The following is a 58,677-nucleotide window of genomic DNA, read 5'->3' on the forward strand; positions in this document are numbered from 1 at the left end:
TTGAAAGCATGCCAAAATTCCACTGAAAAATTACAAGAAATAGAAAAAAATTTTCGAATCCAACACTAGAATAAGATTCAAATCGAAAAGATTTTCTACCGCACTGAAATTACACTGAATTCTAAATTCGTACTTGTAACTGAAATCAGACTTGAAATCTACCGAAATATTTTGTTAGAAATAAAATAACAAAAAAATTATTAGTGATATTTTGGTGGTACCAGAGTAGATTTTCCGAATGAAATTTTGGTAAAACCGTGGTAGTAAAATTTCACAACCATACCAAAGAATTGAGTGGAATCTGAGCGATTACCTGGAACATAAATCTAGTATCACTGATTTTAGGATCCATTAAAAAAAAAAAAAAAAAACACTAATAACACGGTGGAACCGAATTCGCGAAGGGATAAATCGATAAATCTACAGTAACTGATACTTTTTTAACGATCATATCAACACGTAATTAAAATTTTCTTCCACGTTATCTTATGAATAGATTAATCCCTCATTATCAGCAGCCATTTAAACCGCGGTCAGAGAGTCGGAAAATTGTCAGGCGTTTGTTGGTTTTTTTTTTTAAATTCCGTTTAATCGAGAGAAGTATACTTGAATTGTGAGAAAAATATTCAAGCTTTATTTGCGTACCACTGAAAAGCTTCGCCAAAACCATTATCTGATAATTAATATCAACGTTAAACCGCGTGCGATAAAATCAGGGTGGGGGGGATTATTTTTGGTTCAAAACTGTCTCGCATTAAAAAGAGACTAAATTAGTATGTTTAACTGTATGTCATCGTAATCGTATTTGCATTTATGTCGCTAATATAATTGTAGGGTAAACAATTTCGCAGGATTGCATTTTTATATATGTTATACGAACGATGTTTGCATTTCATATCAATTTCTCAGCAAACTAAATGCGGAATTGAGGTTGAAATTTTTTTTCTCATTTAAAAATGAAAGTAATTCATCATTCACTTTGCCTTTACTTGTAAAAATTCAATGTTGCCCCTATTTCCGAATTGTAAAATTATCCAACTTTTCTCACGTTTTCCTGACCCAAAATTGTAATTTTCCAGACACGCTTTGCGTGTACGAAAGTAAAAACAATAGCTTAAAAAAAAAAAAAATTTAATTCGTTGTTACAATAATTATTATTATTTATTTATTTTCAATTATTAATTCACACACGTTCGTAAGTTTTTCATTCAACACTGAACAAGTGTTTCTCTAAAACTAAAATATTCGAAATAAGAAAAAAGATCGATTTTCAAATTTAGAAATCAGATACTAAATTCTCTGACTTTTCCATCATTTTTCGATGTAAAATAAAAATCCGTGGGTATTCGAGGATTTTTGTTTTCTTTTAATTAATCTTAAGCAGAGTCGCAATCGCGAAATGTAAATCGCTCAACACAGATATTATTCATCAACAAGTCATGCTTTCTGGTATCTACACGGCAATTTAGTTTCTCCATGCAAAAAGGAAAAGAGAAAAATTGTCAACAACAATGAAAGACATCTAGCTCAGCAAAAATGTCGGTATTATAGGTATTATGTAATTATATAATCCAAAACTTTCCAGGTTCCTGTCTCTATTCAAACGGGGAAAACAAAGTTTCCTGATTAATTACGCATCGCAAGCCTTAAGAAAGTAAACGATCTAACATGTTTCCGCTGAAAGTTAGATTGTATCCCTTAAACTTTGATTGATTATTTCGTGGGTGAACTGAGTTTACGCTTATATGTACAAACCAGTCTTATGCATATGTATGTATACGGTACATATATGTATGCGCATACAAATTTATACATTATGTAATCACCCGCAAGTTGTTGGGTAACCGTGTTACGTGTAAATCCGGATTTATATATATAAATTAGGGTGGTCCTTATTCAGGGTGTCGACGAATTTTTGCCAGACCATCCCCCAAATCAACTTCAAATAATTCGAAAACAATCGCCTAATTTTTTCAGATTTTTACATCGAATCTAAGATAGTCCGCATTGTGATCGAAATTTCTTACGGAAATTAACATGTGTGAAACTTTTTTTATCAGTATATATTTTATTGCAAGAGTAATAATGTTCCAAATAATCTGTAACCGCGAGGTTTTGGTGAGAATTAGTGCTACTATCTGGGAAAAAATACACGTCGTCGTACCAGGCAATCTAGACGAATTGCACAAGCTTGAAACCTGTCTTTTTTTTTATTTAAAGGAAGTGCAATTCGTCTATATTGCCTCGTACGACGACGTGTATTTTTTTTTTTTTTTCACATAGCATCGCTAATGCCGACTAAAACCTCGCAGTTACAGATTTTTTGGAACATTATTACTTTCGCGATAAAATATATAATGCGAAAAAAAGTTTTTCTCGTGTCATTTCCGTAAGAAACTTTGATCACAATGCGGGCTATCTCAGACTTGGTGTAAGAATCTGAAAAATTTTGGCGACTCTTTTCAAATGATTTGAAATTGATTTCAGTGATGGTGCGGTAAAAATTCGTCACACCCTAAACAATAACCACCCTAATGTACGTATACATTAAACTGTGTCAAAAATCGGCTATTTATTTTTTTCCAAAATTCAAGTCGAAAATATTGTTCCAAATGACGAAAAAATAATGCAGTCCAAGCTTGAGCTGTTAATATTAATACTTAGAGGTGCATCATCGCAATTTTCTATTTCCCATTTAAATAACGTGGGAATATTGTTGTTTTTTTACTTTAGAATTTTATAACTCGTCGACGCATTAGTCAGCTGATAAGACCATAACGTATAGTTGTAAAGAATTGAACGCTCTGCAAAAAAGTTCTCTCATCATTTTATGATAAATCTACTCTTTCAAAAGTTATTTAAGACCCTTTGTTGACTTTTGACCTTAAATAACTTTTGAGAGAGTAGATGATAACAGACTCTTTTTGTAGAGCGTTCAATTTTCGTCAAATATACTTTCCTTGTCTTACAAGTACACTAATGCGTTGATAAGTTATAAAATTTCAAAGTTAAAATAAACATTTCCCATGTTATTTAAATGGGAAACAGAAAATTTAGATGATGCACCGTTAAGTATTAATATTAAGAGCTGAAGCTTGGACAGCATAATAATTTTCAATCATAAATTTCAATAGTCGCAATTATTAGCAACATCGGAGACATTGCAATATTATTTTCGACTCTTTTCAACAATCCAAGATTTTTTATTTATTTGTTTTTTTTTTTTGTTCATTCGTTATTCTATAAATTGTCTTATTAGTGGCGCATTGTTAAATGATGACACAGCAATTCATTCGCCTTCTTTATAAATCTATATTTAGTTCATCATGCAACAATTCTATCAGTTTTTAATTTGTACAACGGATTTTATTTGGCATATTTTCAATTCGTTTGCGGTGATATTTAGTTTGGATTCGGGAAGCAAAGCACTTGTCCGATTGTTGGCCGATAATCTGGAATTGCTTTTTTTCCAAAAGCGTGGGAGGATAGAATAAAAAAATCTCACTGTCGGTATATCGGTCAACTGATTGCGAGCCTGTAGTGCAGAATTTATACGGCACGGCGTTAATAATTCATCATTAGAATTGTTTCAAGTAACAGTCTCACTATTGTTCCCAGTTTATTGAATAAACAAATGTGCAAAGTCTGCTAAAACTTCGACGGTGCAATTGCGCTTTAACTGGAGAATTTGGGAGTCATTTATATTTTGGAAATTGTTCAAATTTATGAAATATTCAAACCAGGAAAAGAAACGTGCAAGTTATAATTCGCAATTTCGCTATTTTTGTAAAATGTTTAAACTGCATGAACGCAACCAGCAAACATTACAAGGTGGCGACAATTCAGATAAGCTTGGAACAGTCAAAATGTTTCATCAGAAAAATACTATTTCAAAACGATTTAAGTACTTGAACAAGTAATAAGATTAATTTCTTTCAATCAGACACGTAAATACACCCAATGAACATATGTTAGACTAGTCTTAAGTGATACTTACTAGTTTCGCGAGTTTGAATACCGTAGGTGAAGAAGCTGTCTACGAAATATAGATGACAATTCGTTTGCAATATTTCATACCATTCAACGATAAAGTGAAAAGCCAGAATTGTCTGGAATGTAAAATTCAAGTTAGGTAATTCTGCTCTCAGTTTAAAATGAAAAAGTCATCACAGTTTGTACGGATTTTTATACAAAGAAAATAGCATCATTAAAACCAATATCCAATAATACCAGTCAACATCGAATAAAAATGAATCCAAAGACGTGAATTGTTATCGGAATTATAAAATGATATGTGTATATATATATATATATATATATATATATATACATATAGTATAGACCGTTTTTTTTTTTACATAAAATTTACCTTAGTTGAGTTTCCTATTTGATAAATAAAATGAATAAAGAAAAGTAATTATTTACCTAATAATAATAAATGTATTTCATATAATAAACGAGGTTACATAATTCAAGTATGAGCAAAGTCTTGGCGGAATTTTTTTAATTAATCCGTCTAATGACAATCTAAAAAGAAAATATCCAAAAGGCTATAATTTATTCTTAACTTTCACTAAAAATCGTTCTCTTTACTTTTTGCAAATATTTTATGACGCTGTGGATAGTCGGTGTAAGGACAATATTTACTTTGAAACACTTTCCAAGTGAGAAAATACCTTAATTCAACCTACGTAAATCAGATGAAGAGTTTGGAGGTGAATGAAATGCAACTTTTGCTTCTGAAAATGTACAATTAAATTTTGATTCTTAGTGTTTCTGAGCCGTGTTTGTTTACCGGGTTCTTTCGACTCTTCGCCACGGACTCGCAAATCACACGTCGTTTAATTTTGGCTTAACAGTTCTCTTATCATTACATACGAACTTTATCAGGCAGCTGTTGCAAAGACTGGGAGTAATAGTTGTTTTAAAAAATATCACGAGTTAACGTGTTGGAATTTGACACGTTCTCTAAAGCCTCTCTTTGCTACATTACGCATTTGGTTGCCTGATTTTAATCCTAAAACGTAATCTTACAATTTTTTACTTTAAGGCTACATGATCCCATTTTCTACATGATCTAAAGAGAGAATTCGTTGGCTATCAATAAAATGACATCTCTAATTCATGTGCGACGAATATTTTACGCGTAATAAAAAAGTTTCCTAAATTTAGTGCAACATGAGAAGATATATGGCAATGCAATGTTAGTCATTGCGATAGATCGCGGCTCAACATTGTCAATTTCACTCTTTCGCGCGACACAAGACGGAGGATACTATAAACAAGAATTTATACCTCTCAAGAATGTCAATGCCAAACAAATCGATCTCTGACTCTAAACAGGACTTGGTTGATTATCACCACGTAGCGTTGAAAGGAAAGACTCAAGATCGTATTCGTCATCGTACTGTTGCTGCTCCCAAAGATCTGGGAGACTTTCTAACACAGATCGACCAACTCCAACGATGCCAGAAAATCCAGACTCACTTCCATCAACACTACCAGAACCTCCCTGTCCATCCATCCTTTTATCCTTGCTAGTGTCCAACGAGAACAGGTCCAGTAACTAAAATATTATATGCAGGATTATTTTCTATAACTTACTAAGATCACAGCTTCCAAACATTTACAGTCTCTTACTACATGAGCTTCTGAAAATGATCAACATTTTGAATAACTTTCCAAATCATCATGACCTTACGATTAAAATAGCAATCATCCATTGACATTGATAAAATATCTTATACTCACAGAAAAAAATATGAAAAACAGTGGTAAAATGAATGGGCAAATATGGCGATACACTTGCCTGATCTGTTCCCATGGTCTCCATAGATGCGTTTTCCGTCGTGATGACAGTGTTGGCAGTGAGAAGTTTGAACTTTTGCAATCCCATGATCTTTTCTTCGAGTGTTGCCCTCGTAATCAATCGATAAACATTGACAACTTTCTTCTGGCCGATACGATGCGCTCGATCCATTGCCTGTAGATCTTTCATTGGATTCCAGTCGTGCTCAACGAATATCACTGTATCTGCTCCGGTTAGATTCAATCCCAAACCGCCGACTTGAGTAGTTAACAGTAAAACGTCGATCGACGGATCGGCGTTGAAACGGGCAACAACAGAATGGCGTTGTGACGCCGGTACGCTTCCGTCAAGACGTAAATAGGTAACTGTGGGTAAATGAACTCGCAGCAAGTCTTTTTCCACGATATCCAGCATAGCTTTTAGCTGGCAGAAGATCAGGGCTCGATGCTGGCTGACCAATTGTTGCTGCTGGCCATCAGTCGTCGTTATAGCAGTCATTGAGACTGGTTGCTGCTGTTGCTGACCGATACCGCAATCTAGCAAGAGTTGCTTCAGTGCGGGAAGTTTGGCACCATGTTCAATGTCGGTGAGAGAACTCTGTTGATGCTTAAGTGAAGCGCATACCTAACACATTGATTTCGATATAGCGGTATAGAATAAAAACACCATCAACACATAATTATAATCTGTAAATACCGAGTTATTGCGCAAAACATATTGAATTCAATATAGCGGTATAGAATAAAAACACCATCAACACATAATTATAATCTGTAAATACCGAGTTATTGCACAAAACATAAGATACATTAGTATATATGTATAAAATGGTGGGATTCCATGTGTATAAATGTATACTTACGTAATGATATTGCGGATGCCGCGGGGTAAGCACTAATTTTGGATGATTGCAGACATTTCGGAGATAACGTAGAGCCTGGAAAACGTGTGTACCCAATGAATTATTGGCCGGCGCTGGGCTGGTGAGAGTCGCCGAATGTCGGGTACGGAAATCTTCGTAGAGAGTACGTTGTAGCGGGGACAGGTCGCAGTAGTAATCCTGAGTAATTTTCGGAGGTAGGTCTTGCAATACGTCCTCTTTGTTGCGCCTCAGTAAAAAAGGTAACACCTGTCAAGCATGTAATTAAATAAGCACAGTTCGATATTTTTTTGACCGCTCTGTTTGTCCGAATGTTTCCATTTTGTGTATTCCATACAAATAACCAATTCTATGAAGTTGTAAACGTTCACCTTCAGAACATATATAGAAAAACAATCTTAATGCACACTATTTCAGTAACTAAGATTTTAGAAATTCAAAAGACATACAAAATTCTTCGCATTTATGATTAAAATATGACAAATACCTGACGATGGAGTGCTTCCATAGCCAACGCGCCTGCTTCCTGATCTTTTGCTCCTGCTTTCGGTTCTCGACTAGCTAATATAGGTCGTGAATAACGTGCTGCAAACTGTTTCTCACTACCAAGGAATCCAGGCATGAGAAAGTCGAAAAGAGACCATAACTCGAGGACATCATTTTGCACCGGTGTGCCGGAGAGTATCAGACGATGATGTGCCCTGAGCCGTTTGGCAGCTTTCGCACTTTTTGTTTTCCCATTTTTAATAATATGTCCCTCGTCGAGTATACAATAATTCCATTGAATGGATTCGAAAAATTCAATATCTTTCCTTACGATATCGTAGCTGGCGACAACTAACCGGTACCGAGATACCCGTGGACGTAACTTTTCACGTTCCGGTGGTGGTCCGGCGTATTGCAAGGCTGACAGATCCTTTGGTTTGAAGAATTTTTCAGCCTCGTAAACCCAGTGGCCAGTCAAAGTAGGCGGGCAAACAACGAGACTCGGAAATGTTTGCGGATGATGATAGTGATCGGTGGCCAACATGCACAATGTCTGCAAAGTCTTTCCGAGACCCATGTCGTCGCACAAAACTCCATGGAGCCGGTAACGGTTCAAAAAGGCAAGCCAATTTAATCCCTGGTGTTGATAAGCACGTAGTTCAGCCGACACTGGGACCGGCAATTTAGTATCAGGAATGCTTCGTGGATTTAGTAGTTGTTCCAGAAAATGTCTTTCTTGAGCTTTTTCATCACTAATTAGGATTGCAAAAAAAAAAAAAAACACTATTAGGCAAAAAAACTTCTTTGATTGGAAACTGTAACAAGCAACAGTTTTATTGAATAGAATATTCGCAAGAAGTGTTTTTTTCGTTAATTTGTAAACTTGAAAAAAAAAAAATACTTTTGAATAAAAAATAGTGAATCAGGAAAAAACATTTTTTTTGACACCAATCGGAAACGTCGTTAAAAGCAAATCTGTTTATAATTTACCCAAGTAGGGGTGGATCTCCAATTGCTCCAGGATCGAGTGGCATGAGTTGAACAAGAGTCGCAAAGGTTGCGCTGCAGGTGAGGCGTACAGCTTGATTTTGATCACTCATTCGCCCAAGTAAAGGTACAACGAGAAGAACAGCATATGGAACAATCCCTACGCCTAAGCTCTCCACCAAACAAGCGAGTGATTCGGCTGCTCCTTGACGTTTAGCATCTATTTCAGCAGGGGCTACTATCTTGACTTTATCCGTACTTGAACTGTCTTTCTCAATACTCGGCTCTAAGAGTGGTATTACGCTTCGAACTACCTGCCTCATTACCTGAGAAAAACATAAGAATTTCTTATTATAAAAAACGTTAATAGACATGCAGCATTAGCTCGAATTATGCGAAGAGTCGTTTGGAGAATTCTTTTTTGTTACATCTCATCATCAAAACTGATGGTAATATGTAACTTTCGTTGTAATTTTGTTATCTATTCATCAAACATTAAAGAATATGAAAAGTTACAGGCACTCAAATTTCATTGTGACATTATTATTCGGTAGTTTAAAGCTGGGAGTTTGCAATTAAACTTGAATGTGATCTTCTGAAATGTGTAACATAGAAACAAGTGAAAAACAAGCTCATTTTATGAGCCAGCAGAATTCAAGTTTTAGACTTGAGGGTAACATAAATTAGAAAATTGCAATAGATCCGACTCATGGAACGAGTCAAATCTAAATTATAATTCACAAAAAATAGAATTCATCTACACGGATAAGGACTTTACCTCTTCAGTGCGCAGAGTGCCTAATACAGCAATGCAACGGGCAGCCATGTGTCTGACAGCTCTGTAAGGGTGTGCCAAAAGATTGCAAAGTCGTGGTACACATGCAATCGCGGGCGGTAAAAGGGACGCGTCAAGACTTGAGGCGACTGTTTCCAGTACTTGAAGACTGGACACCAATTGAGTCGCTTCTTCCTGATGGTCTTGCTGATAGGAACATTCGTCGGGACCAGAGTTTTTGAGAGCCGCTGGTAACATCAATTCCCAGAGACGTGGTAGACGCGAAGATAGCTGGGCTCCAAGCAGCTTTGTTACGGAAGTAAGCGCCAAGGTTGCACCACGGCGACGAGTTTTCGCCGCCTTCGCTTCCGGTTCTTCATATGCCAGTAGCTCTTCGAGAGGTATTTCCGTTGTCGGTGGTCTCCCAGGACCGCGACCTCCGTTACCCCCAAAACCACCACGATTGTAAGCAACTCTTTCTGCGTGTCGATGTCTGTTCGTCAATGTGAGAATACCCTCAAATGGCTGACTGTCCCCTACTATCCGTGGTGTAAACTCCGGATCCGAGCAAAGAAACATACACAAGTTTGAAGCAATCTGGAAAATCAATATCAAATTTTCAAATCATTTCTCAGCGCCTTATTTTGATCACGGCACAATTTAGTCGCTCGATTGTGCATCAAATATTAAGTACAGCACAAATCTGTTTAAAAATAAAAACGTGCAAAACACAAATTTCTATAAGAGTTAATCTTATCGTTGCTAACAAGCGTACTAAAAATATTTTTACTTGCTCCATGGCTCAAATGAAGTATATTTATCATCGATCTTTTTGAAAGAGAAGAAAAAAAATTTCAATAATAGTAAAAATCTGAACTTTATCGTGGAAATCATAAGACAAAAATAATATTACTTTGTGATTTGGAGAGGGTTTCCTTTCCACGCAGAGATCTATGAGGTGTGCGAGATGGCGTGCAGCAAGACTTTGCAATTCATCATTTTCTTCCCGCTTTATCGATTCCATGAGCGGCTTTACGAGAGGGTTCAGGGGGCAATCTGCGCCCGGAAGACAGCGCAGCATTGTCGCAGCCCCTGCGAGCGCTGCCATGGATGTTATATTGAGCGCATGCTGTTGCATCGCAGTTGCAGTAGCACCTGATTCTATGGCACGTCTTCGTTCCTCTAAACTGTCCAACACTTTGGGTTTCAATTTCACTGCGGTATTGCCGCTCCCAGCAGCAGTTCCTAAGTTTAACAGGCTCGAAACAGTTTTCCCCGTAAGTATAGTGATTTGCTCAAGAGTCATCACCCCTGTACTTATTGCTGATGCATCGAGACCGGTTCCTTCCTTGAGCGGTAACTTGTAGTGCTTTAAAGTAGCGATATAGTCACGCGTCTCTTGTAGCAAACGAGTGAAGGTCACAGCAATCTCATCGTAGTAAACGCACTCACTCAGACAGCCCAAGAGCTTCTCCCTGATGATATAAGACATGGAATAATGTCATGTGTAGTTGGAAAATGTATATGGAGAGTTCATTACATCGATGAACAGTTCATTGAATCTTAACGACTTGTACAGTCAACAATACAAGTAACTACGTACTTGAGAATATCAGGTATCGTCGGCGGATGGGGTTGTTCTAAGGTTGCCCAATGGGCCATTGTGAGTCCCGCGACCGTGCGTTGCAGGGCGGATCGTGAGGCTAAATGGACCAGCAGAACTTTTGCGTAGCAAACTGCAGGACTCGGTGTATCTGCCGTGTAAATTACCCCTGGAGCAGGGCGGACTACATAGCACGAAAGTAGGCCAAGCATTCTTGCTGCCATACAACGTGCACGAACAACATTAGATCGACGTGTTGCTGGAGCTACAGTTTCTACACCACCTATGTAGACCTTCAACTCCGACGCTGACTTGCCGCCACTTCCGCAACCACCGCTACTGCTCGAATCGGATTGAGCGTCGCTTCCGTTACCACCGCAACTTTTTGTCGCTCTGTAAATGTAACACGAGATATGGTTAATAATTGAGCCTGAATTATTGCACACATAACATATTTTTAAAGTGAAAAACGCTGACGGAAAATTGGAATTCTAAGCAGATCGGAACAAATCATGAAACGGAGAATATAGGGATAAAAATACCTTCAATAGAATTTGGCTGAAATTTACATAAATTTTCTATCTATCTGAGGAATAATTTCCTAGAATGGTATCCCTTAAAATCGAAAAGTTCAAGAGATTTGGGTAAAAAAAAATAAGTAGCATGAAAAAAAGTATGTTAAAAGAACAGTGTAACAACTCAAAACAATGACCGAAAACTATTTACGGACATAGAAGACTTGATGCTAGAAAAAGACGCGATTAATACCATATACCAAGTCCTACGCCACTATGGGAACAAAATACATCGGTCAGTGTTGTCAGTAATTGCACAAAAGTATACGTGCTAACAAATCCTGTGTCAAATATGAATCCTGCGAAATTGTTGGACTGTTTAATATGCATTGGCCAAAGGTCTATCATTGCATTTTTCAAATATGAAAGTAATCGAAACGGACAATAAGCTCCAATGTTGATAATTTAGGGAATTGATCAGTATCTCAACCGTAGTCACTGCGTTGTAAATAAACCCACAAACATTTGTGTGATTCTTCCCGGAATTTCGGCTTCCACTGTGACTCGAAAATGAATATATATCATTATTTATAAAAACCCGCCACCCCTTCAGTCAATCAGACAATTAAAGACATAAGCCAACGTGAAAACAATCACAAATAGAATTGTTTCGGACACTGTGTTCAAATTACAAATAGTCACAAAAACTATTTATATTGGCCAGTCCCTACCATTCAGTAGATCTCTTAAGGGATATGCGTTAATTGTAGTCCGCCTGAATGGTGATCTGATTGCCTAAAAGCTGGGCATCACAACAGCTAAACTATGCCCGATTTCAATATTTTGCAGAGCTCAGCGTGTATGAAATCCGATCCTAAAATAGAAGAATAATTTTAATTCCAGTTTCGTGACAATATATGAATAGCACATAGTGCGTCCGTTGTTTGCTATTTGCTGCGAACCTAAACGAAAAAAAAAAATCATTTTCATTGAAACAAGACAGTCTATAAGCTTTGAGCTTGAGGAGTATATCTTCAACATGTTGCGAACAGCTGAAATCATAAAAGAGGGAAAAATAACTTCAATATACACGAAGACAAATTATAAACCATGATTTTCTATATGGCATTTGGTAAACGGTGGGAACTATTTCTAATTGCTACAACTACTGACACATTTGGGATATGGAGTTAGTTAGAGTATTCCAAACGTAAATTAGTAGACATTTCAGAAGATTTTCAATATGTCTATGTGCAATGCTCACAGGGAATGTTAAATTATAATTAAACAAGTTATATGAGATTGGTTTCTGTACAGTTTCTCACAATCCTAGGGGGAACTACGATATGAGTTTGTCATATTAAACTTAAACCATCGAGCTGAATATTACTTATATGCAATTATACGCTCATCTCACCTCAGGTTGCAAAAAAATCTAACATAAACGTTGAAAAACTTGGCAGACCTAATTTCAAGCCTGTCTGATAAGTCACAGAGGATAATATTCGTGATCCAGGTAGATTTTCCTCTCCGCAACCTTTCAGTTGTAGAAGTATTCTACAAATTTTTTATTGTACATGTTCGAAATTTATCCGACTGGTGATACTGTCGATTGTTGATAATTACTCAAATTCTCAACAGTTATAAGGTGAAAAAAAGAGAAATTGCACACGTTACATTCAAAGAAAAATTTAAAAACGTAACACAATACGATTTAAACGACATAATTATAATTTTCCGAATAAACGAAGACAACCTGGTGTTATCAGATAAAAAGTTCTTGTAATAGCACATATATACGAAAACAACATCGATAAGGGTAAAGAAAAAGGTAACTAACCAATTGTTTATCATCAAATTTAAACGGAGACATCGCATATTTACCTTGAGCTATGCTGAGTTGTTGTAGCGGTCACCAGCAGAGCGGGACTAAACGGTACGTGCTCTGGTTGCATGGCAAGACAAAGCCACGTGCTAACGAGAGGACAGGAAGCGTGCAACAGCAACTGAAGGTCACTCCGTACGACGAGATTCTGCCACACTCGCTCCGCCACTTCTTGTATAGCAGCCACGTGTTCAACTAATGCGCGCTGAAACACCTGACGCAAAGCTTCCTGCAAAACGCTGCCACCGGCGTCCCCCCACCGATCCTGCTCATCTTTCGGATTTCCATCATCTCCCGTAAGTGTAAGCAGCGTCTGTAACGTGGCTTTTCTCACGCTCGAACTTGAGTGACCTAAGAACGGCCACAACCTTGGTAAAACCTAAACCGCAAGTATACACAACTATTTATCGCATTGTTAATAACATTGTGGTTATAAAACAGTATAATACAATATTATGAATATTATTACGTGGTATTTACATCGATTACGGATCCTCGATATGGATACCTAATTTTGCCTTACGGAACAGTCCGCAAGGAAAGCATTGATCTGTAGAGAACTACTTTAGAATTCTTATTTCAATCATAAAATATGCATTTTACTCAGAACTTTGATTGGAATAATGAATATTTTGATAAATTCATTCTGGCTTGTGAGCATGCTGATTTCGACAAAAATTTTCGAGCAGTCTTGGACCAAAATAAAAAGACCCCTGTTTCGGCGATAATTGAATTTCACAGAAATAAATCCACAATTCTCAAATTATAAATTAAAAAATTATTCAATCATTTTAAATTTCCAATCAGCTAGAAATTAAACCAACCTTGGATAAAGGTTGCGGCGTAAGATGTTCACGGGCAGCAGGTAAAGACAAAATCGCAGCGAGTAGACCCATGAAGCTGTTGCAGGCAGCGGCCAGATCGTCCTGTTCACGCAGCAGCTCCCAAAGCCGCAGAACAACAGCTTCAAGTTGCGACGGTGTGAGAAGTTTGGGCAAGACGCCAGCTACCGGAATCAAAGCACTTGCCGCCGCAGCACCAACGTCGTCCACTGGATCGGCGAGCCCGTGCATGGCTGCTGGAAATGCCCTTGGTAGCAGTTCATCGAGAAGATCATCTCGAACAGCGAGTAAATATTTTAGTGCCAAAAGGGCACCGTGTCTGGCTTCCCACTCGTTATGTTCGAGTAATTTCAGGACAACGGACAAAACCCCCAATGCTCCGCCCTCCTTAATTTTGTCATTATCTTCTTCCGTTTTGACCTCCACCTTTATTGTTTTCTGCCTATTTTCACGGTTTTTTGAATTGTCGGTACATGGCATTAACAATAATAGGGAACCAAGTGCCTGAGCGCAAGTCTCACGAACCGGAGCTACGACTTGATCTGAGACAAAGTCACCAAATCTGTCCAGACCCAAAACGCAAAGCAGTCGCAACGCAGCGTCTTCTACCCATCGACGGTGACTTTCTTCCATCTCTTCTTTTGTTTGATCTCGTGACTTGCCGGCACCTAAACGGCATCAATGCAATCAAAGTATTGAAGCACTAACTGTCAATCGCAATTTGGTTGTAATATTTCAATGGGATTGAAGTTAGTATCGTTATTGTGATAATACGATTTCTTAAAAAATAATCATTTCGCGACTTCAGAATTGTCCGAAGTTCTGTAAATTGCAATAAAGCGGAAGAAATTCATATTTCGCCAACGTTCCTTTTTCAAAATAGCTGTTCAGTTGTAAAACAATGATTATCCGTACAATGTTCTGTTACATTAACGTAACTTGTACATTTTACATCTCAAGCCACATTGCAATAGTGTAAAGAATAATAGTTTTACATAAAGTTAATGAAATATCATTGCATTTTTACTTACAATTACCGATAATACGATTATTGAATAATAAATTAATAACATTACGAATAAAATGTCGAATGGTAATCAGTCAGGGTGGCTGGGTCAAAAAACATTAATGGAATATAACTAAAGAAAAATCTCTGACATAATTGCTATGTGGTAAATTTACCTTTTCCATGTAGCCGAACAAGTTCACGCAACGCTGTCGCAGCACCATGACGAACTTCCCATTTCTGGCTGAACAGGTCCTGACAAAGACTCTCCGCGAATGAATCGAGCGGCCACTCGACAGCAGTGTCAGGCCAACATCCGGTTCCGTCTGGGACTCCCCAGTTTCCTCCCTCATCGCCACTCCACGATGCTTCAGACGTTGCGTTTTCTTCTTGTTTTGGCCTTTTAACATATGGTTCGCCACTGCCGATTGTTACCGAACTTTGGTGATCTTGCGTATCGTCAGGCTCCCTGGAACGTTGCTTTGAAATTGACTGACGTGCCTGAAAACAAGTTAAGTCATCGATTACGATAATCCTGAATGTATGGATGAGATATATTTGCGATGACAAATTTATTAACGATTTTTTTTATCTAATTGATACCTTCCAGAGTTTATTTCTTCTCGTATCACATTTTTTTTTAACAATTACTGAGCCCTGAAACTCTAACCTTAAACAAAATATCATTCTATTGTGTGTCCGAATTAGGGTAAACAAAATGTCAGTAGCTAATTGATTTGAAGCAACAAACCTTACGCCGTGCACGATTCATTTCTCGACGGCTAAGACCACTGGGTTGGCACATTGTCTCGTCAATGGGCATTTTTGTTTGCGACGCACCAGGCGTTTGCACCGATGGTGCAAAATCGTCATTCGTGAATAATTCATTGGTATCGATGCCCATAAGTCGAGGATGGAGACCGAATTTTGCGGCAAACATTTTTTCTGTTTGCTGCGGGTTGGGCGGCTCACTTGTCTCAGCTACAACTAAGTCGTACTCGCTACCCTCAGATCCGGTTAAATGTAAACTACGTGCCAACACTCTTGCCATATCAAAATCTCGCAAGCTGAGTCTGTTGACTTTACTGAACTGACGTACTTGCCCATCCTCGGTTTCATCTACAAAAATGAACAATCATGTCATTAAATCAAAACTAAATGTTTTTTCGTTACAATCTTTTCATCACAATGTAAGAAATCTTGGCTACATACGATCATTTCAATTTTAATGATTTTTAATTTTAATTCACTGGTCAAATATTGTCCAAGAATTAGGACTGAAATTATTAATCAAGATAATAATAAAAGGAAAGGCGAAAAAAAATTTTCACCATTTATTCTTCAGCATTGACTAGAGTTTTGAAGCTGTTATATCTAATACGTGTAAACTTATTCAATGCAGTGCTACAATTAAATAACACAGATACAAAATAGTTACTTCAATGACTCGCTTACACTATTTACTGTATTGCTGCAAACTTTTTGTACATTTTTTTTAACAAAATTATAAACGTCAGACTTCACTAAAAAATAATTTCGTTGTTTCAAATGTGTGATAAATTGTTCAAAAATTTTTTCTTCAAAATATAATCCTACATGTCAAGAAGCATAATTTGAATATCTCGATTCGGTGGAAATCATCGGTATTGAATGAATTTGGATTCCAAAAGTTGTTTCAAATAATGAGACAGAACTCGATTCCAGTATTGGGTTCTAGAATTATGAAACTTTGTAAACACCTTGATGTTTACACCCAGTACATATGTACATATAGCATATGTTGAACAACTGTGTACACCAAACTTTGGATAGAGTGTAAACCAACATAACACGGTACTTTATACTTCCCCTCAATTATGCAGCTGAAGCTAGCAGCCAAACTCGTTTCGATTGAAATGAAGCAATCGATGCCAGTAGTAAAAATTTTGTCAAACTTTGTGAAAAGCGAATACTTTCAGAGTATCTTACGCGTGAAACGTTACCGAATTATTCTACGTATATCAAGTTTATTGCATTTCGTTTCTAAGTTTGGATGCTAGTATCAGCTTCGTTACTTAATTAGTAAATTAATGAATCTCATGATCATGTTCCAAATAAAACAATCAAGATACCTTGTTGCAGTTGGGCGTCAGGCACATTTAGGTGTAGGGGTTTCGGGTCCCATTGTGGAACTTGGGCAAGTATTGCTTGAACGGCGTGGGCAGCGGCTACCCTCGTATCCCACTGAGGTGACTTCAATAATGTAGAAACTCTGGCTAAAAGATGATGCAGTTCATGCGGATGCAGCCGTTGGGCCTCGCCAAGCTGTTGAGCTGCGGCTCTTCTAGTTATGGCACTAGATCCAGTTTCCAAAAGTACAAAAAGTCGATCCAACCTATTATGCAACAAATTGCTATAGATATTATGGGATTGAAGATTAGAATATGGTCCTGAGACCTTTTCCTTTTTTAAAATATCGAGATATTATAACGCATATTATTATCTTGAAATCAGTAGCATTAACGTGAAGAAACACTGCAAAATATTAACTATTTAGCTATTTCAAACTGAATTTTTTGTAAGAATTGAACTGGAAAGTTATCGCTATATTTAGATTTAGAACGGTTTACCTGATTTCACACAATTCTAAACTTTCAAAATAGTAGATATCCTTAAAAATGTGTCGTTACATTCAGATTACAAAATTAAAATTGGTTGAAAAGCTTTTTGAAAATTATTCACGGTCTTCGAGGCTAGCAGGAGGTAAAGTAAACTTCTACTCCGTAATATTGATTGGAATGAAATTTTTTTTTACTCGATATTTCACTTATCATTTACACCTGAGACTTGGAATTTCTTAAAAAACAAATTGTACGTCCAGATCATAATCTCGTACACTTGGTGAAAAGAAATAGTTTTAGTTTATTTGTGATTCATATTCTGTCGCCATTCTTTGAAAATTTTATGTAACTTTATAATGGGTGAAAGTGGTAAATCAGAATCAGAGCAGAAGTTTATCTTTTAGCGCTAGCGCATGATAGAGATTCACCAAAATATTCCTTGCATATTTCACTACATTATAGAAATTCAATTGTACTGTCGTATTGAAAAATCATCAAATTACTAAAACTAATTACCGTGACGTCATGATAATCTTCTAGTTGAAACGGAGGTTCGTTGGAAATTCTGCAACGAGAAAACAATCACACGATTAAAAATCTGATTTATAGTTGAATTGCAACGATCATTTTTATACAGCCAGAAATACATTGCTTTGTGGAATGTGACAATAAATGCCAATCATTTCTCATGAGCGTTAAAAAGCCAAATTATCAATGATCAAAGTTTTATTAAGGCTCGATGCATAAATTCTGAACATCATTTCAATTAGCAAACAGCAGGAAACTCAGGTTTCTGAGGATGCTGAATGTTTGCGCGTTAATACTAGGTTGCACAGATCTATGACAAAATGTAATCATCCATTATTACTAGCCGTATACATGCTTCGGTAAATCGGAATCACAGTATTTATCGAACGCATAGGTGTACGATCGTTAATGCAGTGTCAATTTCAACGTCTGCTCCTGGCATGACTTGTGCATCAGACTAAGCAGGCAATAAATCATATTCCTAAATCTCTCACCGATAACATTTGTCAAAACAAGCGGCGAATAAAGGTAAGACATTAGACGTTGAGAGGAGTACCGTAGACGCTAAGGAAGTAAGATAATAGACGAGGAAGAGTTTTTATTCACACGTAACCCCGATCGCAATCCCAATATGGATATAATAACAATCGTGCAATATGTGCTCGTAGTTTTCAGCTATGAGTTCAGGTTTACCTCGAGTTTCGGCTCACCCAGGATATTTTTCAGTCTCAGCTGACCTTCATAGCCATATTCCACCGAATAGCCACCGTAAAATTGACATTAATTAAAAAAATTAATGTTAAACTCGAAAGAAAGAATACATTTTTTGGAGAGGAACGCATCTTACAAGCATCAAATTTATACTGACAGCCATATTGCCGATGAACCTGAGTTTTGTCCGGGGATTTACCTCCGATTGGACGGTTCCTAGGGGGGAAGATTAGAACCACGTGACAATATCGACCAATCAGACGTCGAGCTCTACTCCTCACGCAAATCAGCCGTGGAATAATATAAGAGCTGCGTTTGTTTATAGGAATTAAATTCATTCCGAGTCCGAATTCCGAGTGACTTCAGAGCGCTCTCCGCAGCTCTCGAGTAAACATCGTGGTGTAAGGCAGGATTACGACTGCTAGCAGAGTACTTGTAGTACAATCGGTCCTGCAGCTTACATTTAAAGTATTTGAAATAATGAATCAATAGATATACTTTCAATTAGAATACTTTCAAGTGCTCAGCAGCTCCAAGGTGCTAATTTTTAGCCAACGACAAACATTGGACAACGATCTTGATCGTCTGCTGGCTGGCCTAAAATCCATAAACATCCATAATCAAACAAACCTGCTGAGCGGGTTTGCATCGTGGATCAAAGTCGGATTAGAATCGAGTTCAAGTTGAATTGCAATTGCGTATAACATGAAATAGTTTTTGCAAACTTGTTTGGTACTACGTTATTAGTACTTATTGCTTTTGGACCCTGATTTGGACATATTTTTCACTCGTGAAAGCGGTGATAAGCGCCATCTAGGTCAATCAGAAGTCAGCTTTAAACAGTAAATCTTATCTTCTCGAATGAAAAATAAGTCAGAATCAGGTCCGGGATTCATCCTTTTATTCTTTCTATTTAAATTTGATTGGCACGAAGACCCATTTCGCCAAATCTAACCTAACTAACCCTAAAAACTTTTAAACTGGTGAAAAACAGATGCTTGTGAACTAGACCTCAAGTCACGTGATATAGTTTCTGAACGATTTTACGATCATAGCTCCACATCGCGGTGAAATCAGAAAGTTGTATTACAAAATGGCAACGAATGCAGGTCGTACTTGTGTTTTCCGTAATTAAATTTCATCAATTGATACGATATTCAGTTCGTCGTCCAGTGTTGTTATAACATAACAATAACAATGAAGCAGTGACACAGCCGACGTAAGTAATCTCGTAGTGTAATTTTATCACCATTTCACATATTTGGCCCAGTATATTTGCCGGATCGATAAATCGATGCGCTACTTGGCTAATTCTAACCTTAACTTGGCTAACCGTAGCGCCCACTTTTGCCGCCTGTTTTACATACACCCTTGTACATCTTCATTTCATTGAAATTACTTTCATCCCGTGTATTATTTAGTTTCTACACATATTGCACACCCTGTACAACTAACCACTCGAGTGATATTTGGTTCATGATACCCAATTTTAAGAACAAAATCCAGTAACTTACAGTACCATTAATCCTCATACACTATTAAATTACTTGTGCACACGAAGTATATTATGTACATACTGGCTTGAGCTAGCAGTTTTCTGTGGCAAAGTACTCGTTCCAGCCACCCACCCGTCGCTATGTACTTTTTATTTACATACATGAATCACAACAATAAATTCATTCTGCTAAAGTTATTTCTCAGGGACTGTACTGTTGATGGATTGTTTTCCTGCAAGAATAAAAAATACACTAATATCCGTATGAACAAGTTCCAGTTGTATTGGATCTGCATATTATTTCATAGCATTTTCCAAATCATCCTCATTTGAAATTACATATCGAAATGAATTAAAATTACGTGTAAACCTGTAAGAATACATAGCATGTTTACCAACATTGACTATAAGTTTGGATATGAGTCAATGCAGGGCCATTAAGTATAAATAAATTTTAAGAGGGATTATCGACTAGAATATGGAACTGTGCTTCGGCAATGCCGATAAAATATTCGATTCCTTTTCATTCAATTCAATGTTTACTCATTCATCAGATTCGGCTAATCTTTATCAACTTGTTGGTTACTTTGTTTTGATACACATTCTCGAATAATGGTGTTTAAACTTGACCTCAACTAAGCTGATACTAAACAAACACAAATATTGGTAATTTGATTTATCAGTGATTTCAATTTTTCCAGGCATAGAGCAACATGTATAACGGTATCGGATTGCAAACGCCCCGAGGTTCAGGAACCAACGGGCACGTGCAACGAAATTGGGCAATAGTCCGTAAGACTAAAGACAAGGTTTCGTATAAAACTGAAGAGGAACTCCAGAAGTTGGATCAACTCAACAAACAACCTAACAAAGAAATCTTGGATCATGAACGGAAGCGCAAGATCGAAGTCAAGTGCGCAGAATTTGCCGACATTCTCGAGGATCAAGGGTGAGTTTTAATTTAGCTAGCTCGGAACTAACATAATTTCATGTATTTGTAATTTTTAATTAACTGAGATTGTCGTTGATGAAATCATGAGTTCATTTCCGGATTCATACTCTATTCTTGTCATAAAATGTTTACGATAAAAATTGACTCATTGTCATGGAATGCCTGAAGAATGGATGAAAAACAAGTTATAATTTTAAGACCGCCTTTATGTCATATCAATACTTTTAAACAATTTCAAACATTTTACTCGAAACCCGACATTTTTTTCTATTTGGAGCACAACTGAGACTGTGACTTTCGAGTCACGTCAGAATTTAGAAAACTATTTCTATTACAGATTTACTAGCGAGGAGGTCGGCGAGAAGATCGAATCATATCGCTCTATGTTAATGGGCAGCGATGTCCAGCCCAGCGTTCCTCGTGACGAATTCGGCCGCATTAAGTGAGTATGATCTATATATGCGTTGTAACTTTATCTATCACTGTATGAATCATTCTTGAACCGTTGCTTGAAGCATGATGAAAATTTCATCATCCCGATATTTTCCACATTCTTAACACGTCTATAGGTTTTAACGCAAATTGAAAAACAAAACTATTTCGTACTATTTTAGCATTTGATTACTATTCACCGTCAACAAACTGACGGTTACTTTTTTTGGAACAAATTTTATAAACTGAATGCTCAATAGAAGTACAAAAATAAAATTTTTGTGATATATGATTAAGGATAAAGATTTTTTACCGTAGTATAAGTGTCAGTTTACACTAGATACAAGTAAAATTGAATTACAATTAGAGACTTAAAATTTTAATTGGTCATATTCGTTTGTTTTTCACAAATTCTGTATCACTTGGCACTCAAAATATTGAGTTTAAATCGAAATGCCGAAATACTCATATTTTTTACACAACATTTGAAGACCGAAAAGAAAAAAAGTTTTCAATATAAACCATATTCTTCCAATGTTGACTACATAAGCCTTACATATCGATCGGATTTCCACAAAGCGTCGAATCACATTGGGGAAACCTATTTTTGGGAGGGGGGGAAGCAATATTCCAGGATTTTCTACATAACGCAGCGTTCAGGTTACTGCGTGATATCAACGAGCTGGTATTGAAAAGACATCGGTTCCTCCTTTTTAACGGTCTGGTCTGATCCCAGATCATCTACCCGAAGAGTAAAAAAATTGTAAAAACGAATCTTAGACTTGGGAGGTTTTTTTATTTTGAAGTCAATATTGATTTGTAAAATCGTAAAATTATTAACACTTGCCGATCAAAATGTTTTATGCAAGCTCTGGTGCAGTTCGTTTTAGAACTTGAACCTTGCGAATAATGTTTAAGCTCTTCCTGCATGAAGACACATTTGCGCAAGAATTATTGGAAAACCAGTTATAAATGCAGCGGAAAACCCCTTTAAAATTCCCGCTTTTTATAAGATTAACTCCCTAACCGATCTTTTTGAATTTCGAACGATTGGACGATTGTCACTCATGTCTGAACCATAAGAATCATCAATACAGTGTACAAATAGTACGAAATCATTTGAAATCTCTAATATGCTCCCTGGAATTTCGTGAAGCGATATCAAATCCGATAAAATCTCTATAGAACCTTTTGACATCATCCAAAATCCTTGAAATCATGTGAAATCCCTGAAGATCTGTGAATTTTTTTTTTTCAAATTGATGATATTTTATGAAACTTAGTGAAATCGTTCGAAAACTCTTAATATCTTTGAAAACATGCGAAATCCCGGTAACTTATGAAATATTAAGAAATCATTCGAAACCCTGTATTAAATCTTGTAAATTCATCTGAAATCTTCGGAATCGCTTGACATCCCTGAAGTATTAAGACATTTTTTAAATCCTTTCAATCTGAAATCATTTGCGATCTCCGATATATCTGAAGTTTTTCAAACTACATAAAATACCTGAAATCCTTCGAAATCGTTTGTATTCATTGAAATTTCGAAAGTCTGGAATCGCGTGAAATCCCCGAAATCGTTTGAAATTGCTAAAATTTCGGAAGTTTCTGGAATCACGTGAAATCCCTGAAATCGCTGAAATTTTGGAACTCTCTGGAATCTCGTGAAAACCTTGAAATCGCTGAAATTTTGGAAGACTGGAATCACGTGAAATCCCTGAAATCGCTAAAATTTTGTAACTCTCTGGAATCTCGTGAAAACTTTGATATCGCTGAAATTGCGGAAGTCTCTGGAATCGCGTGAAATCCCCGAAATCGCTTGAAATCATTGAAATTCCGGTAATCTCTGAAATCACACGAATTCCCTGAAATACTATGAAATTTATAGAAATCATTTGGATTCTCTAAAATCTCGTGAAAACCGCGCGATGTTGAAATTTGTATTACGGTCCACAATCCGATTAGTACAGTCACTTGTAGCCTGTCGATTTTAAGCGAAATAAACTACTTATCCACCGATCGCAGAGTACAGACTCGATGGATATTTTTCGCTCCAATAAATAAATTCCATTGTAGGAAAATTATCGAAATGGTGTAGCTGAAAATACAAAATTTGGGATATCAATCCGCCCCAACGGGCGGTGTAATGTAATATCTACCCATAGGCTTAGGGTTAGTTTCACGGTGCGTTATAACGCAAACCATACCTCCGAGAGCGTAAAACGTATAAATCTCACCCCCGATTCGCCTCCCCCTAATATCGACTTGCTATGGCGCCGGCGCCCTTTTCGCCAGCAATAGGGAAGCGAGAGAGACAGAGACAGAGAGAGAGGAGAGAGAGAGAGATTCTCTCAGTCAGCATCCCGGTGCAGATATCAGTTTGGAAATGAACCGACGTATCGTCAGGCTTCGCGTAGCCGGGCTGCGAATCTGCAGCGCAGAGTATTCGGAAATAAATAAATAAAATATGTAGCTTACGGTGTAGATATTAATTAAAATTTATTTATAAAATCACAAAAGTCTTCCACTAGTTCGTAATTTCTATATACACACACACGTATATATATATAATCTAATATAATATATTAGGTTTAATTTAAACACAAGTGTAACGACCTCTTGAAGTAAAATAACAATAATAACAGTAACAGTAATCATAAAAACAACAACAATACTCGTATAACAACGATAAGAAAATCAGTAAATTTATCAGATTATTAAAACAAACAAAAATCGAGTTCACCTTTGTACGTAATTTATATAAATTACAGCACAATATTTTTTAATCAGACAAATCGAGAACGGTTTCTGCCCAAGAAAAGCAGACTGAGGAAAAAATATAACGCGACAAAATTGGACAAATCATATAATAGACGATGATTTGTGTTGGATATTGACGATGAACTGTAAGTAAACCGTACTTTTTGTTCGAACATTATCCCGCGAGTCGTTGTGAGATATTGTTAGGGCGGTTCTTCCATTCATTCTGCAGAGTAAAATCTCGTGTTAATAAATAAAATCCATGTGTCTCCAATAAAAATTATAAACATAATAAAAAGAATATGAATAATATTTTTTTAACATCGTCTATATTAATTGTAACTTGAAGTGATGGGTGTGTATATTATAATAACAATCTACGGTAATCGAAATACAAAAATATTGCCGATCGTTAGTCAACGGAGAAAAAAATGATTGTTTATAATTTTTTCCTTACGTGAAATTAATAATCGTCATAAAATGTCTGTGCTAATTTAAAAGAAAGATTATTTAAAATTTATAATAGTGTGCCTGAATCCAAAGTCTTCCTTAAATCTTTAAAATAAGATTTGATGTTCCAAGTTTATTAATATAATAATGATAATAGTAACATCAGTAGCAGTAACAATAACAGTGAATAACAATAAGTAGACGTGTAACAATAGGAATAATTTGGACAAAAGCCAAAACCGCAGACGGGAGTGAATAAAGAATTACGAAATAAAAATTGATACAGAATCGGAGTTAAAATTCAGAAAGATATACGATTGATCGTAAAAATTTACCCTTCGCGATGAAAAGATATTCTGCCTCCTCTTTGATGTTGTAAAAGAGATTGGTGTTTGTAGTTAAAAAAAGCAGAAGCTCGAGGTAACAAAAGATGAAGTGGCATGGAGGAAGTTGGGAGGAAGCTATTACATTTCCCTCTCAGAATTCACCGCGCCTCTCTTTCTATAATGCCTACCATTCCCTGCAAGTGTTCTCGTTGGTTGGGGATTAAAACACTCCAGGAGGAATCTTGATTGCCCCCCCTCAGGATTAGCATACGGAAAACGTTGCCTCCGCAATCCCAATTAACGATCGATTTAGCGCAAGACAGAGGAAAAATCATACCTTCGGTACAAGGAAAATTGATAATCGTTAATTGCGCATTTATTAATTAACAAAAAATAAACTAACATTAGATCAGTGCTGCACATATCATTTCCAACGGATTTTTGGGCCACAAAGTAATAATTCCTACCTTCCAAGGCTTGATTACAAGAAATACAAGTATGACAAGGACCACTATATATCTGATTTGCTATAATTATCAAATTATTTTTTCACGCTATACGCGATTAATATTAATGAAAAGTGATTGGGGGGGTTTTGGATTGTGTGACGTTCAAAGTTTGTAGTTAAAACTGTTTCCTCGATGACGATGTCTTCGCCATTTCGTGTGAAAACGGCCAGAGGCCGCGGTCCGGCCGACGGTAGAGCTTTCTTTGAGCGATTGTGGAAGGGAAACTTCTTCCTCGATCGACAGAAACCGCTGAAACGATCGAGGCGCAGGAAATTGCAAGCCGCCAAGCAAATCACAGCGGCAGCTAACAGAAAAGCAGCTCAGCAGCGGACAAAACAGCACTGCTGTTGTTGTCAGCGTACGCTGCGCGATATTCAACTTCATCTGTTGGCCGAGCGCCGCAGCAGCGTGCGGTCAGTTGTGAGGTGATTATTCCTACAAATTGTTAGCCGTATCACTTATGCGATATAAAACATTGTCGGGATGTGTTCAGCGAAGAAAACGAGCCAAAAAACCTTGGAATCCGATTGAAAACACCCGAGTTCAACCACTTTTACCGTTCTGAGTATGAAATATTTTTTCCCACATTAGATTGGAAAGTCTGATTTTCGAACAATGAGGTAACGAACGATGTTGGAGCATGCTCACATCTAAAACGTTCGGTTTTACACGCTAGGGCTTTCTTGGCGCATGCACACTTTCCGATAATTTAATCTTACGCACCGCCAGTGACGTCATTGGCCCGAGTTTAATACGAAGTTGCGCGTTTAGGTTAGGTTTCATGAAGCGGAGGCCATGTCTGTGGACATCTGAATTGTTCATGATCCATTTAAAAAAAATGATCAGCTTACTTTTTGTTTGCTGTTTAAATTAAACTTCACTTCACAGGTGTTGGAAAAAATACCCTGTGACACACGTGCGGATCGGCCAAATCTGACGCGCGTGAGCCCTCGCTTTTACGACTCACGCTGCAAACTTCACACTCATCGGAAATCACGCACTTTGCGCACTAGTAACATAATATGCTATTTTATCGTCAAATTCGAATTATTAATCCGAGTTTAACGAATGATGTGGCTGTTTTGTTTGTATCTGAATGAATACCTACCCTGTAAATTGTCAGAAATCTACTTCGGCTAGTTATAATGTATTTTTTCTTACATATCATTGGTAACTTATAACAATCGTATAATAACTGCACTTGTCTTTCATCCAATTAAGCGATCATAAAAAATTAATCTCTTTTGTACAGATTTTATTTACGAACGAAAGGATCGAGTGATCTTACTCATGTCCTCATAGGCTTATCGAAACACATTTTGTAGTAAAAAAAAATTGTAGAATAATGTGATCTTTTTAACGTTGTTTATGACCAAGTTTATTTTGTCGAAATTCACGGTTTCAATAATATTACTATATTATTATAATTTGATATTGATGGCTCAGTTTATTTCCAACAATGAATACTTATTCTTTTAATTGTGGTTGGAAGCCTATCTACGAATTTCACGTATCATGTTCTTGAATTACGCGTTTCTGACATAAAAAACACACATTAAAAGATTGAAATCTCATAACCATTCTCAGTCGTTTCAGATACTGCATTCTAAACTGTGATATCTTTTGTTTCAAATTATTCCTTTTCAAAATTCTTATGAGATTGAAAATATTGTTTTATTTGCAAAGTTTACGTTTGTTTTGACATGACTATTTTACAATAGATATTTCTTTATGCGCTATGCAACTTCAGAGTGTCAATCTTGTAACTGGGGAATCAGGAAAATCGGCCCAATTTATTTATTCAGCGTCTATTTTTTCGTCAATCGGGAAAGTATCGTTATTTGGTAAATACAAATATCGTTCTTATAATCAAGCAATGAAAAAGCAATTAATCGGTGCAGCTCCATCTAAACCTTTTGTTTTCAAATCAGTCAGAGAAAAGTTTATTTAAGTTTTATAAGATTTCTGCAAATCCGGCAATTTTTTTCACTGTCTTATGTTGGTAAAAATTCTGATTTTATTTAAAATATCTCGTTTACCCCTTTTTTATTTAACATACAAAACTTAAATTGGTTGAACATTTTATTTCATTGTCCAAAAGTGTATAATCTTTCTTCTCATATGACGAAAACGGTGATAAATATGATCTAACTTCACCGAGATTAAAATTGGTAACGTTATCGTAACGAAACATTGCGGGAAAAATCACTATTTTCGTAACTTTACAGTGATGTTCAAGGAACCAAGATTTCGAAATACGAGTGTGTTTTTTTTTTATTACGGTTTACTGAATTTCAGACAATTCCAAAATCGTGAAATAACTGTTTTCCTTAATCATGAATCGTTACGATAATGTTACTAACTTTAATATGATGTAACTTCACGAAATTGAAACTAGTAACGTTATCGTAACTAAACCGTAATAAAACAAATAACACTCATATTTCGAAATCTTAGTTCCTTAAAAATCATAGTAATTTTAAGAAAATATTGATTATTCCTCCAATGTTTCCTTACAACGTTCCTAACTTCGATATGATCTAACTTCACGAGGTTGACACGAGGTTGAAGTTAGTAACTTTGTCGTAAGGAAACATTGGAGGAATAATTACTATTTTCTTAACTTTACTATAATTTTGAAACAACTAAGATTTGGAAGTACGAGTGTGTTTTGTCTTATTACGGTTTACAAAAATTTAAGACAATTCGAAAATCGCGAAATAACGGTTTATGCTCGTCATGAATCGTTAAGACAAAGTTACTAAATAACTTCAATATGATCTAACTTCAGCCTTATCATTTTGTTCCAACGAATAACCTCATTTTCACGGAGTTTTCTAAACGTGGCAAACAAAGTGCAACCTCCATACCATGCGTGCAAAGGTGCACGCGGGATTAATAATCATACCGGTAATAATTAAGTGCAAAGGGGACAGCTGGCATGTATTGATCTGGGGAAAAGTCGTGCAGTTAGATGTGTGAGGGTGATTTCTCTCCGTCCCGCTCACCGCTCACCACCGTATCTCCCTCCATCCTTCTATCCATCCATCCATCCATCCATCCTCCATCCTCCATCCATCCTCCCCTCTTCTACTTTTTGAATATCAGGGGGTGGCTCGCTTCGTTCGCTCGACAGCAGCTCCAGTATTATGTCACTCCGTTACCTACTCTTATCGAACTCTATTCTTAATTTTCTACCATCCAAGAGTTGAAAGAAATTATGTATAAACAGCTATAATTGCATCGTGTACAGATATACAATTATCGTCGCGTAATATTGATACTTTTTTTTCGTTTTTGTCGATTTCTTTTTTCGTTTTTTCGTTTCATTATTTGTCTACTAAAAATCTTGTAGGGAAATTCTGCGATCGGTGATGTCGATTTGTATTGACAAAACTTTATGATGACTGTTAAATTGCCAAAACGGTATGTGTTCAACGCTCCTCATCTTTTTATTATTTAGTATTTGGAGGAAAATTTTTTTTGTTCCAGACTCGTCATGTTTGTTCGAAAATTTACGAATCATTTAATGTTAATTTGTAAGGCTGGATGCAATAAATTTGTATAAAAAGTGATGTACCAGGTATAATTGAAATTATTGCAGGAAGTGATGTGAAAAGTTTTGACTAATTTATAAGTTGAGCGAATTGTTGAAATGTTGATACACAGTGATGCATGTTCTAAGTAATAACTGATAAATTGCTGCTTATGGGAAAAGAAGTTTGAAAACAAAAAATTATCTCGATTTATTGTACTTTGATCAAAACAAAAAGAAAAATTTCACTCCGTACCAACCAATCGTAATTTGGGTTTTTTTTTTTTTTATTGGAAGTGATATTATTACTACTATCTAAAATGATCTACCTTTAAATTTAATTTCGAACATGGTTAAAACGTAAAGGCTGGACTGTAAAAAAAAAAAAAAAACAGAAAAACCATTTTTAGCGTGTAGAAAAATGACTCATGCTTTTCTATTCAATTTTTACAACGTCAGTAACAATAAGTTTTTTTAAATCAAAATCTGTTATTTTCTCAACCGAAGTGTATTTATTCAATTATACAAAACTCCGTTTCCCACACATCCAATTTTGCCAATGAAAAATTGTGCGATTTTTCAATTTTATTCGATATTTATTCGATTTTCATTCATTTAAAATTTTCAAACCATTCCCTTTTTATTTAAACCGCAATTCTTAATATTGTGTTCTTTAGTTAGGAAAACATTCACCAACACTTGGTGACCTCTAACTTATTTAAAATTTTTGAATCGATTTACCGTTTATAAAAAAAAAAATGAACAATTCACTTCCATTGTCAAAGAAATCTTTTAATTTGTATGGATATGTTTTTTTCATAGCCGTATCTTCAATTGTTACAATATTTATTATAAACAATGAGAAGCGGTACAACCTAACTCGTCTTTGCTTCAAAATCAACCCACTCGATGCGATCGATAAATTTTTGTAAAAATAAAACATAAATACTAAATACTTGGATTACATTTGTGTGATAAATTGTTGTTACGCTTATTTTACAGCGTGCGAGAAACACACCAGATAGCTGAGGCTCAACAAGAGAAGAATGCAAAATTACGCGAGGCGTTCGGTATCTCAGAATTTTTCGTAGAGGGAAGCAGCCTGGATCCCGAAAGACACGCACGCGAAGCCGAAGCGAGAGCAGCTGCGAATAAAGTCTATGAATTTGTAAGAACACCGAGCCCCGATCCAATCGCTGCTACAACAGTGCCCGAAAAGAAACGTAAGAGAAAACGTTCTAGAAGTAACTCCAAGAAGAAGAAGGGAAAAAAGCACAAACGGGACAGGTATGTTCAATCATAATGGTGCACGAGTCGACGAAGGCTAGACTTGTTAGGATTCCTGCTGACATTTTGCTTCTCTATCTCTCTCTCTCTCACTCTCCCTGTCTTACATTGCGCATCGATAATTTGTAAATGACTTATACGTTATTCAAGTTTGACGCCGTGTTTTTCTTTTCAATCGTTATGAATTTTTGATTGTATAATTCACTTGCACTTTCTAAATTTCAATCAAAAAGTTTTTATGTATTCTAATATAATTGCAAATCTCTGATTCGTTGAATAATATTTAATCGAAAGTTTGTAATTAACTAAACGATTTTTCTCACATCAGCAGCAGGAATCTAATCAAGTCGAGGCTTCTGGGCTGGCATCCTTCCCCAGTAGTGTCCTTGTTTCCCCCGAAATGTTCATTTATCACTTTTCGCACTCGTTCATTCGCTTACTACACATCTGATGTTTTATACTGACTCATAAACCGCCTACTATTTCATGCCCCGTACACGTTTCTCTGTTTCAAACAGAACTGAGGAGGACTGAGTGCCTACCTAGTAGGCTCAGTAGGTAAGTGTGCCCGTCGCGTCTAATTTCCAAAACCCTCAGACTTTCAGACTGCCTAATATATTTCATACTTATAACGTCGAAACAATACGATATATATATATATATATATATAGAAAATATATATATATATATGTGTGTGTGTGTGTTATATAATATATATTAGTTTTATGCATTATTACCCAAGGTAACATTATTTTCTTCAATGATGCGCTGCAAGTATCTTCTCAATTTTTCAGAGTAAATGTTTGCTATATTTCACATTTTCACCTCTTGGTAACAAACTTTTAATAAGTCTAGAGGTAAAAAAAAAAAAAACAGAATACAAAAATGTGTCTCTTTACATAAGTGGGATTTAAAATTGAACCTTTTTTCATGTCCTCTTGAGAAATTTCGATATGATCAATATCATTTATCATTCAGAATGTTTTTCCATCCTTTTCTTTGATAATAAACTTGTCGTTGTTTCGTTTAACGAACAGGTTTTTCCTTTTTTCTTTCTTTTTTCTGGCTCGATGCAAATATGTATAAATGAAAGTATCAAATACAAAGATCGAGCAGACATTTACTTTTGATCAGATTTGACTCTTTCTATAGTTTAATCACAGTGCAATATTTATTGCGAAAGAGTGCATTTTTATTATCTGTTTGTTGATGTTGTTATCTACCAATGAAGCTTGTTGTTAATGTCATCTCTCTATTTTTTTCTGACAAGTCCGTCCCTATCGATGGTTATCAAGGTAATGCTAATCCCATATTTATATCAATACTCCTCAAATTTTCTGTATTACATTATGTCTCTTACATCAATTCGATTGAAAGATATGGTTTGTTCTCGATTTTACATCTCGATGAAATTACTGACCAATCCTTTCAAGTTACTTATTAGCAGTATACTGATGTTTCAAACGATCATTGCATTTTTCTTTGCTTGTACCATTTAATTGGACTGCGAACATATTATTATAACTAATACTGTAGCGTCGAAAAGAAAAGCCATAATTATCCACATCTACTTCGCAACGAATTACAAACGATTTAAACGTGCTATTTATTTGTGGAACTTGAGAATCGCAATGGCCGAATTCGAATACTTTGATCACATCCGTCACAAAATTTTTTTTATGCTATGTTATATATAATGTAATACAGCTTTTTTATATTAGCACAAGGTATGCACTTGTCGAGAAGAAGAACGACGGAAGTCGACCACTCCAAGAAATTTGTTATACGAAAAAGAAAATATACCTTCATCCAAATCATTTGTTTGAATTATAAAACATTTCACCTTTCGTAAATGATTAACAATTTTGGAATCTCCTAGGTCCGAGTCCCCGAAGGCGAACAAAAAGAAGGAGAAAGCTAAGAAAAAGAAGAAGGAGAAGAAACATAAAAAAATAGAAGTCTCGTCATCGGACAGCGATTCTTCAAGCGAAGATTCAGATGATAGCAGGTAACTAAATTGAAAAACTTTTTGTAAATACATATTGTTGCTATAATAACTCATTTACACACTTTTCGATTCACTGTCTTAATCAATTCATTCATCCGTTAATTATATATGTCTTGATATTTAAAACTATATTCCCAGAAACCCGTAAACAGATGTTGATAAGTTTTCCATTGATGTAGCTTTACGTTTTATAAATGTATGAGAAATCGCTTTAACTGCACAATTTTAAATCCATACGTTTGAACCGATAAATTTGGAAGAACTCGAATGGATCTACGACTGACCGTGACAAGCCAAATAAAACTTTCGCTCTGTCTTAGTACGTAAGGACAATTGTCAAGTAGTTTTAAAATATTATAATCAGGGTCCGAAGTGCAAGTTCGTTCTACACTCAGCGACGACTCATTAGACACAGAGAGCAGTCTGATTCGAGACCTTTGACGACAGGCGTGGGTAGCCTCCTCGCATGCACTCAGAACATGTGGAGAATTTACTCCATTGAATGTGGAGGGTTGATTACTCACGATCAGCCCTTTTGAAAATGCTGAACTGGAAAACAGATTTAAAAGAAGGATATTGAAGAAAACAGTGAGATTTAATTGTCGTTGTTTTGCAGCTCCTCGGACAATGAATCTAAAAAGAAGAAGAAGAAAAAGAAGAAGAGGTCTAAATCAGATGGGAAAGATAAGCGTGAGGTAGGGAATAGTTACTTTGATATGAAAAACAGAAGAAGAAAATAAAAATGAAAGCGAGAGAGAGAGAGAGCGAGAGAAAAAAACTAGTACCAACTAGAAATTTGACCTTGGCACGAGAATCGGGTGCATGCAACATATATTGTTTGTGTTTTTCTGTTATACGAAACATAAGTCAACACAAGTAAACATTAAAGTAATCAAAATTTGCATTCTTTCTTGATTAGCATGGAAACTCATTACTTGTTTATTGCAAAAAAAAGAAGCCGAAAAAAAACAAAAAACAAACAAGGTTTAATCTTGATTTTGAAGTTACCAAATCATTATTTCAAAGTGTAAATCTCAGTATTGTTTGTAATTATCAGCGCCATTTGACAGGAGGCATTCCCTGAGTGAGTACCTGATATGCCGCTACTCAATGTAATAATAATTATTCGTAATCTACATTCGTATGAATTTACGACTGTTGTATGTTCACTTGTTTTGTGTCAAGCACCAACACTATAGTTCGAAGCTTCTGCCATAAAACATTGTTTATTCCTTGTTAGAAAAAGAAAACAAAATATTCTCTCCGGATTATTTATCCTTTTTATGGACTCTATTCTGCAAATATCGATAGTCCAAACAAGAGGGAAAAAAAAATGGGAAATTGAAAGATGCGAATTGAAACCATTGAATTACTTGAGTAGCTATTTCATTTTTATTTTTCTTTACCTATAGTTCTAACAGGATTAAGGGCGTTGCCTAGATCTTGAACGATTTAAGCTCGCGCAGATGCTCAATCATAGCCTTCTCGTTTCTTTATTTACAATTGTTCACAAACAATTTCTTTGTTTTACTTTTAAGATTATGTACGATTTTATGTTATGATTCTACCTGAATTTAAAAATCATATCGGAGTCTTAGAAAAACAAAGAAATCGCAACAATTGAATTATATTCTTTCCGCATTAGGGGAAGAAAAATTTTTTTTTAATAATGTTACATCGAACCCACGACACAGATCCATTCGTCGTCTTCAAATTAGGATTACCACAAATTATGCGGCAAGTGATGTGGATAAAATAAATGCATTGAAACCCAATTTTTTGCACAAAGTACAGGTTCTTTACTTTTTATTCGCCGATTCTAACAGACATGAGCATCATGTTTAGTTGTCGTACTCTAATGCGAAATACCATTTATGAAACGGTTTTGTTGAGCGCCGAATTCGAAAGATCGTTCGGTTTCTAACTAGGCAACATCCTTAATGTATAGAAATATACATAAAATATACAAACGTATGGGACGTGGACGAATTTCCTTACGTACGGCATGGAATAAACAGACTATATTATCACAATAAACAGATTATGAAATCTAACATTATTAAGTTGCAATTCGAATAAATAAATAATAGTCGGTACTGGAGAATAAATATGACTGCATGATTGGTGTTCATTCCATTAATCTTAATTGACTCTTGATAATGGAGAACTATTTCTTTTTAGAAGAAGAAGTTAGCTGCGAAAAAGAAGCATCGGTCATCTGACAGCTCTACCGAAAGGTAAGCAATAGTCGTACGTAATACTATTTCCAAATAATTCTACGAAAGTTTGAAACTTTTTATACGTCAAAATAATGCCTCGCGAAGTGATCTTGGATAACTTTTTTGTAAGAATAATGTAAACTTCTTACAATGCAGGCCATGTTGTTCATTAATCATTTTTACATTGTTCGCAGCTCTCCAGAGCGACCAAAAAAATCTTCAAAACATGACAAAGTGGCGGAAACAATTCAAAAAGTGGACGAAGCTGAAAGTACTAGCAAAAGAACAGAATACTTGAGAAGAGAGTTGGAGGAACTTGAGAAACGGATAAAAGAGCGAGAACAGAGAGAGTTAGAAGCGCAAAATCAACTGAAAAAGGAAAAGGCGGAAGAGAGAGTCAGGCGCAGGAGCCGTTCGACTTCTCCAAAGCAGAAGGAATCTAGAAACAAATCACCGAAGAGGCAAGATAGAATCGGAAGAGCTGGAACAAGGAACGAATCCCCTCCACCTCCACCTAGGAGGCCCAGAGAATCACCTGCCAGGAGAGTCAGTTTAGAAAATCGTGACAAGTCACCGTTTGCGCAAAGAAACTCGCCCTTCCGTCGCAACAGGTCGCCGTCAAGGGGAAGAACAGAGCGACGTTCGCCAAGGAGACACTCGCGGCACAGACACGTGTCACCCTCGCCCAGAAGACAACGATTCTCAGGGTCCAGAAGACGACGTTCGATTTCAAGAAGCAGAAGTCCATCGAGGTACGAACGCTACAGTTCCAGGCGAAGACCGTCGCCACCCAGGCGTAGGAGGTCAGGATCTCGGTGGAGGTCAAGGTCGCCACGACGAGGCAAAGAGACAAGAGCGAAATCTAAGGATCACAAGAGTCGCAGCAAGTCGAGAAGCCGCTCCCGTCGATCCAGTCTAAGTTATTCTCCGGTGCGTAGGAACCCCGAACGTTATAAGGATATTTTAGAAGACAAAAAGAAGGAGCAGAAGAAGAACGACAGTGAAAAACAAAAGTCACGCTCGATTTCACGGAATCGAAAAGTTCAAACCATCACTCCGAGGGTTAGTCTACGCTCTTCGAGCGAAGACGAAGGAGATCTAGCAGACGACGAGCCAAAGCAAGAGGACGAGGAGAGACAGAAGGAATTGAACACTTTGAAACAGTTGCAAACAGGCTTGGCTGCCAAAGCCAGAGAATCTTTAGGTAGAAAAGTAATCAGCCCGATTAAAGTAAAAGTCGAGAGGAAGGACGAGAACGTTTTTGACATCGCGCTACCGGAGGAACCGCCAAAATTAGGTCATAAAATTATCGGGCCTTTACAGGAAAGGTCTAAATCTTTTTCACCGGTACAACCTACCGATGCGATATCTCCAGCCACAAGTAGATCGCCATCGCCTGCTTTGCCCTTGACTAGAGCCGAAGCCGCTGTAAGACTGAGGTCGCCCACAGAATCTCCGCCTCCACTGACGACACATTTCCTCCAAAGAGCAGTCAAGTCGAGATCAAAAAGTCCTGTCAAGAAGATAAACCGTTCACGTTCTGGATCAAGGTCCAGATCCCGATTGAGATCGAGATCTAAATCTGTTGAAAAATTTGCCAAGAATAGCCGTTCGAGATCGGTATCGAAGCACAGGAGTTCCAGGTCAAGTTCTACTTCCGTATCGCCGGTTAGAGTGCGGCGTAAATCGATATCCAACTCGCCTAGACAATCGAACAAAATTTCGCCAAAACCCGCGAAATCACCGCCTCAATCCAAGTCAGTGTCAAAGGGCAAATCTCTATCCAGATCGCCTTCGCGGATTTCAGACAAATCTAAGGACGTTTCGCCAAAAAATATGTCTATATCTCGTTCCACGACAAGATCGCCGGCTTGTTTCGTTTCTACGAAAATGTCTACCTCTCGATCGCCGTCGAGGTCTCCGATAAGATTGCGAAAAATTTCGCCTAGAAACAAGTCGTATTCTAGATCGCGGTCAAGATCGTACTCCAGGTCACCATCCAGAGAGAAGGACCTGTCCAGGTCGCCCAGCAATCAATCTGCCGTGTAAGATATTATTGAAGCTCTAAAACATTACTGCGTTATTAATAACCCGCAATAGCATGTAATGGAATCTCAGTTTATAAATTTCATTTCTCACGCATGAGATGTTGAAGGTAATCTTACTGTTCCACCGATTATCATATTCAAATTGGTGGCATATTTAGTACTGTGTTCTGTTTTTTAAATCTTGATTCAACTATAAATCGTAGGACTTTTATGAGTTTTACAGTTTGATGAGTAGGATCGTGTCGCATACCCGAAATATTTAATATGGTTTGATTCTGAACGAATAGTTTCTTTATTTATCTGTTTGTGAGGACAGCATCATGATTTTTTATTTAAGATATTTCAAGTTTTAGACAAAACGTAGTCATTTTTTTCATACTAAATCAAATTTACCTGAAAGAAAATGCCAAGTTCAAACGAATATACTTCAAGCACGATTAATTCTTTACTTCAATACTTTTGAAGTGGTGAAAAAGCCCTTCGTCGTTGCCGTAAACAATTTAACTACATACCGACAAGTAAATACTTCCAAAGCTACTAATACACAAAAAATTAATCGAGACGATTAAAATCTAAACATAGCTCATTAAAAACAGGTTCGTGTTTCAAATAATAATAACAAACAATTTCAGATTGAGATCGTCATCCAGGGCAAAGCGGTCGGTCTCCAGATCGCCACAGAGGTCAAAGAAATCAGTTTCACCACATCTGCAGAAGTCTAAAAGCAGAAGCAGGTCTCTGTCGAAAAAATCGAGAAGCCGCTCTTTGTCAAAAAAATCCCTGAGTCGTTCACGATCTGTTTCTAGAGAGTCTAGAAACAAGGCAAAAAGAAGTCACAGTCGCAGCAGCTCACGCTCTTCAAATAGGTATGCTTTGCTTAAAGTAAAATCTATCAATATCAGAGCAGATTGGTGCTAAGAGGATAAACTATCCAAAAATACTCTCTCAAAATTTTAAGTAAATCGATCAAGTTGTTTTTGAAATATTGTAGGCATCGCAAAACGTGTCACCAAGAGAAATCGAATGGTTGCTGTTATTTTCAATAACAATGCCTCCTGTTAATTGATTCTAGTTAAAGAAAAAAAAAATGAATATATTTTAATGAATCTTGATCTATATACTTTTGAGTAAAACAAATACCAATCGAATTGAATAATTGGTTGTCAATGTGTAAATTTCAAGAACTGACACACTTCTCAGTCAACTTAGGTCGATAAATAATACAAAACGTACATATCCCTTGTTACCTAGCAATAAATTCCTATCGTTATCACAGCTCTACTAGGCACAGTCGACGAAGCTACTCTAGTTCTTCTCGATCGTCGAGCAGCGGTTCGAGCCGGTCGTCGCACTCGAGTTCCAGCAGCTCAACATCAAGTAGATCTCGATCACCATCAATTCCACGTCGTCATGGTTCACCAAGCTTTTTAGACAGACGTCGAATCACCAGGTAAGCTATATTTAACCATCGTTACTGATTAATTTTGTAGTTAAATTTCGCATATAAATATCCAGTGCACCAAGCTAGAATTCGTAATTACACTTTTATTTTGTGTAGCAATGATTCGTCCACTTTTATTTATTTATTTAATAATTTTTAAAACGTCGTTGTTTACATGTTACCCCTTCATTTCTGACTTTAAAATTATGAAATATATATCATTATATATAATATATATATATATATCAGAAACTTTTTTCGTCAAATTTGCGGAAAATAACAGTGCCCGATGAAAATAACAACTTGGCATTCTGGCGTCTTCGTAAAAGTCTAGAAACCAAAGCGATCAGGGAATTTCACATCATGAGTGAAATATTTCAACATCCAATTACATATTTCCAACGAAACTTATGCATAAACGTGTCTCTTTACTTCAACTGCTTTGCTAATCTGTAACGCAGCAAAAATTAAGGCCATATTGTCAGATTCGTAACAGTAATCGGTACAATTATTTGACCAATGGGGTCTTGCTGTATTTACTGCGTACAGTATTCGATATGCAATACATTTTTTTTGTTCAATCAGGCCTGGCACTAATTAGTCAATTTCTCTCGTTTAATCCAACGTTTTTAAATCTATTTGAATGTACTGATCAAATTTTTCGTTTTATTGTACGTCCAATTTGGCTGTGTGCAAATAAAGAATATTCTTTCTATGCTTTTTCACTCTCAGAATTTCTGACGGCACACATGAATTTTTAACCGTTGACGTTTCCTGCTGAAAAATCGGTTATAAAATTTAAACAATGGTGTTGCATTCCCTACAAATAAATTGCTAATATTTTTTACTTAGAAACCGGGCTATATACTTATAATACTTATATAAATAAATAAAAATGACATCTCAATAGTCTAAACGTCATCTAATAGTTTTCCCATTGTTACTGATTACAATAAATACGACAGTTGCGAATTTTTCCACTGAACTTTTTCTTTCGGATGATTCATAAGAAAGTTAGATGAAATCGGTGAATGTCACTGTATCAGATAAATATATACCGAAATATCCTGATATCAGTTTTATCTGAATCTAATGTTTTGTTTTTATTCTATTCAACAGAAACAGATCGAGGGACAAGCATAGAAGATAGTGTTGTGATTCTCTTCAGTTATTGTTTTAATTTCCTACATTTATTTAGAAAGTAAATACTATAACTTAATTCACTACTTTTCCTTTTTTTCTTTATACCATAAAAAAAAAGTAAATTTTTTTTTGTTTCTTTTTTTTTTTGAAACCTAGTTTGTAACACGCAGTCCATTCTAGTTCAAATAATACAAACAACCAGGACAACTGAGTCGGCTGGTAACTGTAAGCCTTATTGTGTTAGCTTAATGTACGATGTAATTATTGCGATTCTTAACTATCTATTTCGCTACACGGTTAATCTTTTCAACTCAATCCCTGCTCTGGCACAACTGAGCACCGATTCAAATTTGTTTAAAAAAAAAAAAAATCTTGTACAGGACATATCTTTCATTTTCCTAAGAATTATGCTTATTAAAGTTATGAGGAACACTTATTTTAGTTGTAGCATGTGTGTATTTTTCACGTAACTTATTGTAAATTTAATATGGCTGGTAGTGAGTTTTCTTTTATATCATACATACACACATATGTATATGTATATATTATATATATATATATCTATATATATATGTGTGTGTGTATATATATATATCGTCATCAATCAATTGCAAATAAAAAAAAAAAAAAAAACGCGTTTAGTTGTGAAGCCTCCCTAGTCGTTTCTTCATTTTGTGTTGTGATTCATGAGCCTTTTGTAATTTCCAAGTCATCTGTTGCATCAGAATGAAAAATTGAACACTAGGTAAGTACCGTTTATTTTATTTTGCACCTTTGTATTGAGTTATTCAATGTCGCATGAAAACGCTACTCCATATTGCATGTGTTATTTTATTTTCTTATAGTTATCGTTTTCATAAATGTGTACTATTGACGAGAAAGACGTAATAGAGAGTTGTAATAGTGAATACTTACATATTTGTAGTTCATGCATACATACATTCGTGTTATTTCAACCATATCTAAATACTCATCAAAGCTCTTCTTTTTTAAGAGTAAAGTATTTTTGTGCACAATTCACCGTTACTGACCAAAGTTTAAATTCTGTTCCTAAGTTCTAACACTTACATTAAAGACACAGATTCCTAAAGCACAGTTATCCACGAAAACTTACCAAGAATGAGAATAATACCGCTTGATCTAAACCGAACCATCGTGTGAAAAAATGTAGAATTAACAAATATTTAAAATCAAAATTATCTCACATGTTCATGTCTCCGTTTATTAACTACTACTAATTCAAATTTGTTAGCATTAATATCGTTTTACTCGATTTGTATTAGGCAAATTCGAAATTTAATGAAAAGAAATAACATGTCTGTGCTTGTAACGAAAAATTAACGTCAATAAAAAAAACACGTCATGTTGCAGCGAACTGACTACAAATTTGTCGTTGCCGTTTCTACTACTATCAATAAAATAACGTTCATTACAGTGCTAGAAAACGACCAATTCCTTATCATCGACCAACACCATCGCCACCATCTTCACCCAGCAGTTCCGAAAGCAGTAGACAGAGCAATTGGTCAAGTCCTCATTCGAGCCGATCACCCACTCGTAGCCCATCGTACAGTCATTAAGAAACCTTGGTCTCTTGTTCAAAGGGTTCTAGAAAAATCAGATGTTCCTACGTGTATACAAAAATTTAACATGGTCATGCTTCTACTTGAAGATTTAATTGGGCTTTCTGATATGTTGACCATTTGTTGTCAGAGAGATTACAATGTGATTATATTTATTGTTTTAATGATTTTACCGTAAATAATTTCCCAGATTCTTGTACTATCAGGCGATGCCATGTGCCTGTGTACCTAATCTGTAACTAATCGCGCAGAGTAGACTTTTTCAATTGTGTATCGAGAGGCACATTTTTCTTTTTTCTTTTTTTTCTTTTTTTTATACAAAGCAAAGGCTACCTTCTCACGGGTGCATTATAGTACGTGGAATATCTTAAAATTACACTGTTAAGTGCTTAGTACATTTTATTGCGAGCATCCAACGTTGTTATTACACTTTTATGTGCAACTTTCTAGTCAACTGTATTCGATACAAACTCACAAATGTTTGAGGAAAGTTATTTTGTTAATATAAAAAAATGATTATTTATCGAGAGCAAAATTTAATGATATTTAACAAAGTACCATCGCCCGATATATCCAAAGGAGGAAATTCACAATAGTAAAGTACCTTGATTAATACGAATAGTATACACTAATATTTCGATAATTGAAGCTGAAGGATATTACTTGATCATTGATCAAGCATTGCATATTTTTAAAGCCTCCTTTTGTACTTCAAGTATGTATTTAGAAATTTGAAACCTTACTAGATTACGATAGTTGGATTCTATGAAGCACACTTGCGAGCATACTCAATAAATGTTTTTATACAATTTAAGTGATATTCATATAGCGACAGTATTTACTATTTTCAGTAGTCTGAATACCTAAGCAATAACAAATCCGTAAGAGGTTTGAACAACATTAAGCTCACGTGATTCTACGTCATTATTTTATTTCATTTAATTTTCGTCCATTTTACTATCGTAGTTTTGTGAATTTTTTAGATTATTATTATTACTTACACCTCTACACTGCATATCGGATAATCCATCTCAACTCGAGTGAGTCCTGACGCTGAACATCACAGACTTTATTATATTATTTACCCCACACAGTCTCGTGAATTCTTTAAATTCCATCTAGCCTCCTTTTACGAGATAAATAAAATTGATTGGTCAGAAGTTTCACACGAGCGTTAGTCGAATCTCAAATTTTTTAATACAGAAGTCCATACGCTACACGAATCTTTGCTTTGTTGCGTTTTTTATAAGCGATGTTCTTGATGTACTTTTTTGGCATACTGAAACACGAAGTTTTGCGTAAAATTATGAAAATATTTTGATTTATTTGAAAATTTCATTCTTTTTAAATTCCAATGGTGTGTCAAACACTCTTGTCATAAGAAAAGTTAAACACGGAGGAATATCAATTGCTAGACTGGTTAAAGATTTGGAAAAGTTTATTCGCGTTCGATAAAGGAAAAGAAAGAATCTTTACCAAGTTGACTGAAAAAGAATATCTAATACAAGCAATTTGTCAAGAATTTTAGTACCATGGAATTGTTATAAAAACAGTTAATCGAATTGAGTTGGTTGTTGTTATCCGATATACATTAGTAGGTGTATTGACGATATCATTGGGCTAGTTTAATTTTTGTGAAAATTTACGTTCGTTGCATTTGTTAAATGCACATTTTTGGAATAGTTTTTATCTGCATGATGCAGTAATCGGTTATAACTGATATGTCGACGCTAGTCAAATTGTGACATTCCATGACTGTTTGTAGAATATGTTAGTCACATCTTATATTGACCAATATTCGCAAATTATTGTGATTTAATATTTTTGTGCAATGTTAACTATCCAGTCCTGTGTACATATAGATTATTGGTACACCTAGCAAAGGTCACCATTGTAGCATAATTTATTTTTACTGGTTCAGTATTTTATACAATACTCTAATACCTATTTATCGATTTATTTATTTATTTATTATATTTATTTATTATATTTAGCTAGTCACTGAATTACGATCCAACTTGTTTATCGCAAGTTATGGACCCCAACATGTAAACATATTATAATATACATTTGGGGCTGTTCATTCTAATCCGATCGCAAAATCTTGTTTTTCGAAAATTTTGTTCAACTCTTCGACATTTTTTATTTTTTTTTTTTACCATTCGACTCCTTGTACCATGAATACTTTTCAGCGTATGATGATGGAAGAAAAATGATATCAAGATATTAAAAAAAAAAAAAAACAATTGAAATAATCGACTCTGAAAGATTTAAGATAAACAGCCCCGTGTGTCTGAGTGCGTTATTTAGTGACAAAAAATATGATACGCCCACACACGTTATAAGATGAAATGTTCAATGTTGATTCGTTCTATAATACTCATTGGTCTAAGACGTGTAATACCTTTATATTATTAATGAGGTACCGAATGAGAAACCAGGCATCGGTTCAAAAGATATATGATTCAACTGAAAAAGGTACTGAAGTTAATTTTTAATATATACTAGTAAATATAACAGTTATTCTAACAACAAAGTCATAAAAGAATATTAATATTGCACTAACAATGAAGCACTGAAATAATAGAATTCATTCGAATGATATTTTTACCCCACAAAAGATTTTATTTTATGAGTACAATATTGATCGTACGCCGAGGCCTTGTCGTAACATTATGAAACAAATAAAAATAGGGAAGTACAGTGTTTTTTCAGCCCTCACCAAATGACCTTTCGATATGTCCGAGGTTCAGTTTCTCGTGTGGTATTGTTGTGCGACCTTTATCCACCCCCCCCCCCCCCCCCTCCCTCGTAAAACACATCAGTTGTACCATCGGTTCTAATATTATGCGCAAAGTGTGCATTATTGACGGTTATATTCAAATCCAATAATTAATTTAGCATTAATGAAATCAACCGTATATTTAGTTGTTATTGCACTAATGGACCCCGATACTTCTATGCCGGATGTCAATACCCTGCACTGAAATACTGGTGACCCGCGGTAGCAAATCTTCGCATAGTGCGTAGGAAGAAAATAATGTGCCAGTCCTATTTCAAATATTCATGAAATGTATTTTTAATATATTACTTCCATTATACTTGGTGGAAGCATGTTCATATTTGAACATCATTACGAAGTGTCTGTTGTGATGGATTTTTGATCATTCGAGTATGTGCGTCTTACAGCAACGAATAACTTGAAAATGCGAGTAGGTATTGCTCGTTATCGCTTTCAAAACGTTTCAAGAGAAATGTAAATGTCGCCAATATTAAATTTGAGCAAATTCACTGCTCTAAAAAACTTGTTGAATTAGGTCATTGAACAAAAAAATAAACTAAGCAATCGTGGGTATAATTATTTATCTTTTCAAGAAACCATTAACTCTGTTGAAGTCTACATACCTTATTAACAATTCGTAAATAGGTGACGTACAAATCAAATGATAATTTTCAAAAAAATTCAATATATTTACGAAGAAGTTTTCACGAGAACTTAATTTTTGTTTTTTCAAAATGTTTTCAAAGAGTTGTCAAACAAATTTCGTAATTCAAAATGTAAATATTGCAATTAATTTTGAAAAAAAAATAATTCAGAGCAAATATCGACCTAATTTAGAATTCTTTCTTCCAAAAGCCTTCGTGATTGTGTATTTGAGTATGACATGAGTAACGAAAAATTTTAAATAAATGAATGAATAGTAATTTCGCGTACCTAGTATCTAATTTTAAGTGAAATAAAATGGCGAGTCGATTCAGGCATCTTAGAGAAATTTTAGAAAAAACTTGGATTCTACAGCTTCATCCTATTTAGCCTAGTCAAATAGAAACGGTAGCGATACCTCCACAGGCTGCTCGAGTAGCTTCGAAATTTCAATATTTCATTTCTTTTTAATTGTTGAATTCTTACGAAGACCAATTCCCGATTAAATTGAGAAAAAGAAATGGTTTAGAAAAAAATGCTTTGCAGTATTACACTTTTATACTGTAACATTTTTGCAATCCTCTGTTCTCAAAACAGAATAATAATATGAGACTTGAAAATTGCTACCGATTTTGAACCCTTCACAAACAAAATAGTTACTAATTCAGAATGTTACAATCGTTAAAGCAAATATCTGATGATTATATCTGTAATATACTCTGTATTGTTGTGTGTGATTAAATCAAAATGCTTTCAAATTTTACCCTTCATTACAAACCTGCTAATCGTTAAATCATGTTTTATATTTCCAGCCGTTGATCCTACGATGTTCTCGAGATATTTCTGGAATTCTGGAAGATCCAATTAATGAAAAGAGGCTTCAGAAAATCGATACTTGAGCAAAAAAACTTTTAGCTCAAAAAAAAGAAAAAGAAACCCTAAGCCATTATTATTTGATAAAAAAATAAATTGCTGTCAACAAGCTGCTATTGATTGTTTAGTTGCCATTGCAGGATTCCCTGGAACTTAATTGGTACAAGAAAGATCTTCTAGCTGTGGATTCTCTGTAGGAATACCAACCAGGATTGTTCTTTGCAGAAAATGACAATAATGATAAAGGTAAGAAATTCATTTCCCCGCCTTCTCCAATTTAATATTGCTTTGTTTTTTATTTATACCTATAATTTGGCCAACACTTTAAATAGGTTTAACAATTAATATTGTCATTTCTCATTTCGAAATTAGCTTGTGCCCTGAAACATTTTACACTCAGTCCGATACTAACGATAAGTACACGGATCATATTCATGTATATATAAGGAATATAATTGAGCAAAATATAATTGCCATTAGTGAGCTATAACAGCTTATTCTAAGTTTTCATAAAGTCGCAGACGGAATAATAGCGCTCTATATTTGGTGCGACATGATCAATATATTAAATGTCATATCTTATGCGTTGCATTTACAAAAGTGTATAAAAAATAATATTATTTATAAACCATCGTCACTTTACTAACTCTTATTCCTTGCGCGCTCGGTCCATGGCTGTTTGTTTTGCCCTCTTATTGGCCAAGTATATTGACCAGAAGAATCCAATCAGATTTACTACCAGCACACGTAGCTGTAAAAGAATGCAACTTGTATCAACAAATACATATGGTGTTAGAACTTGCTAATTACTAGGATTTATATAAATTGGTAACATAATGTAACGATTTTTGTTGCAAAATTCTACTAACGTATTCCTTATTGGCAAGATTTGAAAGTATGTAGTTAAAATTATGAATCAGTATTTTTCTGAGTCCATATTATCTATCTCATTACCATTGGTGGGACGAATGTTATGTTGATAAATTGGAACAATGTTAAGTACTTCCAATTTGCCGCTAGAACGGGCCAGTATAACTTCTCCAACTGAGCGTAGGATGTTTCGTGAGTTTTTCCCTGAAAAATAGTAAATACATTTAATTATTACGCATCGCTATATCCTACTGGTAAATATTCAAGATTGGATTATTCACCTCAAATCGTGCGAGCATGTACAATGACAAGACTTGGAAACATGGTGTATACAAAATTCTCTCTATCAGCAGAATCCCAAGCGAATGCTTTGTTAACTTGTGGATATGCTGGTAAAAATAATGAGGCACTGGTCCACCAAAAATGAAGCTAAAAAGAAAAAATACAACGAGATAATACACATATTGAACGCGACGATTAAGTTGAACGTTCCAAAGTTCGCGCATTCTTACTAAAACGTATACAGCATCCTGTTTTGGACTACTTGTTGGGATGAGTAAAAAACTACGTGAAATCCAATACAAGAAGGTTCGTACAAAAGTTCGCAAAAATAAAAAGGCGGTATCATTTTGTTAGTATCGAGAAATTCTATATTAAGGAGAAACCTTTGAGTTTTGTATTATTATAAGGTAAAAGAAAACATAGGAAGCCTTTAGAATATTATAGTCACACTGTAACTACATGCACCCTTTGAAACCCTACAAATTTTGGTTAGGAATTTTTTTTCTATCTCAGTTTTGAAAATATCTCGATGAGTTATTTAAATACGAATAGCATGTGTATTTTAATAATGTCTTTGGATAGAATGTATTCGCGATGCTCACACGGTGATTAATTATCTGAGTAGCTGAAACGGATACTGTTGCAAGGAGTCTGGATAGATAAAGTTCCATAGTACAACATGCCCAGGCAGTACACTTTCTGACATGCCGACTATCATTTGGCTTTTGATAGTCAATTAAAAGTCAACGCACACAATAAAACTGACTAAAAATTAATGAAAACTTGCAAAAATCGTGACTCGTTAACTAAGCTTGGTAATCTTTTGCCGACCGTAAATCGTATTGCTATTTAGGTGGGAGTCGTGAATAATTAACAAAGCGAATTTCAGTGATATTAGAACAGTACATGTCGGAAAATGATTGCGTGAAGTATCGAATCTAGTTAGAACAATATCACACAGGATTGTATCGATTTTAAGTAAATAAGATGTTATGGATAGAATAAAAATACTCTACAGTAAAAAAAAATCAGAAACCAGTAGCTATTTTCATTTTGTAGACAATTTTAGATACAGCATCGATATATGGATATTTTTTGGTACATGTGTGGTGTGCCAAGTCTTTCATGAGATTGAAATTTGTAATATCAACGCAATACAAACGTAAGATTAAGTTACTTCTATTATTAGTGAAGGTTGTGGGAACAGTGGGGCAAAAGTGAATTGCCTACTGAGATCCTCAAAATATCCTGAAAGGAAATCTTATATCCTCATTTTTTGGTACCCTATGAACCCTGAATAATTGGGACAATAAAATTTTTTGTTCATACATTTGCCGCAACAACGTTATAAACACCAATCTCATTGTCTTATTGAATGCTACAAAATAAGTGATTTTAGATTGAAGCTGCAAAGCATGTTGAATAAATTATTGACCTTCTCCAAAGTTGGTACTAGTTGTGTAGAGTTTAATGCCATACAGCAAACTCAGCGCAACGAAGCAGGAGAAAACTTGGATACACCATTCATTTTGGTGAATTCCATTCACATTTCAGATCTGGTAAATACATAATCTCCAATTCGAAAATATAACTCCTGGAATTCAAATATTGCTCTATTTAATCAAATGAAATTGTATATTGATAAAATATGCCTTTCGCCTAAAGAATTCTAGCGTTTTATCGCAACTCAATAGTTGATAAGTATCACACGAAATATAAAGTATGCTTATAATTCCCCATACCTTTCGATCATGAGCCAAATACCCATCCATGTATGCATGTATTGTACTTGATAAGATGGCTTAACAAGAATACGGCTTTTTTTTAATAACTGCGTTGCAATTGTTAAATTGAAACTCGTCTCTTATACCTGGCGAGGAAAGGATAAAATATTGCTGATTTATAACACGAGGCTGAAATAATTTTTGGTTTCTTAGTCTTAAGACACTTTGCACGGCCAACACACACATTTTGTTAAAGTATCAAATTTGCCTCACCTTGACCATATACTTCAACTATTTTGATGAGTTTATATATTCGAAAATTTGGAACAATTTCAAATGAATATGTGATATTTTGGTATTCAACACATAGAACAATGGGCTTGTTGGCGAGAACTGCCGAGAGTCGAGACTCCTTGCAGACCTCGTTACATAATTGGCGCTGGCATTGGTAATGGTCGTGAGCATCGCGAATAGTAATTAACTTTATCTGTAAAACAGTGTAAATTAAATTTTTCGTCTTTTCTTGTTTCATTTGGACAACTTTACAAATTTTTAGTAAGTTAAACATGTTACAAATAGATGATTAAATATTAGACAATTAGGTGATAAGGCATCTAAGTAAATATTTGTTGTGATTTTTAATCATTCCAACAAATCTTTTACTCAAAGAACTCATGATATATCGATATGTACATACTATAGTGAAATATTCATTGAAATTTACATGCGTAAATGATGCCAAGCAACTTACCCGAATAAAGCGAATGCAATCAGACTATCGTGATTGAGGTGCTTCGCTCTGGATAATTTCTGTGATACATAATTACCCAAAGTTGCGATGCAGCAACTGGAATTGAAAAATACATACCATCTAATAATAGAAAACTCTTGTGATAAACAAGTAATTCTGAGTTATGTGATACATCGGTGTTGGTACTACTTTTTTTTTTCACTTTGCCTGATTCGCTGGAATTTCTAGTAAAGGTCTTACAGTAAAGATATATGCGTTGGTTTTAATATGAAAAATTTTTGAAATATCGGGGAAAATCATCAAACAATCAACTCATACGAAAAGTGTTCATTGACGTAAAATTCTTCTCGCAAAATTACAAGTGTGCCATAAATATGACGAATTATTGTTTACCTCGTAAGAGCCTTCGTTTTTAGCGGAGTTGTATAAAGACTATGAAAATAAGCTCCAACCAGTTCGTAAACAATGTCTACAGATTTTGATAACGCCATTGTCACGAGTTATCGCTGTTTTTGGGGTTGATCTTCTTTGATCTTCACTGATCTCTACTTGCGGTATAGTGTCTCTGACCTCTATCGTCTCTTGAGTCTAGTCTCTAGTATCGTTATCTATCTTACTTTTTTTTTTTTTTCTTCTTATTTCTGCTCAATCATACTTATTTCCAATTATGCTGTTTTTTAACTTATGGGTTCTTTTAACTCGACTAGGACTATGATTGGATAAACAAGACGAATAATGTTACTATAGCATATCATCAGTCAACGTGTGCTGTCAGTTTTCACCTACGAACCAGTAAATTGTAGAAGAAGAAGTCTCAGATTTCTAAGCTACAATTTGTAGGTATTGCAACGTGCCGGGCCACGAGTGTTGCGTACATGAAATGCGATGAGAACCGTTGGCGGTACGTCGGTAACCTATAATTGAAACCTTCCATTTTGGAAGCTTGCTACGGTTTTTCACTTTTCACATTTCCGACCATCCAAGCATTCTGATTGATTTGCAAAGTTTAGTCAACTGATCATAATGCTTGGATGGCGAGAAATGAAAAAAATGAAAAACCGTAATAAGCTCCCAGTTTTTAAAATTTAGAGATGAGCGTTTGCAGCAATCTGTCGGTAAAATTGTTCATCCTTATTCCAATTCCATATTGTTCCTCCGGCGATCCACCTCTTTATAGTCATTTATTAGTTACTATTACTTCGTGGCTGAAAAATCCAAGCGCGCTTCAAGCACACTTCAAGTGAGTAAATATTGTGGAGTAGAGCTTGGCTAGCCTCATTTGCTTCCGTTCAAGCTCTCACGTCAAGAATGCTAGAACAAAAATCGTGCGGTATGAACGAGAAATCATTTTACAACACTGTGCAATGTCAAACTTTTTCTGCCGATGGGAATTATTTATTAGCTGGGAACATATATGGCGACGTTTCTGTCTATGAGTAAGTACAAACGATTAATTTTTTAATTCAAGTAATTCAATAATCCGTCGACCTGCCAGGTTAAGTTGTATGGTTTTACAGCATACCCATACTGATAGGTTTTAATCTTACAAACGTGATTTTACGAATATTGTCGTAGTTGATGATGACAAACATCATCAACTTTTACAATTGGTAAATTATTCACTAATAGGTTGTCTAAGGTACTGGGTCCCTATCATGGAGATGACTGTGATCCAAGAGGGCCGAATTATCAATTCACTGCGTATAAACAACAACAAGTTCACAGCATTATAGCCACTGATAAATTTCTGATTACCGGAACGGTAGGAGAAATATCTGGATGGGACTGGAAGGTTGTGACTTCCAATAAAGTATCTAAAATTAAAGTTTCCTGGACGATTCACATACCAACCGTTAAGTAAATATCAAATTGCACAGTACGCTATTAAAACTTTCATGTATTTACAAATTGATGAAACTAATTACATTTGTTCATACATATTCCACTTATTTTCAGCCGGTTTTATTTCTCTTTTCTAATAATTTAAGGGACAGCTACGTTAAGCCAGATGTCAACTACATGCTAATTTCACACGAAGACAACACATTACATGCTGGTTGCGGTGATAATAAGATATATACGTTCAGCTTAGAAGATGGAAAATTACTCAGAACACTTGAAGGTCACGAGGATTTCATCCATGCTCTTTCAATTTTGTAAGTAAAATTCATTAACATCTAGAGATTATTTCATAATAAATAATACATTTGGGTCATTTTGAATACTCACATTCATTATCAAATAAAACAATTATTGCAAGTAGTTATTTTCAAACTGAGGTAAATTCGTAGTCTCTTGTTGAGAAGTAGCCTTTTACAAGATTAGACAGAATAGAGTTGGTATTAAATATGGGTTGTGGAATGTACATCTGGATCCAACCAATTTAAACAGGCATTTCAGACATTATCCGATTTTTAAAAACTTAAACAAAAAAACTATGTAATCTAACAATATAATTTGTGAATAGGTTTTTTCGACAGTAACATTTCGATCACAATTTTCCCATGTTTGGAACTAGTTTATGTAAAACTCTAACTTTGTATGCTATTTGTTGCACAACATATGTACAATTACATTGTGCACATTTGATTTAAGCTTTTTAAAATGATACTGTAAAGACTTAGGGACAGGGTATTCTCTGAATATCGTATTTCACAAAGCGAAGAAAATAAATCCCTTACACTCATGTCTTAATATCAACAGAGGAAATCAGCTGGCATCTGCTAGTGAAGATGGGTCAGTAAGACTGTGGGACATGAGAAAAAAAGAAAACACAAATGTCGTGAAGCCTTTCTTAGCAGACAAAGTGAACAGACCCAAACTCGGCAAGTGGATTGGAACTGTTGATTTTACGGAAGATTGGCTTGTAAGTCATTCTAGAAATTATAATAAGGGCTTGGGAAATCATCTACACTTGTTGGAACTGTTACATTTTAAGGGAGTTTTGTCTAATCTCATATAATACTACGTGAAAAAATATTCTATACAGTACAACATGATTCTCATTATATTGATCCTCAGCTCTGTGGAGGTGGTCCAAAATTGGCTCTCTGGCACATGCGAACTATGGAAGTGGCTACTATATTTGACTTACCTGACCAAGGTATTCACGTTGGATCTATTCACGAGGAGAGAATTATTGCTGGAGGAGCAATGCCAAACGTCCACCATCTCACTTACCAAGGAGAAGTGTTAGCTGAAGTTCCAACATCGAGCAATACAATTTATTCTATTGTTCATCAAGAGAGTCCACAAAAATTATTGAGTATGGCTGGATCAAGCAATAATATTGACATTTGTACAAATTTCAGTTACAGAGAAATGGTACTGAAATTTGCTTGACATGATAACAAAATATTCAAGCACCCTCTATCAGGATACAAGACTGAAAAGTCCTGCTCTGCTGCGAGTTACTGCGTAGCTGTACCTCCAGAACTTGTTGACCTGCAGAGGCAACCAATAACGTAATGTTATTCTTCATTTTCCACCACTCAAGATAATTTTGTTCAATCATTTTATGTTAAATATACTCCGTTTGAGTAAAACGGACCTGCTAAATTATTAATAACTCTCCCATAGGACTGACCCTACGTTATCTTCTCTCCTCAATTGTATGAGTTTTTTTTTAATATTTAAGATAAGAATAAGCATATTAATATCAAGTGGAAATTTAACTTTTTGCAGTTATACAATTGTCATTAAATGTTAATGGTATTTGGACTGCATTTGAAAGATTTATGTATGTATGTACAAGTTTGTTCATTAATCCTATGTAGCATATAGGAGGGATATCTTAGGGTTATAAGTGAGCCAATTTTAGCTGCAGTAGTGGAGCTGTAAAATGAAAATTGTTGAAATGGTGTCGTAATAAGTGTAACTTGTATAACTAACACAATCAAGTTCATCACTCAACTAGGTGGGTGACACAGTAATTCTGGCAGTCCTCGAAATGTCGCCAGCAGCTAGTAACGCTGGTAGACAAGTGGTTCATACAGGTTCATATAGGCAATGGGTAGTACAGGTATACATGAATGACTACAATGGCGGCATTACGTGACCATATTATGGTAGTAGGACAGCGGCGCGTGGCTGGGGGGTGCAATCAATGACATAATTCGTATAGAACCAAAGGCTTATTTTGTTTCGGACGGTGAACAAGTTGACCGGAAAGTTAAGGCACTAATAGTTTCATACATTTTACTGTACATAGTTAGACAGTACATAGATGACGTAATTGTATATGGTGATCCTCCTGATTCTAATTTTTTTTTCACCGCTGAAGCAAGGACTTTCAATCAAGCTGCTTTCTGATTGGTCAAAATCGCTTTCGCCGGTGAAAAGAAGATCAGAATTAGGTCTATGGCAATGCGTTTTAGAACACACCTTGTACAATACAAATATAACTATGTATTCGTATCCTTGCGCGGAGTTGAGTGACGTAGTAGCATCGTGAAGTGGAGCATTTTGCACCGTGGTTAGTTATGTATATGATAGAGGCTTCGAAAACTTCTTTTCCGAATGCCCACAGTCCTTAGAATAACGAATTGTACAACTAGATATTATTATATTAACCCAAATTGAGGTGAGATCACGAAGTAATACTTGAAACACCTGAGTTCATTAACAACGCGTCAGTTAATTTTTTATAAAATAGGATTCAATTTCAAGCTATACTTTGTCGCAAAGTGTTGTACGATTCTCAACACAAAGATCTTATTCACTACCTAAATTAATAGCCAGGGTAACGAACATAGTGTTTGTATATACTTTCATACGAATGGTGCTAATTACGTCACGCATTTGTAACCTAAAATGTCATTTGTAAATGTTGCACACGTCAGCCTAGATTATTACTCTACTACGATACAATCCATCCTAAATTTCGTGTTAAATTTTCACAACTTCCAATGCACAAAACTTGAACTTTCACAGATCACGATTACAAAATAGCAAATTGCACTTCACACGTTTTCTGTCTTATCTTCACAGATGGCTGAGAAACCCAAGTACTATGGAAAAAATCGTAGTATTGTACGCAGAATTGGTTCGTTTCTACCGTTGAAGCCTCTCCCTAAAATCTATGTCAGCGTAACTGCTTTACATTCAATGAGCAATTCAATGATCGTTGATGATGCAAACTCTAACATTGCCGATACAAATGGATTCGGATTGGAAAGGTAATGCATTATGTCATATTATAATTTGTTTTTAGACACGAAACAAGCATGTTGTATATCAACTTCTGTATTCCAAAATTGTTGAGCTGAGTGGTAATATAGAAGCTAAGTTAAAAAATATAGTCTTGAAATAAACAAAAACGACTAGGAAAGTGATTTTTAAATTTACAACGTCAACACAATTTCGTAGGATATTTTGAAAGCCCTTAATTGAAGCTGAAAAGTATTATTCAGTGATGGAAGAGCGATAACATGTTGAATTAAGATCTGTTTTCAAACGTGGAACTTTCCAATATAAAAATACCTTTTTTTACATTACTAATTCAATTATAGAAAACAGAAAGTAACAAAGATTTAATAATCTGCTATTTGGCGCAGTGATATATACAATGTATCTAAACATTTTTTAAAATATTGTACATTAAAGTGCTGCATTTGATTTTACGTCTGCCAACTTATTTGCTGACAGTGCTAACAAGGGACACATTTTCAGTGGGCGGCTATCTGGAAGTAAGCCAGACTTGTTAGAAACCATTAGCTTTGGTTCTGAAGTAAGATTGCTCGCCCTGGAACAGGAGTTACAAGAAATGCGAGAGAAAATTGCAACAATTGTCCAACACATCAAAACAACAGACCGTACGTATAACACTGTATTTAATAATATTATGACATTGATAAATAATTATTGTTGTTACTGTTATTATTCTTGCCTGAGTAACTCTCGCTGTATATGTACGAGAGTACTTGTATTCAAACAATGGAATGCAAGTTGTCTGTGAGATATGTTATGACTGGAAACGAGACCGATGAGTTGATAATCCGATAATGAATTGTTGACTGCTATGATGTTGAAAGTAGCAGGTGATAATAAGCAGCTAATCTGTGTCTAACAGTTTCAGGGGGAGAGCAAACGATAAAACATCTAGAAATATAATTATGAGAATTCCCTGAACAGCCCTACTACGTTTCATTGTTTGCTCACTAGCTGAAAGCTTTATACACATATTATCTGCAGGCTATTACCTACTAATTTCAGCGTCACTTGACTGCTATGAATCCTAAGCATGATTCAGCCTATATATTCTGAATTATATATTTGGAAAAACGAATTGAAGTAGCTCATTCGCACATTGACGTATTTGAAATCTATTGCAGCACCGTCCGACACGACCAGTGAAAATGCATACGCAAACGACCCACCCCGCCCTCCTCCACCACCACCACCTCTTCCGCCCCCAAGTACACCACACATAGCAAGAAGGGCCAGTTTGCAAGATCATACAACATCTGAATGGCATAAGCCACCCTTGAATAGCCAAAAATCAATGGGAGATATTCTAAAGGAAATGGACAAGGTCAAGTTGAAGCCTATTGCAAGGTGAACATCCCCTTTATTATTTGTAAACGACTATTGTCGCTGGTAAAAATGACGCATCTTACAGAAATCAGGTAACGTGTATGACCGTTAAACAAAGTGAATCTCGTACAATATCACGACTCTTTTAGTATTCGGTGGCACTCAAGTTAGATAAGTGCATGGTGATTTCTCGTACTTATTAAATTATCTTCCAGACTGTTATATGAAAATATTAAATACCAATCATATGCGTTTTTTTTTTTTTTTTTGCAGTGCATATACACACGTATGAACAAATAATTCTTGTGGGCTAAATTCGTAGAAATGAAAATCTCACTGCAATTTACTTTAGCGATTTGACTTCTTATTCTTTCATTTTCTACTATGGCTTTTATTATAGTGGACTTTACCGTTTTCTATTGATAACAATTTAGTTTCCTCAAATATTTAAGCGTGCAAACTTTACATTCAAATGAAATATTAAATAATGCTTTCTAAGATAGGGATGGTATTTGGAAGAAACTCAGAATTTTCGGATCCCTCAAGGCTTATGAGTTCTTATTCAGCTAGCATGAATGTGTTGACAACATAGTCTTAGTCTATTCTGTTGTTAGATTACTAGCAATCGATATTCCTGTAATACAAAAACGGTTTATTACAGATCGCCAGGTGGAGGACCATTAAAGTTAAAGCGTGGAAACACTCCTAATAATGATCTGCAAGAAATTTTGAGAAAGCGGTACAGTGTTGTACAAGCTGAATCTCCAGATAGTCGAAACTCATCTATCATCTCAGCTCACAACGATTCATTTACCCATTAAAAACTTCCGTGAAAATCAAATATTTAAATACGATATGATAAAGACTACTTTTTTTGTTTTCATTCTCCATTCGAAGTGAATTATAGTTCAGTGATTTTCTACCTAATTGTGAAATTAGATTTTGCCTATCTGCAGGCACATATCTTTTATTTGAAACGAAATTTATTACGCTATGATGAATCTCTTTATCTGCCAAAGAGGGTGCTATTGATATTTTAATTTGAATGATCGAGTATCATTACACGTGTAGTCATATTATGATATTACATACCTGTCAATATTTAAAGTTTTTGATAAATATAAATAATGTTGCATCATAAGTCCCGAAAGAAACGTGAATTTTAAATCTGTACAAGCAAAACGATAAGCCAGCTCATTTATCACCACTCCAGTTATGCACAACGGAGATAGATTTTTTTAAACACAAACCGTAAAAATACGAAGTATTGAACACATGTTCTCAACACTTCTATTACTTTGCCCCGTAACCAGAAAAAATAGGATTACACATAACGTAAATTTGTAATTCTACTCCGTGACTACCCTGAAATTAATGAGAATGGCACTGTAATCTCAAGGATAATACGTACATTATCCGGACTTGGTTAATTTTACGATCTGTTATAGATGTGTATAGATATTCAGGTGTAATATACATACATGTATACATATGTATGTATGTGTTTGTTAAATGGACCACCGGTGATAGCATAGAAGGCTGGCTTTACTCATCTCACAATGTGTAAAAGTGTTTTGATTCATTCACCTGCGGTAGGTGATACATTTAAAAGTTAGTATTATCCAGTGAAGAAAGGTCAAATGTAAGAATTACCAATAACAAGCTGACATTATGCGTAATTGGAGAATTTGCAAATTTTTTAGTCCTTCAAAGTTTTTAAGTCTGAGAGAACTTTTCTTCAAATGAAAAAAAGTTAATTTTATGTTTAATGAATTGTAACTCAATCCCTGTATGGGAACTATGGGACTTCAGTTTGAAAAACCAATTCAGAGATACGAAGCAGCTTGGGCCGATAATTTCGTATGTAGAAATGTTAAATAAGACGTAATAAGAATGTTAGCTTAATTGCTTGTATCGAGCTGAGGATTGAACTGTGTCGTCCTCGAATAACTAACTACGTCACATGTATAACACTACGTTTACAGTATGTCGTTTCTGTACTATTTTTTTGTTAGGAAAAAATTTCAGTACTAGGTTTTGAAAATTGAAATTTGTTTTATCCTACTGAACATAATAATTATGGTACATGGCTCTAACTGCTGAGATCGTTCGATGGTGTTTCGATGTTATCTATGCCTAAATAGTAATGTTCTTCCTACGTGAAAGATCGTTTAGAAGACACCGAATAATGAAAGTTACCGTAGTTTGAAAAAGCAAGCAAAAAAATCGTGCAATTTGATTTTACCTGTTCTAAATAAGTAGGATGGTTATCACCTTAGGTTGTCGAGACTGAATGCTATCGTCGAATATGAATGTGGAAGCGTGTTTTATACCCGAGGCTTTAACGGACGGAGAGAATAAAAAGTTATTGTTACATAAATGATCTTATTTTTATCTTCAACATCTTATTAACACACCATGCTCCCTACTGATTTGAATTGATATTATATGCCGTATGATTCGGATGTCGTATGGGGTTTTTATTCAGCAAGCAATGATCATCTATATAACATAAGCAGTAGAAAATTAATCACTCCTTGCGAACAAATTCACAAATTGGAATGCAACTAGTTAATTGCGATGTAGTTGGCAGAATTTACACGTAAACATCGCCCTGGGATTCTTTTTCCAATTCTCGAATCCCAGTGTAATACGGGCAGTAAAATGTTAAGCTCCCCACTATCGTAAATTACAGGGAATTCCTCCTCTACCGAAAGGGATATAGTTGATTGCATGATTTTTAATCGATCACATAAAAGTTGCAGTTTCAGAATCGATGCGCTTAAGCCTTTCTGGACTAATAAAACACCCAGAAACGTATAAAAAACATCAAAATGAGCGTAGGACCAAAAGCACAGAAATTACGAAAGAGATCTCTTATTTTTTGGCAGTAACTCTTGATCCGTTGATCGCAGTGTATTTGGATTTTGCGCAATCGATTCCTCTCGCAAAATTACGTCGATACAGTGTATCATGCAAAGAATTGATTCCGGCATTCTTCAAAATCGTCTAAATTTTCAGTAAATATCCATAGGGGTTACTTTCTCTTCAAGAAAAGTATTTTTCGTTCCAGAATCGATTTTTATCATTCTTTCTGGACTAACAGATCTCACAGGAGTGCGACAAAGAGATCCAAAACAGGAAACGACCAACGGTTGGAGGGATACAAAGATGTTACGGGAAAAATTAATTGTCCATTTACTTTATTACAGGTTACTTAATATAAAGAAAATACAGTATTATACGTCATACATCGTATCGTGCACAGCCGTGTTACACCAGTACGCAGCTCGAGACTTGAGTTTTGATTTGAAACGAGGATAATTCGTAAATCCCAGTTTTCTAAACTCTTCTTTCTTGTTCCGTCTATTCTCCTGATACCCGATCATTTCTTCGTCATC

At 35.5% G+C, this 58,677-nt stretch overlaps 5 protein-coding genes across 15 annotated transcripts; 3 read left to right on the forward strand and 2 right to left on the reverse strand.

Moving 5' to 3' along the window:
• Nucleotides 1-1,368: 1,368 nt before the first annotated feature.
• LOC124309234 (TATA-binding protein-associated factor 172) lies at nucleotides 1,369-18,844 on the reverse strand. 3 transcript variants are annotated; one of them, XM_046772664.1, is made up of 15 exons: nucleotides 18,827-18,844; nucleotides 17,905-17,953; nucleotides 16,900-17,162; nucleotides 15,540-15,907; nucleotides 14,965-15,289; nucleotides 13,765-14,450; nucleotides 12,940-13,319; nucleotides 10,541-10,933; nucleotides 9,851-10,412; nucleotides 8,941-9,534; nucleotides 8,166-8,488; nucleotides 7,177-7,927; nucleotides 6,672-6,938; nucleotides 5,810-6,433; nucleotides 1,369-5,566 (listed from the first exon to the last, which is right to left on the reverse strand). In XM_046772664.1, the coding sequence occupies exons 2-15, from the start codon at nucleotides 17,913-17,915 to the stop codon at nucleotides 5,336-5,338; spliced, it is 5,778 nt and encodes a 1,925-aa protein (XP_046628620.1). In that variant the 5' UTR covers nucleotides 17,916-17,953; nucleotides 18,827-18,844; the 3' UTR covers nucleotides 1,369-5,335. The 3 variants fall into 3 exon arrangements, with proteins under 3 accessions (XP_046628620.1, XP_046628619.1, XP_046628618.1); XM_046772663.1 differs by lacking the exon at nucleotides 18,827-18,844 and adding an exon at nucleotides 18,627-18,770; XM_046772662.1 differs by lacking the exon at nucleotides 18,827-18,844 and adding an exon at nucleotides 18,610-18,770.
• Nucleotides 18,845-19,526: 682 nt separating this feature from the next.
• On the forward strand, nucleotides 19,527-42,038 carry LOC124309236 (serine/arginine repetitive matrix protein 2). 4 transcript variants are annotated; one of them, XM_046772665.1, is made up of 11 exons: nucleotides 19,527-19,846; nucleotides 20,824-21,071; nucleotides 21,412-21,516; nucleotides 30,092-30,376; nucleotides 32,256-32,384; nucleotides 33,001-33,079; nucleotides 34,566-34,621; nucleotides 34,798-36,648; nucleotides 37,284-37,517; nucleotides 37,928-38,101; nucleotides 40,671-42,038. In XM_046772665.1, the coding sequence occupies exons 2-11, from the start codon at nucleotides 20,836-20,838 to the stop codon at nucleotides 40,813-40,815; spliced, it is 3,294 nt and encodes a 1,097-aa protein (XP_046628621.1). In that variant the 5' UTR covers nucleotides 19,527-19,846; nucleotides 20,824-20,835; the 3' UTR covers nucleotides 40,816-42,038. The 4 variants fall into 4 exon arrangements, with proteins under 4 accessions (XP_046628621.1, XP_046628623.1, XP_046628622.1 ...); XM_046772667.1 differs by lacking the exon at nucleotides 40,671-42,038 and adding an exon at nucleotides 39,212-39,679 and having other exon boundaries at nucleotides 19,534-19,846; XM_046772666.1 differs by lacking the exons at nucleotides 19,527-19,846; nucleotides 20,824-21,071; nucleotides 21,412-21,516 and adding an exon at nucleotides 25,661-25,979.
• Nucleotides 42,039-42,977: 939 nt separating this feature from the next.
• LOC124309239 (peroxisomal membrane protein 2) lies at nucleotides 42,978-49,517 on the reverse strand. The gene is made up of 5 exons (XM_046772677.1): nucleotides 49,136-49,517; nucleotides 48,743-48,838; nucleotides 46,267-46,414; nucleotides 46,070-46,189; nucleotides 42,978-45,866 (listed from the first exon to the last, which is right to left on the reverse strand). Exons 1-5 carry the CDS (start codon nucleotides 49,231-49,233, stop codon nucleotides 45,765-45,767), a joined length of 564 nt encoding a protein of 187 aa, XP_046628633.1. The 5' UTR covers nucleotides 49,234-49,517; the 3' UTR covers nucleotides 42,978-45,764.
• Nucleotides 49,518-49,668: 151 nt separating this feature from the next.
• LOC124309237 (THO complex subunit 6) lies at nucleotides 49,669-52,128 on the forward strand. The gene is made up of 6 exons (XM_046772670.1): nucleotides 49,669-49,857; nucleotides 50,037-50,178; nucleotides 50,372-50,599; nucleotides 50,731-50,898; nucleotides 51,446-51,608; nucleotides 51,764-52,128. Exons 2-6 carry the CDS (start codon nucleotides 50,051-50,053, stop codon nucleotides 52,082-52,084), a joined length of 1,008 nt encoding a protein of 335 aa, XP_046628626.1. The 5' UTR covers nucleotides 49,669-49,857; nucleotides 50,037-50,050; the 3' UTR covers nucleotides 52,085-52,128.
• A 414-nt stretch (nucleotides 52,129-52,542) lies between these two features.
• LOC124309238 (mitochondrial fission regulator 2-like) lies at nucleotides 52,543-57,656 on the forward strand. Of its 6 annotated transcripts, none has more exons than XM_046772671.1 (5): nucleotides 52,543-52,763; nucleotides 53,732-53,919; nucleotides 54,389-54,555; nucleotides 55,075-55,297; nucleotides 55,938-57,656. In XM_046772671.1, the coding sequence occupies exons 1-5, from the start codon at nucleotides 52,692-52,694 to the stop codon at nucleotides 56,095-56,097; spliced, it is 810 nt and encodes a 269-aa protein (XP_046628627.1). In that variant the 5' UTR covers nucleotides 52,543-52,691; the 3' UTR covers nucleotides 56,098-57,656. The 6 variants fall into 6 exon arrangements, with proteins under 6 accessions (XP_046628627.1, XP_046628628.1, XP_046628632.1 ...); XM_046772672.1 differs by having other exon boundaries at nucleotides 52,618-52,763; nucleotides 54,413-54,555; XM_046772676.1 differs by lacking the exon at nucleotides 52,543-52,763 and adding an exon at nucleotides 52,842-52,913.
• Nucleotides 57,657-58,677: the final 1,021 nt, after the last annotated feature.

This window comes from Neodiprion virginianus, chromosome 7 (assembly GCF_021901495.1).
Source record: "Neodiprion virginianus isolate iyNeoVirg1 chromosome 7, iyNeoVirg1.1, whole genome shotgun sequence".
Lineage (NCBI taxonomy): Eukaryota > Metazoa > Arthropoda > Insecta > Hymenoptera > Diprionidae > Neodiprion > Neodiprion virginianus.

What these genes read in the sequence shown, in the direction of transcription:
- LOC124309238 (XM_046772671.1), top strand. Translation starts at nt 52,692, where the DNA reads ATGTCGCCAGCAGCTAGTAACGCTGGTAGACAAGTGGTTCATACAGGT. An exon ending in ATAGGCAATGGGTAGTACAG is followed by an intron (nt 52,764 to 53,731) that starts GTATACATGAAT and finishes TTATCTTCACAG; the next exon opens with ATGGCTGAGAAACCCAAGTA. An exon ending in AAGTTGAAGCCTATTGCAAG is followed by an intron (nt 55,298 to 55,937) that starts GTGAACATCCCC and finishes GGTTTATTACAG; the next exon opens with ATCGCCAGGTGGAGGACCAT.
- LOC124309234 (XM_046772664.1), bottom strand. An exon ending in CGCCGCAACCTTTATCCAAG is followed by an intron (nt 13,320 to 13,764) that starts GTTGGTTTAATT and finishes CTTGCGGTTTAG; the next exon opens with GTTTTACCAAGGTTGTGGCC. An exon ending in GGAGATCCACCCCTACTTGG is followed by an intron (nt 7,928 to 8,165) that starts GTAAATTATAAA and finishes AATCCTAATTAG; the next exon opens with TGATGAAAAAGCTCAAGAAA.
- LOC124309239 (XM_046772677.1), bottom strand. Translation starts at nt 49,233, where the DNA reads ATGGCGTTATCAAAATCTGTAGACATTGTTTACGAACTGGTTGGAGCT. An exon ending in AAAACGAAGGCTCTTACGAG is followed by an intron (nt 48,839 to 49,135) that starts GTAAACAATAAT and finishes TTTCAATTCCAG; the next exon opens with TTGCTGCATCGCAACTTTGG. An exon ending in TAACATTCGTCCCACCAATG is followed by an intron (nt 45,867 to 46,069) that starts GTAATGAGATAG and finishes ATTCTTTTACAG; the next exon opens with CTACGTGTGCTGGTAGTAAA.
- LOC124309236 (XM_046772665.1), top strand. Translation starts at nt 20,836, where the DNA reads ATGTATAACGGTATCGGATTGCAAACGCCCCGAGGTTCAGGAACCAAC. An exon ending in GACGAATTCGGCCGCATTAA is followed by an intron (nt 21,517 to 30,091) that starts GTGAGTATGATC and finishes CTTATTTTACAG; the next exon opens with CGTGCGAGAAACACACCAGA. An exon ending in TCTGACAGCTCTACCGAAAG is followed by an intron (nt 34,622 to 34,797) that starts GTAAGCAATAGT and finishes CATTGTTCGCAG; the next exon opens with CTCTCCAGAGCGACCAAAAA.
- LOC124309237 (XM_046772670.1), top strand. Translation starts at nt 50,051, where the DNA reads ATGCTAGAACAAAAATCGTGCGGTATGAACGAGAAATCATTTTACAAC. An exon ending in ATCCATGCTCTTTCAATTTT is followed by an intron (nt 50,899 to 51,445) that starts GTAAGTAAAATT and finishes TAATATCAACAG; the next exon opens with AGGAAATCAGCTGGCATCTG. An exon ending in ATTTTACGGAAGATTGGCTT is followed by an intron (nt 51,609 to 51,763) that starts GTAAGTCATTCT and finishes ATTGATCCTCAG; the next exon opens with CTCTGTGGAGGTGGTCCAAA.